The following is a 72089-nucleotide window of genomic DNA, read 5'->3' on the forward strand; positions in this document are numbered from 1 at the left end:
CTGACTAAGTTTGGAATTGTTTAAGGATGTGAGCTTCTTGATCCTTTTGGGTCAAGAAAACTTGTTGTTCATTGTTGAGTCCCATCAGATTAATTTGAGTGTCTTCTGTTGGTTCATTAGAAGTTGAGGCTTCAACATAATTTTCTTGAAATGGGGGCCTAATATTTTGGTCAAGCCCTGTTTTTCCAGTGTTAGGACTTTGGTTCTTCCTGAAATTTGGACTTCTCCCAGTATTTCTTGGTTGACCATCCCAAGGGGATTTTCTCTCGATTGTTTCTACTCTATCTCCAAGTCTATCCATTCCTTTGATAATCACATATAATTTTTGTTCAAAGGCAGAAGGTTCTTCTTTGAAAGGTGTTCTCCTTTCAGCTCTAGCTCTAGGTTGTTTAGATATCAGGTTGGCCTCAACACTAACAACTATACTCTGCATTTCTTCCAAGTTTCAAGGAGCTCCTTCCCTAGGTTGGTATGCCATATCAAAATGAAAAGCATCGGGGAATTTGATCAAGTCCAAATCTAGAGGAGGTCTGGGATTTTGAGGAATAGCATTGTAGATATTATTGAATCTGGTACAGTAATCTTGGACAGTTTCTTGTGTGCCTCTTCTTAGGTTTTCATATTCTGATAAAATGTGGAGAGGGTCTTTCTTCTTTTCCCATCTGTTCAAGAAGGTCTGATAAAGAGCTTGCGGGTCATTGATACTGTTTGCAGGGAGGGCTCTAAACCAGGTTCTAACATCTCCAATTAAACTTTGAACAAATACTTTCATTCTAACATCATCAGCGTCAATCTCATAACTTTCAAAATAGTCAGTCATTTTCTTGGTATGTTGTTGAGCTGTGCGAGTGCCAGTACCTTCATAAGAGGTGATTTTACTTTGATAGTCTTGGGGCATAGCCTTCGGATTGGCAGGTAAGTTTAGGGAAGTATATCAGTTTGCCATGGTTGCAGAAATAGATGTGACAACTAGAGGAGTAGGGATAACAATGGGAATGTGTGCTGTAGATGGAGGAGTGGAAAGGGTAGTTTGAGGTGCTGATGGTGAACTCGAAGAAGCTACAGTAATCACAGAAAGGTTTGATTTTCCTTCAGAGGTAAGCTCAGTTTGAATGGAGTTCTGCAAATGTCTGTCAAGGTGTGAAGTAACATCTTCAATTTGCAAATTTTCTATGAATATTGGATTTTTAACTGTGTGAGTTAACCTAGATTCCTAAAAGGTCTCAAATAAAGAGTTTTCAAAATATCTATCAAAAGGTTTGTCCTCAGGGTATATCCACCTCACAGGACAGGATCTTGATATGTATAGAGGCCAAGAATTAGCAGAATTTTCTTGGCTCCTTTCTCTTCTAAGAATCATACGAATTAGATTAGGATTTTCAAACACAGTTGGGGGATTAGGATCAGGATGTGATCTGGTGTAATGAATCCTTTCTAAAGCCAATTTCTAGGTGTGCTTTTGGTTTTTTCTTGAAATAAAACTTTAACAGTCTCTTCTAGGAGGTTTTAGATGTGAGCGTTTTGAACTTTCCTAAAGACTTTTGTGAAAAGAGGAACTGATCAGGTATTTGAAACCAACTGTGTAATCCATAAGCTAGACCGAATATAGTCTGAAGCAGCATTCATTTACTTCTACAATTGCAAAGAAAAAACATTTCAAAGGCTACCTGGCTAACTTCAGGTTCCGTCTGTAGCTTATGAAATAAACAATAGTAACAAACAATTATTCAGTTCCCCAGCAGAGTCACCAATGATGTTATCACTCAGGTTTTCCCCAAATTTGTAAGAAAGGGAAGGATGCCGAGGTAACCACAGACCAATCTTTTAGATATAGAATCTAGCCAATCTGTATCCAGAGAGGGCTCTCTCTATATGATTTAGCTTTTTTTTTAAAGGTATTAGGCTAATTATGAAGTTCAAGGGTTTTGTTTGAGTTTGGGTGGTGAGATTCAATAGAACAGAGATGTAAAATAGAGTAGTTCAGTCCATTGGGCTAATGGAGTCAAAGAAGATGGTTTTCTGGATTTGGTTTCTTAACAGAGGATGTTTTCATAGAGCAAGGTAGTCAAATAGGGAACAAATAAAGACTGGAAGCAAATGGAATGGGCTCAAATGGGTAAAGGGTAGTTAAGAATCCTTCAACCTATTGAAAGAGGGAAAATGGATGATTATTGATAAGGAGTAGTTAAGAATTCTTTAGCAAATAATCAACATGAAAGAATCAGGAAATAGGAACATTTAAGATTTCACTGCTTATTCTAATTCTGAAGAAAACACAGAGAACAACAAAGACTGAAAACAAAGTGCAATCAATCATATTCTGAAGTTAATCCTTTTCTTTATCATTAAGATTATGAGACACAAATGATATAGTAAACTTTAAAACTTTAAAAGGCAAGATATAGATGACTTATTGATCCAATGTTTGATTCAAGAAGTCTATGAAAAGTCCTCTGCTTCAATTCTTCATCTAGTAGGCCAAACAATAGTTTATTCCAACAGTTCAAATTTACAGCAAAGTCTAGCTATATCTACAATCCACACCTCAATACTCTAATGGAGGGGGTATTTATATAACAAAATATGTACAACAGATATCTCATAATAGCTGTGAGATAATATCTAGGTTTAGCTAATAAGAGTTTACAAAAATTGAAACAGCTAGTCTCTAGGCTAGAAAAAGGGTAAACTGGTGTTGTGGTGGAGGCAGGCTCTTTAATTCGGCTAGCAGCTATCTTCTGTAGTATCTCTGCGCTGGCCACCTGTCTTAACTGCGCTATTTACTTCTGATCTACTTTATTTAATTCTGCTCTGACATTCTTTGACTTTGATATGATATTCTTCAATGCTCCTCTGCTACTCTTTCATTCTGATCTGCTTTCCCTTTAACGTTGATCTGATACACTTTAATGCTGATTTGACCCTCTTTGACCTGTTTTGATCTCATCATCTCTGTCTGATATTTAGCCTCAAATTTTTCCTTTTTCCAAGGGTAACAGTGTAGCTATGGATCTCTTTGTGGCTGGTATGTTGAGTTTTGTGGAGATTTGCTAAGAAACCACGGGATTTGATGCACCAATAGCCGATTGTTGGTGATAGCTGGAAAGAGTACCTGTGTTTACAGAGGAAAATTGTATGCTGCAGTTTGAATGGCCGCGAGCTCATCGATGTAGCCTTTCTGGTCGGAAACTGGAGCAGACTCGGTCGTTTGTTGTGCCCGGAGCATAGTTTGCAGCAAACTATAGAAAAAATGGCATTTTTACCCTTTATTTGACAAAATGTAGTTTTGGCGGGAACTTTTGATTTGAATGACGGATGACGTCAGCGGGAGTACAGGGCCAAATGATGTGGTGGTGATGTGTTGGGTGATGTCAGCATAGGAGGGAGGATTTCAGCAGATGACATCAGCAGACAGCGGTGGTAAGTGGTTTTTCCCACACTGCTTTTGGGGCTGGGTGGTTTCAGACGGAGGGCAAACGAGCATGCTGGAGGCACGATGCGTGGCAGAGTTACGACGAAAAGCCACTGAGTGATCGTGCGTTAAAAGGCGGAGGTTAGCAGGGTCGCGAAATGATCGTCGACCATTGGATGTGGACGGTCTGATCGAACAACGAACGTGCTTTGGCAATGGCGGGAGTTTAACTAGCGGGCCCGACCATAATAAACTGTGTTATTTATGTTTTCTGGTGCAATTTTATTGGTCACGGTTGGTTGTTAATTAACCCAAATGGTCAATTAACTCCATTGGCCCGTGGGGAGGGTTCTTAATAAGTTTCAAATAAACTTATTAATTCTCGTTTTATACAATGACTATAGTTGTATTTGACCGAGGGAGGGAAATGTAATATACAAGGATTTTTAATGTATTTACATATTACGGGGAAGGGTATTAATTTACATGGGATTTATATAATAAAGTTAGAGTTAATATGAAAATAGAATGAATGCACCCTAAGTATAGTAACAGTTCAGTTTTGTAGTTAAACTTAGGCTCAGGATGAAAAAAGGGTTTCTATGAGGAATATGACCATTTTCCTAAGTAAAATAGGGTTTTACTTAGGCAATTTTTATGAAACCGGAATGAGTGGCTTGTGAGTGATATTAAGCAGATCTTAATACCTTTGGGGGAGTTAGTGAATGATTTAGGGAAAAGTATGATGGGGAGTCAGTTATCTAGTCTTGCCTCGCTTGAGCTGCTCCAAGTCAAATGTCTGCCTTGCACTTGAGATAGAGATAAAGATTAACACATTTAGAGACCAAATCTATCACAAGTGTCATTCTGTAACACCAATCTACCTACCTTGCCTACTTGGCCTAGCATTTTTTCCTTCTTTACATGGGTGCATTTGGACTAGCAAACCCTCATCAACTTTTCTTTTCTTTGCATGGTAAGCCTACCTAAGTCTGCCCTCATAACATTGAAGGGCTTAGATTCAACTAATGAGCTCCTTTGCTTCTCTACCTATCTAGTTATCTACCAATATTAAACAGTTTTGTAAAATTTTATTCTCTATCACTAAAACAGGAAATTCAAACACGAACTAGCCAAGATTAGGTTGTTTGGCCATTCATAAATTGTGGCATGATTTTAACAATTTGCACACAATGCTTATTACAGAAATTGAAAAAGTAGCGGCATTTTGGACTTGCACACTTTCCTGGTCTTTCTTTACTTGGGGTTCATTTCTTCCACTTTTTTGACCATTTTACTCTTTTTACCCTTTGATTTTTCTTTTAAGGCATACCCTCTTTACAATTTTTACATTTTTTTATTTTTTGATAATATGGAAAACCTTTGCAACAAGGAAAGAGATGAACATATTACAGAGCTCAACAAGTCAATCATGAAATATGACACCTATTGGTATAGGAGTATGACACCAGCCAAGTTTAAAGATCTAATAGTCTAGTTCTTGATTTTATCCTGCATCTTATTAATCAACGGCTCCCAAATGCTCTTGTGCAAAGGTTTAGCAGTTAGAGGAACTCTAAAACATTTTGAAGGTAGGACATCCCTTTGAAAGTCCAGAATTCTAGAGATATTCCTTTGAATAGAAATATTGGTACTAAAGAAAAAAATCTTAGATTTGGAAATATTAACCTCCATACCTGTAGCCATGGCAAAGTCACTCGGGATTTTTTTGTATGCCAGAGCTTCTTTGATCATGGGGATTCACTGTAGCATGGTATCATCAACAAATTGTTGATGAGTCAAGGCCTGTGCATTCTGAAAAAGTTGGATACCCTTGATTTTGTTGACTTCTTTTGCATGCTTGATAGACTGGCCAAGTCCATCCATCATGAGGATGAGGAGAAAGGGAGAGAGCAGATCTCCCTGCCTGAGGCCTCTTGAAGGAATAAAAGTCTTGGAGGGAGAACCGTTAATCAAAATTGAAAAGCTAGAAGAAGTTACCAGGGCCATGACCCATCTAACCCAGTTATGATCAAACCCAAAAGCAATAAGAACCCTCCTAATATAGGTTCAGTTCAACTTATCATAAGCTTTGGCTAGGTCCAGTTGCATGATCATTCTAGCCTTCCTATTTCTAGTCAGTGAGTGCACCACCTCATGTGCTTGAATGATATTATTGAGAATTTTCTTGCCTTCCACATAACCAGATTGTTCCCCAGACACTAGAGTAGGAAGAAGAGGTTTGAGTCTATTGGCAACAACCTTGGATATTATCTTGTAAACCACATTGCACAAAGCTATGGGTCTAAACTTATTTGGAGTTTGAGCATTGTCCTGTTTAGGGATTAGGGATATGAAGGATGTGTTGAGCACCTTCAAAATAGTTCTATTCATCCTAGAATCTTCTACTACATTCAAAATATCCTGTTTAACAATATTCTAGCAAGCTTTAAAGAAATCTACATTGAAGCCATCAGGGCCTGGCACTTTACCATTCTGAATTTCCTTGAGGACCTCACTAACCTCCTCTTCGTTCATTGGCCTATTGAGGTTGAAATTATCCTCTCTAGACACCAGCCTAGTTATATGTCTTGTTAAGTCCTTGATTAAATGCTCTCTATCTAAAATGGTTTCCTTTGCTATACCATGAAAGTGCTGAACTAACACAACTTCTATGTCTTTGTGGAAATTAAGAAGTTGCCCTCCCTCGTCCTTGATCGAAGAGATTCTATTATGAGCTCTGTTTGCCAAGGTGGATCTGTGGAAAAATCTAGTGTTTCGCTCTCCTTCTTTTAGCCATTGAACTCTATATTTTTGTCTCCAAAATATTTCCTCTTGTTTACATAAATTCTCCTAGTCTTGCTAATATTTGGTGGCTTGATCATTTCTGACTTTATCAAAGCCAACCATGATAAGGGCTTGGTTGAGTTCTTGAAATTTATCTTCAACATATTTTTTTTTCCCTCAAAAATATTGCCAAATTCATTCTTGTTCCAATCTTTAAGCCTGAGCTTGATGTGTTTTAGTCTTTTGTGTAGAAGGAACATTCTTGTACCGTGAATATGCAAATCTTTAGACCACTAATTTGTAATGTTGTTGATGAAATCTGGATGGGTGAGCCAGACATTCTCAAATCTAAAAGGTCTATTCCTGGGGGTACCAATGCCCTGAACCTCTAGTTGAACCGGCCAGTGATCAGAGCCTCCAAAGGGGAGAATTCTTGCTACCATTTCCTTATTGATAAGCATAAGGTCCTTTGGTATGATGAATCTGTCTAACTTTGAGGCTACTTGAGACTCTCCTCCTCCTTTATTGTTTCAAGTAAAGAGACCATTACTCAAATCAATGTCAACTAGCTTCATATTATCCATAAAAGTTTGAAATGCTAAAGAGTCTTTGTTTAGAGTTCTGGTTCCCAGTTTTTCTCTGAAAGTGATTTGATCATGTTGAAGTCCCCGCCCATGATCCAAGGTATTCCTACATGTCTCTCTTTAAGATCCACAAGAGAATCTACAAACTTTAGTTTATCATCCATTCTCTAAGGGCCATAAACATTCATGACCAAATAGGTCTCCCTATCCCCCACAGGCTGAATAACCACTGATAAATAATTTCTAGAAGCCTCAGCATCTATTATGCCAATCTTTTGGGGGTTCCAAATAGTTAGTATCCCTCCTACTGTATTTTCTGCCTTGACTTCTTGAAACTCAAATCGATTAAGCCATTTTCTATATATTTCTTTTATTTTTTGAATGGAACATTTAATTTCCTAGATAAAGATCATATCCAGAGCTTCTTGTTTCATTCTGTTACTAAGTAATATTTGTTTCCTTTTACTACCTAGAACCCCAATATTCCAAGAAGTGAAATTCATCATTAAATATTTGTAAAGGAGTAACTGGTTAGGTCTTTCATCTTACCTGAATCTATCATTAGCTTTCTACATTCCATCAAAAGCTTATTCTTCTTTTTCTCTACCTCTTTTCTTTCCTAGGTATCTAGGTGCTAATCCTGGTGTGTTTTTCATAATTTTTCACACCTTCGTTACCCTATCTTTCAGTGTTTCTTTGCCTATCTAGCCCTTTAGCCTAAGTTTTCCATATGTACAACTATTTTACTCTAGTGAACTCTTCTTGAGGCAACGAATGTACCCCTCCCATAGTTCCCTATTTCAAGAACGCTTCCAAATCTAGGCGTTCTCTATGAAGAATCTCCTATAGTTCATGGTCCTCCATTTCCATCTCACTCTGGGTCATTTCCTGGTCCATCTCCAGTTCTACATTACTCATCATGGCCTCTTTATGTTTATTATTATCCTTTGTTTTATCTTTGTCTTCTTCTTTCTCCTTCTCCACTGGACTTCCCTCCATTCCATGATCTACTTTTGTTATCTCTTCTTCTTCTTCGAGTACTTGGTACCTATTCAGACTGGCCTATGGCCCTTCTGCTTGATGTTGCTTTAGTCCCCTTTTGCCCCCTTTTCCTCTATGACTCACTTTGTGAAAGCTTTCAGTATCTTTCATTGTGATAGCTTTACTCTTGTTCTTTATTTTACTGAGAGGGCAATCCCTAAATAGGTGCCCATGCTCATGGCATCTGTGACATCTGAATGGAATATGTTCATAATCTACTGTTTGCACCCATTCTTCATTAAAAACTTCCAAGATAACCTCATCCAGTAGAGCTCCGGAGAGATCTATCTCCACACAAATTCGTGTAAAGGAAGTGTATTTCCCCTTTCTAGTGGCCTCAGAATATTTGACAAAATTCCCTAATTTATTTCCTATGGCAGTTAACGATCCTGTTCGCCAGTAATCAAGAGGGAGGGAGTAGAGTCTTACCCAGACCATAACTAAAGTGAAAGTCTCACACTCCAGGACAAAGTTCATCATCCACGACTGCATGTACAGGCCTGCTGCTGCGTAGAAGTAGGGCCCTCCTTCAAACACCCTATCTTTATCCTCAATATTTGTGAAGACCACAGTAAAGAATCCCTTTGACCCAAGATGTAGGTCAATGCTTCCTTTCGATTTCTAGTGGTACTTAATCCATGTATGTAATGCCTCTTTTAGTGGGCCATAATCCCATGAATTTACAAATGATAGCATATGTCCACATGTGGTCCCTATGTGCCTGCAGTGCAGGATCATTCAGAACTACTTTGGTTATGACCTCAGCTTTGGGTTTACATCGTCCCTTTTGTGCCTTGGTTTTTGCTCCCTATTCCTTATCTTCTTCCTCCTTTTCTTTTATGCTATTATTCTCCCTTGATTTGTTTCCCTCTTGCTCCTCTTCCATGCTCTCTTTCCCTTCTTCCGAAAGACCTCTGGCATCTTCTATTGGTTTCTTACCTCAGCTGGCCACAACCTACTTGTAGGAGGGGGTGGAGCTCCCTCCTTTGTGCCATTCCATGGAGTTCAACACCTGCTAAAGATTGTAACCCTAGTTGCTTGTCCCTGCTCCACCTCCTCAAATTTTCAAAGCATCCGTGGATGGTCATCCCTTAGTTAGGGGGAGGTATTATAATAAATACAAAGATGCCATAATTAAAATGTAGTAATGACTTGCCATTATCACCATTGGATGCTATGTTAGTGCGCACACTCCACGACCCCCACCATACCTCGCACGATTATCTATATACATCAGGACTTGAAGTAAGAATGATCGTGTTAATGGATGGTCCTTTCCAATGCTATGAAATGACTACAATAATTATCGCTCATTATTACCATAATCTATCATGGATTTTTCCATATTCGACCATTATCTTCGTGCATTTAACTATCACCGCACCTCGTCGCCACCACAACCCTATCATCGCAAATTTACCTATCGACACTCCTCCTCAATAGTCTTGTTGTTACTCCAATTGTTGCTACTAAGCAGTTGTAGAATGGGCGGACAAGCCATTACACACGAACTAGAGAAAAAGGTGCAGGATGGAAGCTATCTAGACATATGTCAGGTCTTTTTAGATGCAGTAGGGCATGTGTATTTTGAAAGGTTGCAGGGATTTGACGAAGCTATCACAGTCGAATTTGCATTGAATTTGGATGGAAATCATTTCACAGTTCAGGGGTTGGATATTTCCTTCACATAGGAAGTAATTTCGACTGTCAACGGATTCTCGCAAGGAGGGGATAAGTAGTTTTCAAGGAAATCTCCTTTGCTATATTTCCTAGAATTGTTCTTACAGGTTGTAGAAATAGCAATCTAGTAGGGTAGGGGGTATGATTGAAAGTCTTTTCCGCACCCATCGGTCGAGGCTGCATATTTTTTCATGAGGTACATTACTTACAAAGGCTAGTTTGCTACCTTTTTTAAGTAACATTTCAAGCGTCTTGCTTGCCTATGTTCTCGGCATGCATGGATTCATTCTCTAGATATGCCATATTTTCTATGGAATAATCTTCAGCTTATGGTGCACTCTACTCTTCAGTCTTGACAAGAATTAGTGATCCTTACAAATCATCAGTTGGTCACACTATTAGTGGTTCATGCTCTATCTCGAACTTCTATGGTTTGGCCACAATTCACTGAGCTAGCAGATGAAGAACTTGTGGCTATGATGCCTGCAAGGGAGGATGAGTAAGAATTGATTGTAGAAGAAGAAGAGGTTGTAGTCGATGTTGCTCTGCAAGAACCAGCATTGCCTGCTTTCCCAATAGAAGTAGAAGAAATGGAGACAGAATAGGCCACTAACGACACTGCTCCACAAGAACTAGTGTTGCCTTTTGGCCCAATGGGAGTAGAAGAAATGGACATACAAGAGAATGCAGTTGACGTTGTTCCACAGGAACAAGCGACGATTGCCAATTTGGGGAGAGAATTGCCGCCTTTGGATGAAATTGTAGGTGGTGTTAACACACAAGAGCCAGCATCACCTGTTCAATAAAATGAGGAACCTTTGGATGAAACTGTAAGTGGTGCTGATACATAAGAAACAACATCACCTTCTCAAGTGATTAAGGAACCCTTGAAAGAAATAGGGGTCGTAGTTGACATTGCTCCACAAGAACCATTGTCAACTTTTCAGAAGGAGGAAAAACTGGAAGAAGCATAGACAAAAAAAGAAAAAGGGAGCACATGCCAGCCCATGAACAGAAGGGAAGGAAGGCCTAAGGTAGCAGACACTAAGAGAATGTACATTGAAGAAAATATTTTTCGTTCTCTACTTCTTATGTCCTTACCAAAAGGAGCAAGGAATTTTTGTTCCCTATGTGCCTGGTGAACGAAAAAGCATCTCCCCCAATATTAAAATTTTTCAAGGTAGTTAACGGCACCATCGTTGACACCATTACACAAGAACCTGTGTCGATTGGTGAACAAATTTCACATATTGAGGGATTGTTGATCGCCACTACCACACAAGAACCAGTGTTGATCGAAGAACACACTAAACAAATTATGGCCGACACTGCTCCATAGGGTCATTAGAAGAGAATGTTTCTATTGACACTACCCCACAAAGGCTTGCAGTGGCTACAGAGCCACCAAGGGAAGACGTGGAGGGCTCGAGACCCAAACGAGAAGACGTTTAGGAAGTGGAGTAGTCACATGAAAAGGGTGTCGAAGGAACTACCCTGCAAGGGTATAGAGTGACTCCAAGGCTACCAAAGCAAGGTATGGAGACCTTGAGTCCTGAAGGAGAAGACGTTGGGACTATTCCCCGAGTTGAGGAACAAACAGAGGGAGTCAGGGTAAAGCAAGACCCAATTGACAAATTTGTTGACGTCAATTTGCCAAACCCCACACCAGCTGCGAGACCAGTCCAGGAGGTTGCTTTCAAACAAGAATTTATTAAGTAATGTGCAAAAAGGAGGCCTCCTCTTAAAGAAAGATACCAATCACAGTTTAGGGAAAACATGCATCGAAAAATGGAAATTGTTAAGCTAAGGAGCTAGGTATTATGTTTACGAAGGAAAGTGAGGAGGCATAAGAAGAATGTTGTGAAACCTGGGGCCTAAACCATTTCAGTAGTAGTATAGACCGAAGATGGGCCCACAACCTTTGCAGCCACACCGACCGAGTTGTTTTTTCATTTGATTGAGGCACGAGAACTGTTTATGACTGCAAAGATTCGAAAGTGCTAAGCTGCTGCATCTCGCCTTCAACGGGGGACCATTCCTTTAGAAGCTCACCGGGACGGAGTGAGGATATTTTGTGAGCAAGCCACGAAAATAGTTACCGATTATATGGAGCAATTAGAGAAAGAGAAACGAAAGCAGGAGAAGCAGTAGAAGAAAATCGAGGAAGTGGAAAGACAGGTGTAGCTACTACAGGCTGATAAGGAAGAAATGTTCACCGTGACACAAAATGTAATGGATTTCTGACCCCTTTCCCACAACTATGCTTTGTTCTTCCATGAAAAATATTTATTCTTTTGTTTAGAATGCATTCATCAAGAAATCAACCATGTAATAAACAACTCGATACAATTTTTGTGTATCTTGAGGAGCAACAATATTTTGAACTAACACATATGCATGATTACTTTTAGGGCGATGATAAATCATTCAATCTAGTTCCATATGTTGGAGATATTCAATTGAGAGCCTTCACCTCCTACATAGTTAATTAGGTTAAGTGGAAGAAGGCCTTCAACACATTCAAAGAGAATAAAGAAAACATGTCACTTGTCCTTCGAATGGAGAATTGTCAGTCCGTGAATGTCTATAATAGACACCAAACCTTCTTGGAGATCGAAGGACAAAAAGGACATATGGTGGCAACCTAGAAATTGTGCATTGACATATGCACAAAACAAATTTTTACTTGTCAAGAGGAGGCCCAGGATAACTTCCAGAAACGGTGGACACCATCATCATCATTTATGAGGATGCATGAACCTTTTGGGGCCCCCAATTTTTCTTGTGCTTTAAACAAGTTACCCTGGTATATTAGATGCATGTAGCTTTATGGGGTTTGACGGATGGGTTTGATGTTCTGGTTCCCCATTATCTGGCTACCAGGTGATCAGTATAACCCATCTTATGTGGTAGGTTAGGATTGGTGGAAGGAAGACCTCCAGGTAGATGTATACAAGCTTCCGGGGACATAAATGGCTACATGATATGATCTTGCACAACTTCATACTGATCACCACAACTCTAACACAAATCTACGCAGGTGACAAGCTGCATGAGGACATGCAGAAAGACTAGTTGGGGGAAGATGTTGGTGGTTGAATTTGCATGTTTTTACTCACCTTTTTACCCTATTTCTTGTATCCATTTTAACCATTGTTGGTCAATTTACATTCTAAAGCCACACGTATACCTATTGTCATGTTGTTATGAATCATTAATCAATGAAGCATAGTGATAGAGGATTGCTTCCTAAGTTGCTTGCTAGTCAATCAATGCAGCATAGTCATAGGGGATTGTTGCCTAAGTGGCTTGCTAATTCGATTATTCTTGTAGATTTGGAGGAAGAATGATCATGACCGTGGATTAGCAAATGGTGACCATCGAGCTGGAAACATTATCCTTAGACATCAGTTGCAACGGTGGATCAACCTCTCAATCAATGCATTGCTATATTTATATTCTGTTTTTCTTTGGGAACTGCTATGCAATATTAGGCAGATAACTACTGTAATTCTAGGAGATGTTAGATTTAACAAATTGTATAAGTAGGGTTGTGGGGCTGCAAAATCTTGTAGTTAAGATCGTAAGGAATTACGTTAACTTTGAGTCTGTAACAACATATGTTGTAATACCCCTTTTGATTAATGAAATTCTATTCTTTTGAGAATTTCGTGAATTCTTGATCTTGCCACAACCCTGATCAGGGAGTTGGGCCCACTCTCCTGACAAGGTTTTCTTAGATAGATGTGTGCATAGGTTTATTTTAGTTAAGTTATTTATTTCTATGAATGATTATCAGTGTGTTGTTGTGAGTCTGCTTCGTTCTTACTCTTATTGATGTTACAATCATTACTTTCTATTGCTGTTATTTGTTGTTACATTTATTTCTTGCTATTACATGTTGATAAGTTTATAATTGAATTTTTAGTACTGGGTAGGGAAACTATGGCTTGCATATACTTTACATGATAGCCTTGAAATAACTCATCGAGCCGTAGGTTGACAATTAATGTGGAATTGGGTGAATTACATGATTCATATCTGAACACCAAAAGTACCAAAAGGAGAGGGGAATATTTGGTAGTCTCACCCATACCAACATCGTTGAGACCACCATACTTGTGGCATGAAAATCTAGAAACCATGGAGTATTGAAGAGCCCAATACTTCCCCAAAACTAGGGCCCATCATACAAGACTTTCTCCATATTTTTTTGTGTTTCAAATTAAACAATGAAGAAATATTTGGAACATAAATAGATGTCACAGTTGGTGACCAAGGAGGAAAAGACCCACTGGTGTAAAGCATCATATCTAGGCTAGAAACCATTGAAACTAGATATTAACCTTTATCATTGGAACTTGTTCCATTTTCTCTACAATGTAGGGTCCTCCCTTTTTTTTAGATATGATCTGCTAAATTGATAGCCCTCCCTTGCACTACATTCTTGAAAGAGGTAGATCCAATAGGGTTTCGGGAGCTCATATCTCTACCACAAAGTCGCGGGTTCAAATTAATGGTACATTTCCTCGAGATGTAGTAGTCCTTTATCTGGAAGTAGTCCTGAAGCATATTACCTCAAATAATAGGCATTAATAAATTTCATATATACATAGCCTATTTTGAATACATTAATTTAAAATTCCCACCAAGTTGTAGAAATTATGTCATAGATTTGCAACTACTCATGCAGTTTTAATCAAAATCAAAATACACAAACCTACTCTACTACTCTGGAGAATTTAATTCTAAATTTAGAATAAAAATCTCAAACATACAATGATAAATAACACTCATGCACCCAATATTTTTCTTGGGAAATCAATTTGCTAAAATCCCCTATGCCTGCTTACATTAATATGATCAATAGAGTTGTATTACAATTTCTTAGCTCAATTGAGCACAACTTGCAAGTGAATAACCTATCTCTCTGCTTACTCAGAAGCTCTAATCCAACCTTAGTCAATTTCTACCTGTTCTTGAGCCCCTATTTCCTTGCGAAATTCCTTGAGAAATTAGGTCCTATTATTTAGGAAATTCCTCAAAATTGATTGCGCAATTCCTAAAGTTGATCCTCTGACTACATGCAACACGTGTACACTTAAGACTAGTCTACAATTGATGTTACACTTCCTTGGAATCTCCACCACAACTGGGGAACTCAAATTCTCTACATGAACTAGCTATTTTGGGCTGCTTAATCAATTAACTAGATGATCACTGAGTTTGACTCAAGTCTCACTGCACAACTGACCTTCCACTAGTTCCTCTGATAGTTGGAACTAGTTTAATTGAAAACAACTTGAAATAATTAAACTTGATTGATACAAATTAGCACTCACACATGTTTAACTAAAATCTAACTCCTCCAACTCAAATTTACTGATTAAACTGGGTGACAAAAGCCACGTCACACAAGTTAAGTACACCCAAGTTTTTTGTTGATGTTGAAATCTGAATTTTCTTAATTTAATCAAGCAAAAATTAAATTGAGAATTTCTTGTTGCATTTTCAACACTCTCTCTCAGCAAGAAAGGGATTATTAACCACCCCTATCTTGCACCAGTGGAACTCAAACTTCCCTCTTGATAAGGACTTTGTCAAAATGTTAGCATCTTGTTCCTTTGTCAGAATGTATTGTAGCAACATTATTTGCCTCTTCACACAGTCCCGCAAATGGTGATACCAGGTATATATATGCTTGAATCGATCATGAACTACATGATTCTTATAGAGCTTGATGCAACTCTGATTATCATAGAAGATGACATTTGGATCCATCATCTGACCAAATTATCCTACAAGTATATTTCTCATCCATATCACCTCACTTGTTGCTTGACTTGTATCCATGTATTCTACTTTTGTTGAGCCAAGTGCTAGAGAGCTTTGCTTCATGCTGTACTAGGAAACTGCTATGGACCCAACACTAAAAATTCCACCTGATGTACTCGTTCAGTTGGATGGAATCCATGCCAAATATGCATCTTTGAAGCCACACAACTTCACTCCCTCTGTCTATCTATACCATAGTCCAAATTGGGTAGCTCCTCTGAGGTACCGTAAAACATGCTTAGCTTCCTTCCAAAATAATTTGGTTGGCCTAATAATAGCTTGGCTCAGCTGGTTGACTGCATAGCACATATCTGGTCATGTATTCACAAGATAAATTAGTCAACCCACTAATTACTGATAAATGGTAGCATCCATTTCCTCACCTGAAGTGGCATCCTCCTTCCTCCAGTTGGTCACTAGAGATGTCTCCATGGGTTTACAACTTTCTACGCAAAATTTCTATAGTATCTCATTTGCATACTTTCGTTGAGACACAATTATTGCCCCATTGCCTTGCCATAATTCCAACCCAAGGAAGTAGTGCATGAAACCCATGTCCTTCATTTCAAATTCTCTTGCAAGACCCTCCTCGCAAGATCTGATTAGATTTTCTTCACAAGTTAAAATCAAATCATCAACATATAAGACAATAATAATAAATTTACCTTCTACCAAGATATGATAGAGGTTCACATCCACTTTAATTTTGGTGAAGTCCAAATCGATGAGATAACTATTGATCTGGTTGTATCAAGCATAGGGTGCTTATTTGGGATGTATAATGCTCATTTGAGTCTGCACACATGAGACTCCTAATCAAATGTCTCAAAACATTCTGGTTGCTTGGTGTACAACTCCTCCTCAATAACCCCACTGAGAAATTTTGTTTTTACATCCATATGGTAAATCTTCCATCCCATCTGCGTAGCCACTACAAGAATTAATCTAATGGATGCCTACCTTGCTAGAGGAGAAAAGGTATCCTCATAGTCAATTCCCTCAAGTTGAGAGTACCGCTTGGCCATAAATTTGGCCTTATACTTCTCTGTGCTTCCATTTGTTGCATGCTTAACCCTGAAGATCCATCTTGAACCCACAACAAATTTTTCTGCTTGTCTTGGGAGATTTGTATTCCTCCACCATTACATCAACCTATACAGGTTTTTCTACTGCTTCCACGAAAGAGGATGGCTCAATCTATACAAGCTCAGTCATTAGATACATGTAGCCAGTGTACCTCTTAGGTGACCTTCTCTATCTACGCAAATTTTAAGGAGCTCCCACATTCTCCCTTTCATCCTCCACAAGTCTATCAACTTCCCTGGTTCTTTTTCTCCATTCTCTATATGGTTCTGCTTGAGTAGATGTCTCCACTCTCTGCTCCTTTATTTGTGGCTTCTATGAACCTTCCCGAGGCCCTTCCTTTGGAACTAAAATCTCCTCTTTTGGTGGGATCTAAAGCACCCTCTAAAGAGAGCACCACATCGCTTTCTCGTCATCAAACTTTACATCCCTTTGAACAACTGTCATTTTGAGGGATGACAAGTACAAACAATAGTTGAGGAGTTTTTGTCTAAATAAAAAAAACCCCCAACTATGTTGTCGACTCAATATTCTTCATTGATTATTTAGAGACATGGAAATAAATAGGGGCTCCAAAAATATTGAAGTGTAATACATCCAACTTCCTCCCTGAGAAATCCTTCTCTCATGTAACCATACCAATAATTTGATGAGGACTTTGGTTCTGCAAGTAGATTGTTGTGTTGCATGCCTCAACCCACAAATGCAGAGGTAGGCCTTGGTCATGTAACATAACTCTTGCATCTCCCACAATGTTACTATTCTTTTTCTCAGCCACCCCATTCTATTATGGGTTGTGGGGTTCTATTAGCGCTCTTCAAATGCCTTCTTTCACACATAAATTCTTGAATTCATTTGACACGTACTCACTTCCATTATCACTCTTGAGAGCCATCACCTTCTTTCCAGTTTATTTCTCAACCATTTCCTTGAATTCTACAAACTCAGAGAATGTTTCATCTTTCTTCCGGATGAAGAATATCCAACACTTCCTTGAGAAGTTAGCAACAAAAATGACAAAATATTTTTTATGGTAGTGGAGATTCTCGAGAAAGGTCCACAAACATCATACTGGATCCTTTCCAAGACTGCATGTGCTTTGTTTTCCTGATCATGGGATGTGGATTTTGTGTACTTCCCCAATGTACATCCTTTACATACATCCTACTGCTCAAGTGCTCCTTTGGGGAGGCTAGTGGGTATTTTTTGAATAACCTTTGAGGCATGATAATGCAAATGGCCAAGTCTTCTATGCCAAAGTTCATCGACATCGCGACTTTGCACTTTCTCTGCCTTAGTGTTTAATACATCACAATATTCCATGTCTAGCTTATACATGTTCTTCACATGAAGATAGATCTACTTCACCTATCCCATGGATATGTGTCTCATGAATGTTTTCCCTTTGTTGAAGATCACATCATAATCATGGTCTTCCAAAACTACAACAAAGATGAGATTCCTCTTTAGGCTTGGAACAAACAAGATATCCTTGAGTCTCAGACGGGAGCCCGACCCCCTATGAAAGGTGATTGTACCAATCCCGATCACATTGTACCTTCCATCGCCCCCCAATTGAATGTGCATCTACACATATTTCTCCTCTAGGTCACTGAAAAAGTATCTACACCCTAGCATGTGGCATGATGCATTAGATTCAAGTACCACATGCTCCCCATTACTATGTTGGCCATGCATGCGATAAGGGTGAAGTCAAGATCGAACTGTGAAGCCAAAGCAACACCTTCTACTCCTCCTGAGGTATTCTTACTAGAATTTTTGTGTGGACACTTCGTGGTATAGTGCTCGAATTCATGAAAATTGAAGCATTTAATTTTGGACAAATCTTTCTTGTTGCCCCCTTGGCTAGATATTTGTTGGGTTTGATATTTCTTTCCTTTTCCCTTATTTCCCTTTCCATCCAATGCAAATTTTTATTCATCCTCGCCCTTGGATGAAGTTCCATCTTTGGTATTCCACCTTATTTCCTCTTGTACCAAATTGAACCATAAGCGTTCCCAATTCTGTAGTTTTTCCCTCCCATTCACCGAATCTTGGTAGTTATACGAGTTTTTGGGAAGGCCAAGAAGGGATAGGCTTACTAAGTCATCATCTCAAATAGTAACACCAATTCCTTCAACCTTATCACGAACTTGTGTGAACCTGCTAAGATACTGCTGAATATTTTCATTCTTCCACATCTTGATATTTCGAAATTTATCCTTGAGTGCCAGTTTCTTATGGTCGATGCAATTATGTAACAGATATGTAAGTGCGTGCCACATTTCTTAAGGAGTTTCTTTCCAATGGAGATTTGTGACAATGTGGTCATGCATTCGCTCCAAGATTATTCTCCTTGCCTTGGATACATATTTCTTCTATTGGGCTAGGCTTTGGACATCAAATTCTATTCGTTTTGAAACATCCCTCTTGATGTCTTCTAGCAAGCCATTGACATCCAACATCGCCTCCATGAAATACTTCCATGTAATGAAATTAGATCTTCCTTCCAATGCATACTGTAGTCTGAGCCCGTTGAAGGTCATCCTCCCAACTATGAAGAGATCTTGCAACATTGAACTGCAAATACGAACCTCCTGAGAAGCAACTTCAAAATTCCTTCTCTGATACCATGTACAAATTATGGTGTAGATTTGCAATTTCTCAAGAAGTTTTAAGAAAAATCACAAGACTCAAACCTACTCTCTCGCTCTGTGGAATTCAATTCACAATTTAGAACATCGATCACAAACATGAAATGATAAATAACACATATGCAACCAGTATTTTTCAGGGGGAAAGAAATATGCTAAAAGCCCCTATGTGTGCTTGCATTAATATGGTGAATAAATATTTATTAAAATTGCTTTGCTCAATAGATCATAATGTGCAAGTGAATAACCGATCTCTCTACTCACTCAAAAGCTCTAACCGAGACTTAGTCAATTTTTTCCTCTGCCTAGCCCCTATTTCCTTGCGCAATTCCTTGAGAAATTAGACCCTTATTATTTAGGAAATTCATCAAATTGATTTCACAATTCCCAAGGTTGATCATCTAACTACATGCAACACATGTACACTCAAGACTAGTCTACAACTTATGTTACACTCCATTGGAATCTCCACCACAGCTTGCTAACTTGAATTATTTCCATGCACTATTTATTTTGGGTTGATTGATCAGTTAGCTTAACTAGATGATCACTGAGTGAGTTTGACTAAAGTTTCACTGCACAGGTGACCTCCAACTAGTTCCTCCAATAATTGGAACTAGTTTAATTGAAAACAACTTGAAATAAATGACCTTGATTACTACAAATTAATTTAACTCTAACTCCTACAACTTAAATTAAACTAAGTGACCCAAGCCATATCAAACAAATTAATGCAACTAAGTTGCCTAGTAATATGAAAATTCTAATTTTCTCAATTTAATAAGGCAAAATTAAATTTAAAATTTCTAATTGTATTTTTCAACACAAATCACTCTCTTAAATCCAAAAAAATAAAAGACTTCCCATTAATATTTTTTTCATAAACATCTGAAATGTTTCATTTTCCTACTCTTCCTTTCTTTCATCCAAATCATAGTTACGAAAGTGAGGGGTTTCCCATGAGCACACGAATCCCACATGTGCACGAGTAGTTTCATTGCCACGGATCCCATAACAGCCAGGACTAGGCAAGAAACGACATCGATAAACAAAGATATAACTGTTATCGAGCATCAACCCAGTCAGGCCTACCTTTCACAAACAACCCTAGTTTACAGATTCCTTTCCGTTGCATTGATCTCTGGAACTCATGTACAGTCTTTGTTGCATGGCTACCAATCTGCCATGAGCCCAATTGTAGGAAAATTCTGGGGGACAAAGCCATCGCTCATATCTGGGGACCTTTGATAGTTTGCAGCATAAGCTTAATCATTCATAAAAAATCCGAGCCTTAGAGCCATTAATTTACATCTTTGTGGTGAAATATGGGTTTATCAACTACGTTCCTGGTTCAGTCTACTTTATATATCATGAGCTCACGACTTGCAGCGAGGCCATCTGAAACTGTGCAAGATAGACAAACCCTAGCGCGCTACTCAATCTCTCCGTCGAGTGGGTCTTTCACAATACCTAATTTAATAAATAGTTTACATACATTTAATCCCAAATTTATCAAGACATAGATTCAATTGTTATATTTAAAAAAAACGAAAACTTATAAAAAATAAGGTGTAATAAATTAAAATTTAATCTAATATTTTATCTTCAATAAACAAATAAGTGAGGAATATATGAAATATATAATTAAAAAAAATAGTTAGAGATCTAAATTTTTATACATCTTAAATCGAAATTTATCAAGCAAGGAGACTAATCAAATCTTTTCAGGTGTAAAGTTTTTGTTTTTGTTTTTTTGGTGTATGTTTTGACTCATTAATAAGATCAAGAGAGATTTAAGCTTTTTTGGTGCTAGGTAAATCTGAAGTGAAGATAGTTCTATACTAGTCGTAATCTCCAATCTATCTAGTACAAAACTAATCAAATTTCTTAAGTAAAAGGCTTTGCTCAAAATTTTCACTCAAATAAAATTGAAATTAAATTAAATTTAAAATAATAACTATATATAAATTAAGATAATAAATTATTATATACAAATTTATAACAACAATAAATTTATATATCTTATTTTTCTTTAGGTTTTGTACTCAATAAAAAGTTTGCATACTAAGAGATCCCACCACTCTTGATGCTTGGTAAATTTGGAATTGAGATAGTTTATCAAATCTATTAAGTGGGAAGGTAATGAAATCTCTTAAATAAAAAGCTATAATTAATTTTTACACTCAAATAAAATCAAAATTAAATTAAAATTAGATTACTAATTACCCAATAGTAATAGAAATGGTTTATATTGGAATTGTGATTGAGGAATTTCAAATCTTTAAATTATGGAATGATCAAAATTTGATAATCTGGGAGTATTATCCTTATGTTAGATCTAAGACTTTTATGATCCATAATGTAGATATCATCTTTCGAATTAATCACATCATTAAAATTTAGTTGACCTTTTGAACCACATTAATTGATTTGAAAAATAAACCAAATCTTAACAATATAATTAATGAAAAAAACTAATATCCACCCTATTATCTTTCTTATACATGATAATACAATACCTTATGAAATATGTCATCAGTCCCTTCCCAGCTTTAACTACGTGGCTGACAGTTATCTAATCGAAACGGTTTCCCTCCACAAATGTGCATGAGTTTTCATGGTAATCAAACTCCTGCGCCAAACTTTTTCCTCAAATGTCTACCCTTATCTTATGAAACGTAGCTTGTGGGTTATGAACTATCTGTGGTAATCGTCGTCTCACATCCCAGGCATGGTCGTCCACATTTTTAAACCGCAATCTTTTTTTCCTGCCATAATTAACTCGATCTTTCGTTATTTCAGGGTGATATTTTTATTTGAGATTCTTCCTACATTGCGTTCGAACGCAATGTTATGTATTTGAGACTACGGTATTAGGTATTTTAATTAGTTGATTTGAGCATGCTTATTTCCATTGTGAAGGTTCAGGTATGTGCCATTCTAATTTTTAAGAGTTGTTATGTATTTGAGACTGCGGTATTAGGTATTTTAATTAGTTGATTTGAGCTTGCTTATTTCCATTTTGAAGGTTCAGGTATGTGCCATTTTAATTTTTAAGAGTTGTTATGTATTTGAGACTGCGGTATTAGGTATTTTAATTAGTTGATTTGAGCATGCTTATTTCCATTGTGAACGTTCAGGTAAGTGCCATTTTAATTTTTAAGAGTTGCATTTAGTTGTGCTCTCCATTGTTGTAACGTTGCTCCATTGTCAGAGTTGTAGCCATTGTGCCATTGTCAGGGTTTCCGCAATTCGAGTTTACTAGTTTATAAGAAATACGGTGTTTTATTTTATATAACACTTAGCATAGTAAAATGTTAAATGTTTTGCACAATATTGAAAGCATAATAAATTTAAAATGAAACTCTAAATTAAAATCCTATGGTTGCAATCGCTCCTTGAAATGATGACGAGTTGTTCCTTTGATTTTCACTGTGAATGCCGTCCTTTCGTCTAGCAAATTCCTAAAATTCAGAGATATCATAAAACTAAAACTAGATTTAGAGATAGAATAGACTATCTATGAACCAGTAGTAAAATATTTTGTTGAGTGTATGATTGTTTTCATATTACAAATTGTTCTCTATTTAGTTTTTTAAAATAATGAAATATCAATTGTTTTACATTTAATAAATTATTAGGCAAAATAAATCAAAATATTAAATAATATAAAACTAAAACTAAATAAAAAAATTAAAAAGACGGTTTTTAACGGATAAATTATATTTCAATTAAAAAAAATGTTGGAAGAAGAGGCAGAAGGAGCATTCCTAGCCTTAGCCATTGTTTGCCATGCGTATAAGATTAGAGTGTCCTAGGATTTGTCTCGTGATTTGCAGATGTGGAATGTTTTTTGTATTCATACTTGCTGCTTCTTTGCGTTTCATATTTGGATTTTTTTTAGGTTTTTTATTTTTTAGTTTTATGCCAGAGTTGAGATATTGAATTATCCTCTACTATGTTGTGGCAGAGGATTTGAATATATGGTTTAGCTTATTTTAATGTCAAGTAAGAGTTGATATTACACTATTTTTTTTAAGCTAGCAAAATTATAATTCAGACTATCAAAATTATTGAATCAAAAGCTTTATCAATTGTTATCATTGAGACTTTTTATAAAACTTAAATTGTATTTGCACTACAATTGATTTTTCTTATATCTATCCATCATATGAATATGAGCAAGCAAATAACAAATGAACTTTGCAAACTATTAAGTGGTGGATTATGTATTTAGCAAATAATAACAATATTATCAAGTATTAAGAAGTTAATTTAGTATGCAGTAAATTGGTGTATTTAATAGAACTTTGCAAATCATTAAGTGGTGGATTATGTATTTTGCAAACTTGTATCTTTAATAAAATACAATAATAACAATATTATTAAGTATTAAAAAGTTAATTTAATATGTAGTAAATTGCTATATTTAATAGAGTAAACTAATTGATTGATGGTTAATTATTAATTAACAATTATTATATAATTGTTTGAAGAATTATATAATTTTATTTTTAATTATTGCAATTATATAATTAATTAATTGTATAAATCTCCAAACAAATAATCAAATAATTATATAATTAATTGAATGTAATTATAATCTAGTGTAATCATATGCAATTAATTAATTGCATAGAATTACAATGAACTTATCATTGCTTACTTGAGTTTTTATTTTCAAAACATTGTAATCATATGCAATTAATTAATGTCATAGAATTGGAAAGAACTTATCATTGCTCACCTACTCTCTTATTTCCAAAACATTTTCCACACGACAATCTCTTCTACTTATTCATTCACCAAAACTACAGTGACCTCACAACACTTGTTTCCCTCCCTTTTTATCACAGAAATAAAATTTTAAATAATCTCACTTCTCTCTTAAGGTCCAATATACCATACCTCACAACACTTGTTTCCCTCCCTTTTTATCATATAAATAAAATTTTAAATAATCTCACTTCTCTCTTAAGGTCCAATATACCATATCAGTGAGGTTAATCATCACCATATAATTGACTTTTAATTTTTTAATGTCTATTTCCACCATTGTTAGCAATGTTCTAAAAACGATTTCTATAGAGAAATGTGTGATGAAAAGGTAAAACATCCACATCACCACCCACTGGCTTATTACAAAGCCTTACTTCTAGTGCATTTAGGAGAATTGACCCCATGGCCTCCCATTGATTAGGCATTTTAGCAATGAACCAATTAAGCTAACCCTCCACTTTATGATAATATTAATTTATTATTATTATTACGAAAAAATAATAATTTATGGGATATATAATATTGTTAGATTATAGCTATCACAGTAATAATATAGTTGCTACTCCATCACCCCTTCTCTTTCCTCCTTTTTTCCCATACGCATTTTAGCAACTAACCAATTAAGCTAACCCTCAATGCTATGATCATATTAATTTATTATTATTATTATTAGGAAAAAACAATAATTTACTGGATATATAATATTGTTAGATTATAGCTATAAGAGTAATAATATAGTTGCTACTCCATCACCCCTTCTCCTTCCTCCTACTTTTTCTAATTGGTTAATTTATTTCCTTTTTTTTCTTCATTTATCTCTCACTTTACTCTATTTCCTTTTAATTTTTCTCTTATCTTTAAGTCTCCCCTAAATGTTTTTATTTTTATTCTTCCTATAATTAAAATGATAATATCATTATAAATATTAAAACATTATATTTTTACTATTCATTTAACTTTTTTTTTTCATTTAATAATAATATTTTCCCTTATCAATCACAAGCTAAGTGAGTAATGTCATAATTAATATTATTATTAATACTATTTATATTTAATTTTGACATTAATAATAATTACTATTATTGTTATTATGAAATATTATTATTAATTGTATTCATATTTAATTTTGACATTAATAATAATTCCTATTATTGTTATTATTAAAAACAATAATAATTTTTTTATTCCTTACTAATTTATTAATTATCATATCAAATTTTTAATAATACTGGTTAACATTGCATTCCTAATCTTATCACATTAATAATATTAATATTATTTATTAATAATAACTATATTGATATTTATTTGTATAACAAATCCATTATAATAATACTGATAACCACTATATTATTATGGTCATAATTTAACAATATCATATATCCAAAAAAAATATTAACTTTCAATAATAATAATAATTTATATTTATTATTTCTTTTAGATAATTTTAGGAGCTTTGAATATAATAATAATATTAAATTAAGATTAATAATTATTCTTCTTTATTCTAATATTTTTTTGACTCTTTTATATATTTTTCTCCCTTACTTATAATTATTATTATTCAGTTACGACTACCTCTCATGGAAATGGTCATACGTTTGAATGACTTACTTAACGCAGTTGAATCCCAAAAATGATATCTATTATTATTATTATTATTATTATTATTTTTATTTTTATTTTTTTAAATTTTTCACAATATCTCTTTCCCATCATCCTCCTTACTTATTGGTTAGATCTCCTATTCTTCACTTATATTTATCACTTCTTGTATATGATGATGAGTAAGGTGTTCACAACATCTGACATTTCACTTCCTTATCACACAGTTCTCTCTAGAATTCACTTCTACACCACGATTTTTAATTATCAATATATACTTATAAAATTAATGATTAATTATCATTATTATTATATTATTAATTAATTATAATATTAATAATAATTAATATATATATATATATATTATTTTTATTAATAATAATATAATAATATACTAATGTTAATATTAATATCATTTTAATACTAAAATCTGATATGAGATTAAAAAAGTGTTAATAATTGTTTTAAAATTTTATATTCTGTTAATATGAATAATAATGAAATATAAAAAGTTTTGATAATATTAAATTATATTATCATGTTTATCATTATCATGCTTATTATTGGAGATTAATGATATAAATAATAATATAATTAATAAAGATTTTTATGAAAAAATAGAGATTAAATATGTTCGGGGATAAAGATGTCAACCAATAATGAGACAGAGTTTCTGGCTCTTTGGAAGGGCTTAGAAGGAAAATCAAAGAATGGATGGTCTTCATTGACTCCATGATCCTAATCCAACAGGTGATTAAAGCCCGAAAAGACCCAATGTAAAGGAAAAATTCAATGTTGCACTGAATTTGTTTGCAAATTTCCAAGTTTGGATAAATTGAGTTATATCGTATCAAAAGGGAACTCAATGTGGACACTAGTCTAATGGTCAATAGTGGCATCAGTCTAAGAATGGAGTGATGAAAATTGATGGGTCGACCCTAAATAAATAAATTTATCCCATGAGTTTAAAAGTCAGAATTCAATTAAAAATTGATGGTTCCACCCTAAATAAATTTATCCCATGAGATTAAAATCAGAATTCAATTAAAATTGGGCTCGTCCCTGAAGGATGGTATAAAGAATAAGTGGCTTCAGGTTCAACGCCAAAGGAAGATAATCAAAATACAAAGGAGAAGGAGAGACATTAAATCCACACAATGGATATTAAAAGCCGGTGGAGATGGATGAGGCTCCAATTGTTGAATGGACGGTTTTTATTTAAATTGACACGACAATGAGCAACATGTTGGCCAACGATCAGATGGTGGAGAATGTCATGCATGACATGTGTAAACTAATCCAAAGAAAATCCATATATGTGATGCAGCAGCAAGGAATAATTAAACGCAACATTGCCGTAGCAAACTCGAGTGTCGAGCCTGGAGCATTAATGTTTGCAAACATCAGTGGCAGATGACTTGAGTGTGAGTGTAAGGGAGTGAAGATGACGTTGAGGGGAATCAGTGAAGGAACGAAATCAGTTTTCAGATTTGAAAGAAAAAAATTACCCACTCTTCCCATTTCCAAGACAAATAAGTCTGGATACAAGTCTGGAACAGAGAGGCAGAGTTTATTGTCAAATTAGACCAAGTCATTTCAGGTCTAGAAAAACGTGAATAGGCTGACAGAACCATGGCCGGGGCATCAGAGAGACAAATGAAAATGGTTGTTGAAATTAGCGATGCCATGGTCAATACACTGCGTCTCCAACACCACGATGAGGCCGAAGGCCAGGATGCTCCTATTACAGGACCTATCGTGGAAGAATCAAAACCTTTTTTTTCTATTTCTATGATATGCAAATATGTATAAATTTTAGGGGTACTTTGGAAGGTGTATAAATCCAGTTGCATCAGACATATAGTATGTACTAAGATAGCTAGTGTCATAAAATATTTTTGAACTGTTTTTGCAATAGATGAGTGTCTGTTGTAAAAGGTGTTGATCTTGAAACCAATAGGAAGAGAGTATTTGTTTCATATATATATATATAATGATATAATTAATGATCATGTATGGTTGAGGATTGTACTGAATTTATAAAATTAATAAACTTACCATTTTCAACATGTTTATCTTCAGCATATTTATTGTTCTACATATTTAACGGTAATATCTTAACCATTTTATCATATTTAATGCTAATAGCTACATCTTGTTTATCATCTTTAATGTTGATTATGATTATTGTTGTTCAAAGCACTTATTGCTACTATTTTGACCATGTTAATTATTCAATATATATAATGTTAATATTTACTATCTTGAACATGTTTACTATTCAACATATTTAAGGCTCATATTTAACATGATAATTAGAATCTTTGAAATTTGTTTAATATGATAATAGTATGTTTAACATGATAAAGAATGTTTAAGAATTTTATCATGATAAATAATTTTTAACAATTTTGTGTTTGTTGTTTTGTATTCTTTAGAAATTTAATTGTGTTAACCTTTTTTGTCTATGAAATATGATGGAAAATATTTATTTTGCCTTCAGGAAAACCCTTTGTCTCCTTATGGATCAATTCATTTGGGAGTTCCTACCATTTGAGATAATTAAGCTAATTTTTCATTGGATTCCATTATTGGTGCTAATAAGATTTTGAATGGTCTATAAAAATTGGAATGTTCTTTAGCAAAATCTCACTTTACTATCTCATTGCAATCTACGTGTTGTTGAATAATTTGGATTTTTCTCTCTAACAATTGATATTGAACATTCTTGCTTTGTTGGATCCTACCTTAGTGGTAAAGGGCACATATCTTCCTTCCTTTTTCCTTTTATTGATTTTGGATACACAATTCAATGTAAAGTTGGATAAATGATTGTCTTCTCTACTCCTACAACATTCTCCCATCCAAAAAATTATTTTTTAGTGAATCCACAAAGACCTTTAGAAATCTTGTGTATCTTTCTCTTGGAGAGCCAGGATTATTTTCTCTATTACAAAAGGATAGTTAGCAAAAATGTGATTAGGTTTTGCTAAAACATATATATAGAAACATGCATTCAAATTTTTTGTTTGCAGAGCATTGATATGGTTTGGAAGAGGACAAAACTTCCTTATGGTGGCATGACACCGCCAAAGGAAGCCATCTTCTATAAAGAAAAGTTTATTGGTTTTATTTAGATCAATATTATGATGATTACCTTACATATGGCTACACTATATATTGGTTAGTTCTTATAAGAAAACTATGGGGTTATTCATTTGTTCCTATCATTTACATGTGATGCATGTCATTGGAATTATACAATCACCAATTCATTTCTCTTGTCAATAATGATTCTACCTCTATTTGGATATTGCTTGAGGAATTTGACAATTTTCAATTTGACCATCCTTGCAATGAACGAAACCTAGATTATTTTGAAGATGGTTGGGGGTTCATATTGACATTGTTGGACAATATTTCTGTAGACATTAATAATAAATTCCGTGAATACCATTATTTTCATTCATTTGAAGGAAAAGTAATTATGTTCAATTACGTGGAAGTTTAATTCAAGCTATACTATCTGTTGACTGGATTTTGTGCAACTACAATTGCTAATAATGTATCCATGTTAGGGAATGTGAGTTCTGCATGCCATCACATGAAGATTGCAATGCTCTTATTGAAAATGGAAAATTTTTCCCACTTATTGCAACCATTGATTCTATTGTTGACATACCAACACTCCTTGTGGATATCATGCCTTAACCTTTAAGGCTTCAAAATATTTTCTCTTACACATTTTCAAACATGATATTTATGTTTCAATTTTTTGGCTCTTTATAGAAGATAGTTTTCATACCAATTTGGATTGTATACCTGAAAATATAGTCATATCATTTTTTGATCTGTTTCTTGAAAATAATTACTTGTATTATTTTGGTATTTGGAAAATGGAATAATGCTCTTCATGTTTCATTCTCCATTATGAGGTATTTAAATTTCATTCCATTCTGAACTATAGAAATTATTAAATGGACTATTGCAGTTCAGTATACGTGTTTCTATACATTCAAATACTTAATAATTAATTATTCGAACAATGTTTTTATATATCTATATATTACTAGATATAAATGTTGAATATTGTTTGAACTTATTAAAATTTATACATTTTCTAAGGATTAAAACTTTAAGTTTGAATATTGTTTAAACTTTGTGTAGAATTGTCAAGTGAAGGAACACGTAGGTGTAGTTTAAAAAGAACTCCTCTCCTCCTTCACATAAGAGAGTGAATGAATATCAATGACAATATTATCAGCAAAATAGAGATGCTATAAATGAGAGAAGAAGAGCTACATGTCATAGAAGAAAAATAACTTCAATAACTCTTCATATAATGATCTCATGTGAAGGACATTTCGTACGAATGTTCCTTTCATTGGATATTGTGCATCTCCACAATTTTCTACTATTCCAATGTTTCCTAGCAATAGTCTTGTTGTGGAACATTGTGTTTACAAAGATACTCTAGATACATACCAGAACCCTGAATCCTTTACAAATGATGGAAGACATGCAAGTATGGAAGGTGTCCTCAATGATGACATTCAACAATTAGCAACATCTAATTTTCTTGTTGATAGTAATATTCTTGCTTAAATTGTTGACAATTTACAACATTATGTTGCCAATGTGGGATCTACAATTCTTGAACCTCACTCTACAATCAATGTGGTACCTAGTATAGAATATGTCCATTACTAGTAAAAAAATGAGTAATTAATTACTAAAAGAACAACTAAAATTTGCATATAAATGACCATTTTTTAGTCGATGACCAATAGTGTCTAATTTATAGTATCTTATAACATGACGAACTTTTAGTCATATTTAGCATAGTCATTAATTGATTATCTCAATTTTATCGTCTAGTAGTATATTTAATCATAAATTTTGTCATTAATTTATCCATTAATTTATTCATTAATTGTCATAATTTATGATCAAATACACAACAAAATATACCACTACGTGATCACCCAAGAAAACCAATTAATGGCCAAAGAAATATGACCAAAATGTTGGTCACATTATAAGATATTGTAAATTATCTACTAATAGTCACATATATGCAAATTTTAGTCATTGTTTGAAAACAATTAATGACAAAAAAAATATGACTAAATTTTGGTCGTGTTATAAGATATTATAAATTAGCTACTAATAATTGTATATATGCAAAATCTAATCATTATTTGTAATCACAAATTTATCATTTACAATAGTCATTTATCATCTTTTGGTAGTTTCATATTCATTATATAAACGACTGATTTAGTAATTTATATCAATTTCATTTACTTTCATTGATAATCATTATAAATGACTAATTTAGTCATTGTATATTCATTTTATTTGAGTTCATCATTAATAAATATAAACTACTAATTTATTAGTTTTAGATTGATTTTATTTGTTGATTATTAATCAACATAAATTAATTAGCGTGATTTCACAACTAAATTAAAAAAAACACTATTATACAATGTGCACGTTCATCTAATATGAAAACCCAAAGTTACATATATTAATTACAATACTAAATAATATCAAGTACAACTATAAATAATTTCAATAACATAAATTATATTATATGAAATGTCAAGTATTATAATATCAGTTTCCAACTTAATATTGGTTGGACTACAATTTACACATGAAACATTGTTCATCACTTCAAAACATTATCATTTTGTTTCCAAGGCATTACTGGTGAATTCACCAACTCGAGAGACTTGACTAGCAATCTGTATGATCCAATGTAAAATCCACCCATGGTATTCATTCACCCATGGAATTGACCCGTGGTATTGTAACTGAAAAATACTATAAGTAACAAGTCACATTTTGTAAAAGGACAGATTTTCCACCACAATGTAGCCTTTACAGTTCAGAGGCATGTAGAAACCACATCTCTTCTTAGAGATAAGCTACCATCACCCTAGCTGGTTTATTTTCATTACTATTTTAAATAAAAGTTTCTTTGTGGTTTTGTTTATTGGGAATTCTCCTATTTTTCTTCTGGCAATGCAAGTTTTCAGATCTTGGGGGTCTCTCCTCCCAAGATCCATTTCAATATTTTAGATCTTGGGGGTCTCTCCTCCCAAGATCCATTTCAATCGTTTAGATCTTGGGGGCCTCCTCCCAAGATCCGGATCAGTGGTATCAGAGCAGGTTATGATTCCATGGGAACGAGGGTTTGATGCATATTTCAATTTCAAATTTCGCAGCAATATTCAACAAACTTCAGGCATGTGCTACAACCTCCACAGAGCACTTTCTTGGGTCAAGATGAATAATTTTTTTCTCATTTTTTTGCAGAAAGTTTTTTTGGGTGGCGACATTGCAGATCATATATGAAACATTTGGTACAAAAATTTATAGAAACAAATACCAGATTTGGATTCCTCTCAAAAAATCACCCAATTTAAAAAAAAAAATGGGTCGAATCGGAGTTTGGATGTGGGAGATATCGCTGATTTAAAATCAACTATTTTATCAAAAAATTTGTGACGGCGGAACTGTTGCAGCACGAATCTGAGATCTCAGAGTGTCCAGATAAGGAATTCCATCACACGGGAAGATGAAAAATGGTCCTTCTGCTTCCAAAAACAGGTTATCATAAATATTCTGAGTTATATTGATTGAGTTATGCCCATTTTAATTCTGGAGCAGCATTCAGAGTGGGTTCCCATTGGAGACGTGCCCTCCCACCCCACTTTAGTAGGCACCTGCTTCACAATTATCAGTTTCAACATAGCAGCATTTGGCTTAGGTTATTTGGAGATGTGCCCTCCCACCCCAGGCTATGTAGGCACCTGCTACTTCATCAGAAACCAAAATCATGGTTATGGGTCAACCGCATAAAATCCTTGTCATCGAAGTCCATTTGCTAGGCTGCACACTGTCAGAATCACAGTTGGTCACAAGCATTACAGGGTATCTCTATCCTCAGATCTTTGTTTATCAGGGTTTTGGGTTAACCACATAAAACCCTTATCTTCAGTGGCTCTTCATATTCAACAAAGGCTTTGCAGGAGGGAACTTTACGCAATGGAGACCATTGCTTCTTAAGGAGGGAGGAATGATCCGAATGTAAAATCCACCCATGGTACTCATCCACCCATATTATTCATCGACCCATGGAATTTACCCATGGTATTGTAAAATCCACTCATGGTATTCATTCACCCATGGAATTGATCCGTGGTATTGTAACTAAAAAATACTATAAGTAACAAGTCATATTTTGTAAAAGGACAAATTGCCCGCCATAATGTAGCCTTTACAGTTTAGAGGCATGTAGCGACCAAATCTCTTCTCAGAGATAAGCTACCATCACCCTAGCTGGTTTATTTTCATTACTATTTTAAATAAAAGTTTCTTTGTGGTTTTTTTTATTGGGCATTCTCCTATTTTTCTTCTGGCAATGCAAGTTTTCAGATCTTGGGGGTCTCTCCTCTCAAGATCCATTTCAATCTTTTAGATCTTGGGGGTCTCTCCTCCCAAGATCCATTTCAATCATTTAGATCTTGGGGGCCTCCTCCCAAGATCCGGATCCAGATCACTGTATGTGTGACTCATGCAGGGTATTGTCTTTAAGGGTATCACTAGAACAATTCTCTTCTCTATCTCTCTCTCTTGCATTTGTTGCTCCAGTGTTATCATTTTTCTGTTTCTTCAATTCTTGTTTCTTACCATCAATACTGAGTTCCTCTTCTAAAAATGAAAGAAGATACAATGTAGAGTATAAGACATGAAATATGATGAACACTAGAATATAAAATAAAGTATGCTATAAATATTTATACGACATATACCTAAACATCAACAATGTTGATGCCATTTTCCCTAGAAAAGCAAGAAACTCGAACAAGTTTTCTTTAGTTGGGAAATGGTGGCCATTATGTAACTAGATGACCATTATAAGAAAAACAAATAACATGCCCCCCAAAAAAAATAACACCTTAGGAACTTAGTATTCAACATTCAAGAAAAGTTTAGGCACAATCATGCCAACTAAGTTACATGCTAAAAATCTCAAACTATTGATAACTTGTGAAAACAAATGGAAATAAAAAGATGACATATAATAAATAAGAGCCACATGGTGCAAATGTTATTGCTTTTGTTTTTTTGTGCAGTTCCACCACATGGCTCTTGTTATAATAAGTTTAATAAAAATTATAAAAATAATTAATATAATATCTTAGAAGAATAAAATATCAAGTAAGAAATTTAATTAATTAAATTAAAATATAAGTAACTTGAAAATAAATTGGTTCTACATAGATAATCTTAATAAAAATATTATTTTAAAAAATGTATAAAAAATTCTTATTATTAATATATTGAAAAAGTATATAAATACAAATAGATTTTAAAGTGGAACCTATTGCAATGGTCAAAGTGGCATATTTGAAAGTTGTACTTTTTTATGAAAGTTTCAACTTTCACCACCTCAATGCTAAGAATCATCTCTATACCTATAATATCAAAATTCACAGGCATATTATGTAGTCAATAATCTATTAATCAAGCCAACTACAATGATGAATTCAAATGTATAAAGACATTAAATTTGTTTGCAAATAGCATTGTTTAGAGGACGACCCTGAACCGCTACAAACTTAAAACATCCAATCTTGTCCATTTCCACAAGTTAAACATAACCTCAAAACTGATATGGCACAAAAATACTAAAAAAATATTAAGATACACACCTTTCTCAGAATACCACTACATGGGATACCTCTCCCCTCCACTCCCAATGTAGACATGGAAGCCTAGTAGTCATGCAGCTCCTGAAAGTAACAGATACCAATGTTCACATATCTCTCTCTCTCTCTCTCTCTCTCTCTCTCTGTTTCTCATGTATGCAAGTGAACATACATAAGTATGCATGAATGCATCATACATCCTATAAAAACACTATCATGGAGAATAAAGTTGATGATCACATGGGATCAATGCTTGTTTGCATCAAAGGTGAAAATAGGAACAATCAATACAGGGTTGGAGAATGGAGAATGCCTCATATATTTTACATCTATAAGATACACACATACTGATAAGATGCACAACATATGAGTCCATAAGGGATAAACATAATTTATACAAGGAAGGTAATGGAGATATCATATAGTAGACTCTTAAAAAAGGGTATGTTAGGATCACTTCCAAGCATATGGACCAACTGCTAAGTAAAATTCAACAATGAATGTAACCCTTGAGACATTAGAGTCTACTTGTGGCTTCGCATGGTAGCGACAAACCAAATCCATCTCCTTAGTACAACAAGCCATTATCAGATTGAGATAAGAACAAAATCCATATATTGACATCTTTATGTTATTTGTAACCTTTTGTACAATTAATTTACATCCATCGATCATGTGAACGTTTGTGACTATATGTTTCTCCATTTTATAAATAGAAAGGAAAGGCCTTATACGAGAAATATGACACCAACTAGATTTTGTATCCACAACTGAAATCTTTGCTACAAGAAGTAGAGCATACATTCCCTCTAGCCTTTGTGCAGGTTTAGAAGTGCCACTTTTAGCAAGTTGTATCAATGGCTCCACCAAAGGCATCATTTATTTGAAAAATAGAAAGCAATTAATTCAATTAATACAATCTTCAAAAGAAATTTCCTGATGGGAATATTTCATTTAAAAAATATATATTTAAAGCTATAAGATCATTTATAATTTGAAACTTTTGAACCATTAGAGATAGACCACAATATTTACCCATATCAAAATCTTTGAGTTCGGGCAAGCTAATTTCATACTACGAAGGTGTGCTCTTTGCAAATTTTCCTTCTCTTTAAGCCCCATAGCAAATAAAGAAGCAACATCTTATACAAATCTATCTGCTGATTTTTCAATCAAGGAATCCAAAGACAACAATATTGCAATGCATGCATGCTCATCTGATCCGAATGTAAAATCCACCCATGGTACTCATCCACCCATATTATTCATCGACCCATGGAATTTACCCATGGTATTGTAAATGGCATCCGCCCATGGTATTGTAAAATCCACCCATGGTATTCATTCACCCATGGAATTGACCCGTGGTATTGTAACTGAAAAATACTATAAGTAACAAGTCACATTTTGTAAAAGGACAGATTGTCGGCCACAATGTAGCCTTTACAGTTCAGAGGCATGTAGCGACCACATCTCTTCCCAGAGATAAGCTACCATTGCCCTAACTGGTTTATTTTCATTACAATTTTAAATAAAAGTTTCTTTGTGGTTTTGCTTATTGGGAATTCTCCTATTTTTCTTCTGGCAATGCAAGTTTTCATATCTAGGGGGTCTCTCCTCCCAAGATCCGTTTCAATCTCTTAGATCTTGGGGGCCTCCCCCCAAGATCCGGATCATCATCCCTGTATCTTATTTCAAGAAAGTTAATAAAAAAATAGATGAAATAATATACTAGAAAAAAACAGATAAAAAATTAGAAAAAAATCAAACCTTCATAATGGTTGTTGGATCGGGAGTTATGACATTCATGTATCCTGAGTCCTTCTTGGATCTCTCATTCAAAGAGAGAAGTTATCCATTGTTTAAACAATTTTTCTAAATTTCTCCTGTCAACTACCTCCATACACTCAAAGATTCATTTCTCCTTCTAAACCACTAAACAACTATCACCATGCAAAATCCTAAGAGAAAATTCAGGTGCCATGTCAAGAAAAAGGACTAGTCAACCGCATTTGGACTTCTCCAAGGGAATAATTATGGATTTCAAACATCAACATGATAGCCAACGTACATAGGAAAAAAATGGGATATAAATGCAAATGATGAAATGTCCATTGGTACTGAAATGTATCGTATATACCCTCTTTTCATAAAAAAATGCCTTGGACCAAGCAGTTAATGCTTCCAAAAGACCCTCCTTGTTAGTATTAATGAATATCAATGTTATACACTCAAAGGAAAACACTCGACCTTTGATTCCTTTCACAACTTCAATAACAAGGCATGTGAGTGGCATGTTTGGCATGTTGTTTCCATTTTTCCTGGGATTATGAATTTCTACAACAAATTTCCCATGGGGGACTTATGTTTTAAAGTGAACATTGGGTGTTTATCCTTGTCCTCCACTCTATCTTCACAATTTTTGATCAACTTTTCTTCCTTCATCAAAAATTTATTTATCTGGGCAACTGATCTAGGTGCATGTTGGTGGCCACCCATCTATCCCACTTGGACCCCCACAACTGTCCCTTTCATTTTATTAGTTTCCTTAATTGTAGCATAATTTACTATTTTTAGTAGTTTTTCAGGTCGTGAACTTTCGGAGCCGTTTTGAGGCCCTAAACGATGTTTTTTGGGAAAACTAGGAGCTACATTGGTTGTTGTTCGATGCTATTCTTCCCAAAGTTATAAATCTCAGATAGATCTTTCTAACGAGCTAGTGTGCGTGTCAAACGTATATCGTATGCCAAAGTTACGACTCCGGGAAGGTGATGTATCAATTTACATGAAACAGGGCCCACAGTTTGGCATTTCATCTTCTAGGGTTAGGTTTTTGGATCTTTAGGGTTTTTCGCTGTTTCTAAACAATAAATAGGCCTTTGAGCCTCATTGTAACACAGTTCAGAGGCATGTAGCTGCCACATCTCTTCTTAGAGATAAGCTACCATCATCCTAGTTGGTTTATTTCCATTTCAATTTGTAAGCATATTTTAGTATTTTACAGTAATGAAATGAAGTATTATTTGTACTGCATCTCTGTGTTTATGGTTATATTTGTAATTTGTTGCATTCTTTTTTAAATCCAGATCAGTGGTATCAGAGCGGTCTTCTTTTTCTCAATTTTTCTTTGCATGTCCCCAACAAGGTCGGGATATAAGGAGTTAGGGCTTGAACTGGTCGAACCTTTGCAAGACCAACCTCACAAATCCTAATGGCCTCCCATGGTGGATGAAAAGAAAGATGAGGGAGAAGGAGATCCTATCAAAATCTTGCTTGAAGAAGCCCTCGAGCAACAAAGGAACGTGATGATGGAAAGTTTTTCCCAAATCCTTCAACGGCTACCCAGAGGTGACACATCGGCTTCCAACATCTACTTTGGAAACACCACACCATTTAAGGTACAAGTTAATTTTGAAATCCCCATATTCGAGGGTCAAATAAACGCAAATTCCGTAGATAAATGGTTAAATCTGTTAGAGGGTTATTTTTCTGTTCATGATTTTTCCAGTTGAGAAAATATTATTTTTGCTCTTCTCAAAGCAGCCCCCCAAGTCAAGGACTGGTGTGAAACCTACTGTGAGCAGAAGCATGAAAGTACGAGCTGACTCTGTTGAGCTGCACCCACTTGGAATTCATTCTAGGACACCATCAAGGAGTAGTATTACCTTGTCAAAAGCTATGAGGACAAATACATAAAGTGGACCACACTGCGGCAGGGAAGAGACCAAGATGTTCCGGAGTTCACAAACATTTTTCATACCCTTCGCACACAGTTGGGTATCAAGCATTCTGAGCTACATTTGGTACTCAAATACCACAGCTGCCTACACAGGTACATCTAAGAAGAGATGGAGTTCCTGGACATCTCTTCGCTCGGCACGACGTACCAATACACTGTCAAGATTGAGAAAAAGTTTAAACAGAAGAAGCTTGACTTTGGGTCTGTGAATCCAAAGCAAGGGAAAGGGTTCCCCAAATTGTAAAACCAAGGACAAAGCTAAGATGGGGCAACCTGAGACAACTTGTCAAAGCTACAAGAAAATAACAACACCATAAAGTTGAAGAAGGACACAGGAAGGTGGTGTGAGTTCCATAAGATCCCCACTCACAACACAAGTGAGTGTCGGACCAAGCAGTCACTGGTCGCTGAGTTGAAGGCTTCAGAATCAGATGCATGTTCCAACCCTGAGTCAGAACCTAACAAGGGGAATGGAAAAGGGAAACAGATCATTAACGTGGAGCCCAGCGATACTATTGCCACTGCCAAGATCCAGAAGAATGAGCTCGAAGATCCAGAGGAGGTAGAGCATTTTTTCCACTCACAAATGTGGGTGAAGGGTTCGCCACTGAAATTCATTGTGGATAGTGGAAGCCAAAAGAACCTCATTTTAGTAGAGGTCGTGAAGCGGTTGGGGCTATCAACTACACCACACCCACATCTATACAGTATCAGGTGGCTTCACCAAGGATGAGATCTCTGAGTTCGCCAGCAGTGCTTCCTTCCCTATAGCATCAAGCCCTTCACAGATACCATATTGTGTGATGTATTATTAGGCCAACCATACTTGTGGAGGCGACATGTTGTGGATGAGTCAAGGCCTCACACTGTTATTATTTCTTTGGGTAATTCATTATACATGATACCAGAGGTAGCCCCACCTACTGCCACTTCTTTGATCTCTGCTAAGAAATGAAGCAAGTTGATCTCCCAGACTAGGAAATCATTTTCTGTCTGGTTCACTCCTAAAGTAGGGGGAAGATCATCGCCACATCCATGACCCCCGCAAAGGCTCCCTCCATGCAGCAGCAACAACAGATGGATACCGTCATGAAAGAACACATGAACATATTCTCCTGACCCACATGGGTACCATTACACTGTCAGGTCAAGCATTCATTCAATCTAACTCCCACATCACCTCTACCTAATGGGGCGATATATCACTACTCCCTTCTGAAAAGTGACATGATCAACATAGGACACCACACAAGTTTACACACAACATTTCCCCATTCCTTCGCTTGCACTGAGTGTTCAATGTGGACCTCCCTCAACCATGCTTCCCACCATTACTAGACACATCAGCGATTGCAGAACAACTCACCAGGGACCAAGTTCAATAGCAGTTTCCTCATCTCATGGAGGGAATCAAAGCAATGGGGAACATTGCTTCCTAAGGGGGGAGGAATGATCCAAGTGGATGTTGGTGGCCACCCACCTATCCCACTTGGACCCACACAACTGTCTCTTTCAGGTTTTTAGTTTCCTTAATTGTAGCACAATTTACTATTTTTAGAAGTTTTTCTGGTCCTAAACTTCCGTAGCCATTTTGAGGCCCTAAAATTTTTTTTTTGGGAAAACTAGAGCAACATGGGTCATAGACCGATGTTGGTCTTCCAAAAGTTATAGTCCTCGGATAGATCTTTCTAACAAGCTAGTGTGCACGTCAAATGGAGATCGTATGCCAAAGTTACGACCTCGGGAAGTTGATGTACCAATTTACCCGAAACGGGGCCCATAGTTTGGTCTTTCATCTTCTAGGGTTAGGTTTTTGGATATTTAGGGTTTTCCATTGTTTCTCAACAATAAATAGGCCTTCGAGCCTCATTGTAACACAGTTCAGAGGCATGTAGCTGCCACATCTCTTCTCAGAGATAAGCTACCATCGCCCTAGCTGGTTTATTTCCATTTCTGTTTGTAAGCATATTTCAGTATTTTACAGTAATGAAATGAAGTATTATTTCCGCTACATCTATGTGTTTATGGTTATATCTGTAATTTGTTGCATTCCTATTTAAATCTAGTTCAGCAACTACTAGTCTTGCTTCAACAATGACCCAAACAATTAGTGATTATCCACATCTATAATCACTAACAACAAAAACACCATCAAAACTTGTTGCAAAATCACCAAAGTTGGCTTTGAAATTTGACTTGTTATCCCTTTCCATATCAAGCTTATCTGCAATAATCTATCAAACCAAATAAAAAATAGAATTAGAGTGAGGAGGTAAATGGAGAAATTCTAGAAAATATGGTGTTTATGTCTAGTATCTTTTAGACACATATTATAAATGTTGAAAACATGTGTATTCAATGTTATGGATTGGGAATGCTACAATATCACTAAATTACTCAATTTTCCAAAGAAGAAAACATAGTCCAACAATGAATGTTGTCAACTAAATTCATATTGGACTTGAATCATTACATTGTGCTTATTAATAAAACTTTAAAGTTTTATATCACCTTAGCAGCAGCTTTGATGCTTAAAAAAATATAACTTACCTGTTCTAGTCCAAGAAATCCCATTGCTAAGAAAACAAGTTTTCCTTCTATAATTTCCTTTGTGCCCTCCATCTCTTTCAACTAGAACTTTCCACTCATCATTTTCCCATTTGACCTTGATCAATTCAAGCCCTTGATCATTTCCATTGTCGTCATCTATAAACCTTTTTTTCAACACTTCATATGACTTGGGATCTTTACCAAACTTAGTAATAACTTCCTAGTGGCCATAATCTACTAGGAAAACCTTAGGCGACTACCAAAAAGTGAACAAAGACCCATAATAAAGGAATTGTAGTAGGATGCAACATGCTAGAAAATAATAGATAGCCAATTTTTATTTAGATGAATATGAATAAATACAAGCCTAAGGAAAAATATTCCCACGAGCACGAGAATTGGGGTGTTGTGGAAGGAGCTCCAAATTCACAACATTGCTAGATCCATGTCTTATGGTTTTTGATATACAATTATTTCCATTGTCTCCTCCTCTAATGACAACCACCCTTTCCCTTTTGCAGAAATAAACTTTCCATCTTGAAATCCATTGTCCAACAAACTCTTGGTATTTGAATGAAGGAACTCCATAGCAAAATGTATTCCCATTAATTCACGGTCAGGAATAGGAAGATCCCTGCAATATATATATATATATATATATATATATATATATATATATATATATATTTTGAGTGTGAAGCTTCTCCACAGAGAAAAGAGAGTCAACTCCAACATTTGCATTCATAACAAAATTAACACCTTCCTCTACCATCAGATCAACACGTCATTGGATAACATCAAGTTTGTTTTTCATATTAGGAACTCCATACATCGTCAGACCTCTAATTCGATCAACATGTTCATAAACAGTGATAGAGTTCCCATGATATTTATTAAGTTGATCAGCAATAGCCAAACTAGTTGGCCCAGTGCCCACTATAACAAATTTCTTCCTACACCCAATTAGGGATAATTTTAAGGATGGACTTTTTTCTTAAAGTTTAGAAAATTTGGCGAATCTTACTAGTCCCAATATGCAAAGTATAAAATATTTGGTGATATATTTATATAAATATTCAAATTTATTATTATTTTATATGTAGCCTCTATATGATTTTGGTGATCCTTAGGGTAATATTTTTTTATACTATAGAATTTGGGCAAATTATTTTTAGAAAAAATAGAAATTGGCGAATCTCTTTCTTGGAAAAAGCATAGAAAGTTAGCCCACCTGCGAATATTAGTCCCTAAAAGTTTCCTTGCATGACCCAATGATCCATCCATATCAAGATCTAGTTCACCACATCATAGAAAATAGACAGATTATTTTCAAAATCATAAACATCATAAGAATGACATTAAGAATTATAAAGGAAAGACACATACCATGTCCTCTTCTTAGGTAGACGTAGAACCATCTAACCTTCTTCGAAATCTTTATCAATGATGGCACATTGGACACTTTTAATGGATAATGGATTTTTAGTTATTCCTACTACGCATAAACCTTGACAAGGGGTAGGGCATACATGTCAAGTGAATTCTAGAAAATTATTTATTTGTACCAGTTGGTCCAATGCTTCTCTCTAATGCCCTTGGTGCATTAATTCATTCCATTGAGGTATTTTGTTCCCAAGAGTACATCCACTATTATCCTACATGGAGGAAAAAGCTGCACACATTCAAAATACAAACAAGTGTACGATATAGAAAAACAAAAAATATACAAGAACAAGGAATGTAACTAAGAAGCTTTGCAGTATACAACAAGGAAGACAATCAAACAATGAATATAAGTTATAACATATGAAGCTTGAATTGTATAGCTACATTATGTTTCAGTAGCTATTTTAATAAATAATTAGGGGAAAATAAACGATGTTTAGACTTTAACTTGATGACAAAAGCAAGTTCCACAATTCATACACCTAGTTGATTGTGTCTTGAGTAGTGGTCGTGGCTTGTTTTCCTCAACCACTTATTTCCAATCTTTCATCTTTGCTACAACATCTCTATATGAAATACTCTCACTCTCATACATCAGAAAATCATGGTGCTTAACTACATTATCTATTTTTGTAGGTCTCTGTACCACCACTTTCTATTCACTTTGTTGCAAACTAGATAGAAATGTTAGCCTCATGACCAATCCATCATAATCAAAATTTATGCAACTTAATATTTGATGACATTGTCAAATCATTTGAAAGAGTCAAGGATTTTATATGGCGGAGTTAATATTTGATGATGATATACATGTTATACAATTGAAATTAAAATAAACGAAAAATGAATTGAATTACATGAAAATATACCTTGTAAGCCCCATCATTTTTTTATGTTGATTTGGATCAAGCTTTTCCATCCTATAAAATTCCTTATAGGCATCTTTCTTCATCCAGTCAGCCTCCTGTGCTTCCTTCACAGTACTCCTAACCTTTATTTCTTGGAACACTCTATTGCAATATTTTGGGATGACCCATTTTATGGTTAACAAGTCTGGCTTTGTCATGTAATTTCAAACACTCACCCTTCACCTTATTGTCTCATGAATTACAAATAAAAGGAACATCCCCATCATCATCTAGAACTGATAATATCTCTTGAATTTGTCTTGCGACCCCAAAAACTAATTGAAAATTGTTACTGCTATTATTTGCACTTGTAAGTCCATAAGACTGATCTCTAAGAGAATCCAATGTCCCAAACTCATTTATCCTTCTATCATCTATGTCCAAGTTGCACTCTTTAGGGGCAACTACTGATTTGATCCTCTTTCTCCTTACCGTCTTTTCTGCTCCATGTGGTCACTGTAGTGGGTTCTTCACTACGGATTTACACACATTACATGGTTATCGTAAGTTTTCTTAAAATTAAATGATCTCAACACTCTCAAGTCTACCAATAACTACATAATCACCTAGACTTCTATTAATCGTCCCGCCTACTTGTATGTAAAGTATTATTTCTTTTCGTAACTCTAATTGACAAAGAAAATAATTGAATTTCAACATAAGGTAAACAAGTAAAATTACACTTTGATGAACAAACTCAAATAAACTATTGCAATAAATAGTATTACCTGGCCTTTCTATTCTTATCATTTTCATGTGAAGGCCGCCCTCTGTTCTAAAAACTAAGACCACTAACCAACAAGGGAAAAATAATCCAAACATAAATATTGTAAGACTTAATTATTGGAAAATGTCAATTTCAACTCAACTCAAAGTTCTCGGAATCTAATGTAAAAAGTCTAAGAGAATTCTGTAAAATGATAAAATATATTCCAAAGGACAGGGGTTTTCAAAACCAACCAAACAAGAACAAGAACTAGAACCAGCCAATTCATCCAGTTTGACCCTAAAAGAGGATGGTCTAGCCCTTGAACTAGTTTAGTGGTTGGTTCCATATCAAACTAGTTGGTTCAATACAAAACCAATCCAACAAGGAAATTCATCTGGTTTATATATATAATCAATATTTCATGTAGTTTCTAGTAAAATGGTTCATAGATTGATTCTGATGCCAATTCAAACTTTTCAAGCATGGTAAACCATTGAACAATTTGAATATTGTAATCAAAAGAATTCAATTGTCCATGATGAACTAACGGGAAATAATATGAAATGCATACCATGGCTCTTCCCCCTTATCTCCATTTTCGTCAGATAATGACCCTCCCTCTTGTTCTGGAACAAAATCACTAAGAGCAGTTGTAGGCCTTTACTTATTTCAACCAACAAAATTGGATATCAGAGTTGATTTCCATATTTTCTATCCTTTTAAGTGACATCCAATTCTCATGGATGTAAACCCATCGACCTCATGCAATTATGGGAGACAAGGAGTTAAAATTATGAATATAGGTCCCACAGAGATGCACAAGGCACAACATAGCTTAAAACAAAGATTTTCTCCTTGTTGTGACCTCAGTAGTGGGTTCCTCACTAGAAAGTTAAGTGCATAACATGGTTACAATAAGTTTTCTTAACATGTAATGATCTCAACGCTTTCAAGTCTACCAATAACTACATACTCACCTAGACTTCTAGTAATCCTCCTGCCTACTTATTTGGCAAATTCTCTTCCTTTTCTTAACTCCGATGGACAAAGAAAATAATTGAATTGCAACATAAGATAAACAAGTCAAATTACACTTTGGAGAATACGCTCAGATAAACTATTGCAATACTTGGGCTCTCTATTCTTATCATTTGCACATGAAGGCTAACCTCTCTTCTGAACACCAAGACCATTGACCAACAAGGGAAACATAATCCAAACATAAATAATGTAAGACAATTATTGGAAAATGTCAATTTCAACTATAGTCAAAGGACAAGGGTTTTCAAAACCAACCAAACTAGAACCAAAACTAGAACTAGAAAATTTAGCAAGTTTGACCCTAAAAGGGGATGGTCTGGCCCTTGAACTGGTTCAATCACCGGTTCCATATCAAACCTGCTAGTTCTCTTTCAACACAGAACTAGCCAATTCAATTAGTTTATATATATAATCATTACTTTATGTATTTCCTAGTAAACTGGTTCATAAATTGATTTTGAGTCCAATTACAACTTTTCAAGCATGACAAACCATGGAACCATTTGAATACCCTAATCAAAAGCATTCAATTATCCATGATGAACTAACAGGTAATAATATGAAATGCATACCATGGTTCTTCCCCCTTATCTCCATTTGTGTCAGAACATGATCTCCCTGCTGTTCTAGAACAAAATCACTCAGACCAATTGTAGGCTTCTCCTTCTTTCGGACAATAAAATTGGATATCAAAGCTTCTTTCTATATTTTTCTAGCCTTTTTAGCTACAACCAGTTCTTGTGGATGTAAAACCGTCCACCTCCTGCAATTATGAGAGACATGGAGTTAACATTATGAATATAGGTCCCACAGAGATGCACAAGACACAACATAGTCTGAAATAAATATTTTAGTTGAATACAACTATCTAGTCTTAAACAAAGATTTTAGTTGAGTAAAACTATATAAGGTCGTTAGTCATACTTTCTTCTCTCACGAACAATAGTTGGAATGTTTCTAAAGACCCTAACAAATTAAGCACAATATGACATTCCAAAGGGAAGGATAAATATACATACTGCCTGCATTGATTATAAGTTCGAGGAGGCACAAACAAAGCAACCTTGGCCCAACAATATCCATGGAGAGAAGCTTCCTCTTTCAACTTGTTGTCCTCCTCTTCTGTCCATTCATCCAACTTCAATGAAGAATCAATAACATTGCACCACCTGTCTCCAAAATGTTATAAGGAAGTTTTAACGAGATTCGTGAAGACCAAAACTGAAAATCCTCCATATATTACTTATAGTTGACATTTCATAATGTCTTCTACTTATTGAATATAACCAACAAATAGTACAATGATACATTTCTTTGCATTGGACTTCAGTTCGACAAGGAAGTGAGGATCTCCAAACATGATAAGTATATAATTTTACATAAAGAAGAGGCATTTGTTGATTCATCCTACTGTAGTTCTTTTTTACACGATAAAATGTCTCTAGTACATACTCAAAAGTGGTGGACACCATAACACACATGTGAAATGGAGCTCTGAACTTCTTTAATTACTTCACTCTTCTGACACAGGACAACAAAATCCTTGTAAACAATTCCTACTTTCTAAACCCAACTTTCAAGGGCTTGATGGGATGGAACAACAAGAGCCAAACAATAATCTTGGAATGTATCTTCATGTAACATGATATTGTCCAAATAATGGCCATCTAGGAAAGAGAAACTACCTAGAGCATATTAAGCAAGAAAAAATTATAAACCCTTGAAGGAAGTTGAATATAAGAAAATGAAGTGTTGACAAATATGATAGATGATGAAATTTGATGGTGAATGATTCCTAAGAAAAGTATTTTTATGTTAAATTTGAGGATGAGGCTTGTAAATTCTTCAACAACCACCAACCAACTTCATCCCAATAGAAAAATAACACTAAAACTCCTAGTGCCTGCAAACCTTAGCTCTAGTTGATCCAAGCCCAAATGATTGCAAAGACACCCTTTTACAACCATTATTATTATTATTATTATTATTATTCAACAGTTCAGTTATAGATTAAAACAATAGAAAAACCATAATGGAAATATGGATTAGATGCCATATTTTACTCCTTTCCAAACACTCTTGAGACTTAACTGCATCCATGGAAATTCCTTACGAGTGTGAAAGAAGGATTCTCTTTTAAAGTTATTTTGATTCATCTCAAGATTCAAACTAATTGGATCTTGGCACAACATCCTAATTTTATTTAAAATAATATAACCTAAAACAAGAATAAATTGAGAATGAAAGGCATCCTAATCTAATATTGAGTTGGAAAAACTAGGAAGGAAAAGCACTAGAGACTCCACAAAGTATCTTCATCATGCCCATTTATTAGTTTGGATGATCTTGAATGTTTTTTGGCAAATAACTTCCAGATCAAAGTGCTTCTTTGATATGAAAAATTTTAAGATACACAAAATTTGATTGCATGCATTCTAGTTTCTCACTGATATTGATAAGAGTATATAGGTAAATGTCCAGAATTTCACATCTATTGATGCTTGATTCCATGTCAGAAAAATACTTGGGTCCTAAACTTGGTGTGGAAAAATACCTGTAGAACAATCTGTTTACAATGGACCATATGCTCGAGCATGATAGATTAGGCTCTCTTCACACATGCTCGATCAATTTAAGGGCACTACTTTCTACATCTCGCTGTGATTTTTCTCTATCATCCAAGTTATTGATTATGAGACTTGACTTGAACTCTAAATGAAATGGAAAAATATGATAACTATTTTACCATACAAGATGAGATATTCTCGATAGCCTTTTTATGATTTGTATTCAAGAGTACATGTGTGCTCTTCAAGTTGTGGAGAAATACATTACTCTTTACTATCTTCATTTACATGCTGTTGGCTTAGTGGGTCGTGACCCAGGTTCAGAGTTAGCTGCACCAAACAAATCCCTACACTACTAGCCCTTTTGGCATCAATCCACAGAGCGCGAACTAAAGTCTCACCGAAAAAGTGTGAGGGGATGCTAGAACCAAGTTTCCACACACAGAGATCAGTGTGATTTCATTTTATGCCCTAAATCTGCCTTCATGCAGATTGATAAGCCTTCAAGTCGTATCGATATAACTTCCTTGAATCAGCCTCTAGACCTCCATGAAAGTCTACGACCAGATTTTCCAGACCTTGAACGAGCTAATCAACCACTTACATGCATCCAAGACTATTCTTAACCCAAGAATTATTCAGACCTGCTTAAGTGTTAGATAACTTTAACATGCAATAATACAATCTTCGCGGAAACACTTAATGTCAATTGTGTTCATATAACAATATAAACCATGTAAAGTAATGCATCAATACATCATTATTTCATACTAGCATTATTTATCACATCATAAAGCACATTCATAGATAACCGAAGTAAATGGTTAAACACAAGAATTTCAGTAATAATCTTCTTTATTGATAATCAGTTCAACTTACAAGCTCAAGACTTCCCTGCGCACATAGTTGTAGAGCCTTCCTTCTTACTGTCCTGCGCTAACCCTTTAGACTCATTCCATAGACTACTTCCTTCTTCTTTTTTCTAGACATCCCTAAGACACATCTATTTATACAATCCCATGGTCTGCGGACCATGGGTAGATCTTCAAATGACAACTCAACTTACATAAAGGAAGGGTAAAACCATTTTTGACTCATTTACTATCTATGCACTCCCCGATCGCAATTTGAGGAGATTTTACATTCTATATATCAAAACTTGGGCTTTTTGCCCCAAAATTGACCCAAGGGATCCCATCTCAATAGGCCACCAACACAAACATTGTGACTTGCCTTCGAGTCACTCGGCTAGCGTGGAGATCTTGCTGCAAAGATCCCCCAACTCCACTTGTCCAACCTCTACTTTAGCTGTGCTCTACGTGGCTGCCTGCTTGATATGTTCTACTAGCTTCTCTGTGGCTAGTCCTACACTCTCCTACTTCATCTTCTGATGCATACTCTGCAAGTTTGCCAATTTTTCCTAAATATTGGTGGAGACGATATAGGCCTCATCCAACCAAGGCTTGAATCTAGCCTTAAGGATGACATCTTTCTTTTCCACTACTTCCACCTATGTAAGCGGCTACTTAGCCTCTTGCAACTTGGTAAGGGGTTGTGTTGTAGCAACGGTGTGCGTTGTTGCCCTCACTTCATCATATTGTTGTTGGAGCTCGCGAACCTCTGTATTCAAGACTTGTAGGGTGGGATCTCCCTACAGGGTTGTGACTACTTCCATGGCCTACTCAAATAGCATGGTGCATTCCATCACTGTGGCATCCACCATAGCAACTCCATCCCTAACAGTGGCTTTTCATTGTTCCCTTACCTCTAGCGGGGTTGAAGGTTGCGGCTGGAGCTCCAATTCTTTTATCTTCATGTTTAGCTCAAACTAGATTCTAGCCACTTCTACCTTGGCATCGTGCACGCCCGCATCAAGTTCTCTAATCTTTGCCTCCAATGGTGCTTCCTCTGGGATATGTAATTTTGGGACCATCCTGCATGCCTCTGCCACTACAGTTGCGAGCTAGGTGCTCTGCGCCTAAATTTTCTCCTTTGCCTGCAATGCCTCTATCCTTTTGGTGAACAAGTGCTCATTGTTTACCCTATATTCATTGACTAGGATTAGTGCGTGCTGCTCCCAAGCTCTAAGCTTTGTTGTCACCCCTGCCTATAGCGTGTGAAGGAACTCATTGGGTAATATGGCCAGGTTGAGGCCGATGTTCTTTAGAGAACATATAATGACCTTGTCATTTTCTGCCTCTATGCTCAAGGATCCATCTAGTAGTGCGACTGCCTAGAGATCCAGCGATTGGAACATCTCTGCTACCTGAGGTTCCAGGTGTCAAGCTTGTTTGTGGAGTACTTGCTTTCCCTACGCTCATGTCAATACTACTCATCTGAATCTGCAGCTCCCGAAGATCCTTCTAGATGATACTTAGCACCTTTTGTTGTTGTTGTTCGAATTGTTGCAGCAGTTCCACCATGGTATCATGCACCTTTTCTCCGATCTCTTCAAGGTCACCTTCTATCAGTGTGATCAGATCCAGCGATGGCTTTGTCGATTTTGACTTCTTCCGTGGCCCATCCTTCTAAAGATCCCTTTATCTCTTTATCCAGAAGGGAGTGCTATGTTCCTCTGACTGCCACCCTACTCTGACTGCTCCTCCTCCTTTGTTTGGGAGAAGGAGTCTTATCACTACGCTCAGAGTCACACTCTTCTTGTTCGGCCTGTTCCTTCGCAGCGCACTCCTCTCCCACACGGGCCTTCTCCTGGACCTCTTTTCTGCGCTTCTCAGCCAACTGCTAGACCTTCTGCTCGGCTACCTCCTTCTTTTTCTTTTCTGCGATTTTAATAGTGTCCACGGCTAGACCAGGTGGAGTATGCCAATCTATTAGCCAATGCTTGATGACCTCCTGAATAGCATCATCTGTACCAAGGTAAGGTAGGTCAAACCATTTTTGTCGCAGATCCTTCCGCGCCCTGATGTATATGTGGTGGAAGTCAGATTTAAACTCTGTGTACTCTGAAATTTGTTCAAATACCGTTAGGGACAACCATGGTTTCTGGTTGATGGCCATGAAGATGCCTGCCTCCATCAACACCCAGAAGACTTTGGTTTCTGTGATGCACGTAGTGTCCTTCGTTGTCCAGAGGTATGGAAACTATGTAGCCTCCGGCAAATCCTTCTCTACAAGAGGAAACTAAATGTCCTCCGACAGATCCCAAGCGGCCAGCACAATGGAGAGTAACAACCACAAATAGTGGAATGTTTTACTCTCATCCTGCGCCTTTCGACAATTCGCAAGGAACTTGCTACTAAGGTAGCATGACCAATTGAACTGCACACCCTCCGTGCACTACGCAACTAGTGAAATAATTGGCGCCAGAATCACATTCGCATAGCGTTTCCTCATGACATTGCTAGCAAGGATCTTTGTAGCAATTTTTACCATGGGATCGGTGATTGAGGTAATAGAGTACTCGCATGGCTTCTTCACAATCTTGAATTTGTCCTTCATTTTCTTTGCGAGGTTGCGCTCGCTCGTCTTTCCACCAAACTCCTTGGTCAGATTCAACCTTGAGTGTGGCAACAACGTGATCTAATGGATCAACATATCAGTGATAGGGATCGATGTTCCCAGCCACAAGCATTCGTTGTGTACCAAGGTCAACAACTGCTTGATAACAATATGGTTGATGTTGGAGCAGTGGTAGTGGGACACCCACAACAGGTTCAGCAACCCTGATTGGTTCACTCCATGAATCCACTCCACAGGCTCCAACGCGGTGACACCTGATTCCTTGTAAAATACTCTTTTCATATAGTTCTCTGTTGCAAGGTGGGGGAACCTCTCGTGGTCCACCAAATCCCAGTCTTCCATCTTTAAATGTGGAATCTGCACCAAGCACGGACCTTCAAAAGTGATGCTCTCCGGTAATAGGGGTGTATTGAGGAGGAATTTTCCTGCATCTAGGTCCTTAGGGACCTTCACTTTTCCCTTACGTAGAGGGATATAATCTGGCAGTTTGGAGATAGGCTCCACCCCCTCGGCATCTATATCCTCTGTGCCTTCTTCAGCCTCCAAATCGACCACTTCCCCTTATCCTTCGCTAGTTGTTTTTCCTTCTTCTAAGCCTAGGTAGTAGCATGCATCCTTAGTGACCCATGCTCTAGCATGGGCTTCTTTTGCTTGTCTTTCTTAGGCTTGGGGACTTCCTACACTGATATAGGTTTCAACATAGGAGACCTCGGCGCCATAATCACAATAGCTGGAGCCTCCACACTCACAAATTCTGGAACCGCTCCCTCAGAGGTGACATCTCCACCAATACTCATAGTTTCCGCAAGACTTGGTCCTAGCATCTTTTCCAGGCTGAATGTTTGATTTACCTTTGATAACTTGGAAAATGCAATGCTTCTGACTAAATCCTCCCAATACGAGCGATTCATACACAATCAAAAACACATCTTATTAAAAAAATCTAAGGATGCAAAGTGTTTTTCACTGGATGGCCATGCATAATTTATAGGCGAATTTAAATTCAAATTCGACCATTCCCCCCAAAATCTGTTCATAAATGCTAATTTGGTGGCAGATATCCAAAGATTTCAACCTTAATTTTCTTAAATGTTGCCCCCTACTCCTCTTAACTGTCTCTTGGAAGTCAAATCATGAACAGTGACTATAATGGTCACTTTTTGAATATGCGGCATGCTCTCCCCCTCCGTAGCACAACTCCCTTCGCGTCTCTTCTGGTACTATGAAATTGCCTCTTTTCGAGTAGTCATTCTGTCGCATAGCTCTACAAACTGGGAGTGTAGTTTATAGTCTCGCACTGCCTTGTAGCAACCTGGAATGCTAAGACTTTGCTATTGTCATGTAGTCATCGGGCCGAATCCCCTGTATATGGCTTCAATCTGCTTCCATTTACCCTTCCCAGAAATGGATCTCCATTCAATTTTGTGAGCTGAACTGCTTCACCATCTGTAATTTCTTTGATAACATATGGTCCTAGCTAGTGCATCTAAAATTTTCCTGGGAATTTAGAAAAAGTACTATCATATAATAACACAAATTATTTACCTTGAAGGTCTACAGTTTGATGTGATGATTGTGCCAATATTTTTCTCATTCCTTCTGAACCTGTTGATGGAATCCAGCCAAAAACCTATCTTTCCTCGAGCTCCATTAGTTGTGCGAGCTTTTCTTCTAAGGCTCCGTGGTCCGCCATTCCTATGGAAGATGCTATGGATAGAATAGGCATGATGTACTCCATAGGCATTACAACGTCTATGCCATAGACTGACCTAAAAGGTGTCTAACCAGTAAGCTTTTTACAAGTAGTTCAGTATGCCCATAACACTGCTGGTACATGCACATCCCAGTCATTCCGCTACATGTTGCAAACCTTTGTCAGCACATTCTCTAATATCTTATTAAAATCCTCAACCGTTCCATTGGCCTAAGCATGATATGGCATACTCGTCTGATGGCAAACCTGGAACTCTTTTGTCAATGCGTTGATTGTTTCATTAAGAAAATGTGTACTGCGATCACTCATAAAAAAATTTGGGAAACCAAACCTAGTCAACACATATTCAAACAATAATTTCATTGTTCTTTCCCCTGTACAGTCTTTCATAGGCTATGCCTCCACCCATCTGGTCAAATATTCGGTTGCAGTGATAATATACCACGCACTAGTTTTCTTTCTTGGAGGTTGAATCGATCGTAAAAAATCAATTTCCTATTTCTCAAATGGCTAAAATGACACCTACAAATTCAAGGGCAGCTCATCCATCCTTCATGGCCTACTTGTTCTTTGACATGCATCACATGCCCTACAATATGCTTTAGAGTCTTTATGCAGCGTCGACCACGACAATCCAGCATGTAAAATATTACGTGTTATATCTTTTCCTGTATATTATGTGATTTGGGGACTTTGGACATCGTTCAAATCATTATAGTTTTGTGTCATTAAAATACTTCTTCTAAGTTATCCCATACCATTTCCAATCTCTTCATGTCCATAGGAACTCTCGTAGCATGATACAATAATTTGTCGCCCACCTTGCAATGTTTTTTTTGTATGGAGGTGAGACAAAAGATGATTACCTATGGAAATGGTCATAAACCTCTATGTAATAACACGATTGACTGGTACTACCCTCAAATGGATCTTGATGTAGGGGCCTATGCCCATGTTGCACAAGTTAATTTTTTGTTGCTTTGGGCCTCTTTTCTAATGCTCTTTTGATGAGTTTGTGGTGGTGTGTGCATGTATGGCTTAGGCTTATTTTATCTAATTGTGGTTGTGTATATGCATGTATAATTTATGCTTATTTGATCAAATAGTGGTGGCACAAGTTACAATTAGTTTGGTCATATTTCTCATTGGATCATCAAATCATGGTGCTAGTTATAGGCCTTACTTTTTTCTGCTCAGATTATGGTAGCATATACATGTCACACCTTAATATAATCTAACCATACTGTGGTGACATGTTCATGGAGTCATGCTGCCTATATAAGATGATGGTGTTATACGCAAATATTTATTTCTCTGTGTCGCATGATTATTGGCAATGCCTGTAACAACCCTGGTGAAAAGTTCATGTAAAAGAAGTTAATAAAGGAAAAATAAGACCATGAGTAAGGGACACATATTCCAAGCTAAATGTTGGGCAAATATATCCTAGTGGGAAACATTGGATGTGTGTTTTGGCTAAGGAAAATTGGCAAAGGATAAGGTAAAGGCATTAAAAGGCATTTTTGGCACATTTATTTATGAAAATAAAGGAAATTAGGAGAAAAGTAAGGTGAAATGTCATAGGTTCCATGTGAGGAAGAAATTGAAGGAAAATAATGGAAAATGAAGAAAATAGAGGCCTTATTCATAAAAAGGCTTCTAACAATCACTTGGTAACCTTTTTTCACTTCAAATTTGGAGCTCTCTCGTTATTCTCTCTCTCTCTCTCTCTCTCTCTCTCACTCTCACTCTCTTTGTCACTTAGAGTTTTCTTGGAGCACTATAGTTTGGAGCAAGGAAAGGAAAATCAAGAAAAGTAAAGGAAGGAAAGCAAGGAACAAGGAAAGGAAAGCAGGATCAAGTAGCTTCAATAGGAATACCTGTAGGTGACCTTTTACATGTGTGATTTCCTAGCTAGTTTGGACATGCATGGCTTTGCATGTTGGTGTATGGTTCTCTTGTTGTTGGTGGCATGGTTTTGCCAGGTTATGACAGTGGATTTCAGCCTAGCCTAGCCTTTTTATGGATGCCATGGTATGTTGGGATGTTTATTTTGGTTTTTAAGCTTTGGAATTGCTGGATGGATTTCAGAATCCAGTGAGGAGGTTGTCTCAACGTTCATTCCCAAAGGCCTAGGAATTCCTTTACTGGTTTTGGCAGGATACACGATAAACCCGGAGAGAGAAGTATCGGTTTAGGGCCTAGTGATCTGGCTTTGGATTGCGACAAAGCTTGAGAGACTGCTCTCATTTTAGGGCCTAGTGATCCAGTTTATATTGTGGTAAAGCTTGAGAGACAAGGAGATCGAAAATTTTTGAATGAGAGTGATGGATTCCGGATGGCATTGCAGGTTTTGTTCGCTTATGATTAGAGCACCAGTTTTGGTGTGATCATAGTTTGATGAGGGTGGATGTGGTTTAACCTCTGGATTCCCTTGGTTGTCCTTGGATTGGTTGTTCTATGAGATCCTACATTCATGCTTGGAATACGCCACGGAGGTGACTTTCTAAAAGAGAGATTTGGTTCACCCATGTCTATGGTTGAGTGGTACATGGAAGTCCCAAACCTTGTTGGATTTACATATGATTAATAAAAGCTAAGTTTTCTTACTTTTTCACTGATTTATATGTTGACTTAATGGTTGTCATATCTATGATATTTATATGGTATTATGCTGGTTATAAGAATGCTTGAATGACTGGTTCATGTCATGGTTATTTAATGTATTTACTTGTAACTGTTAAATGGATGGATGAAAGACCTAATTGATGATGTAGTAGTTCAATGGAGAAGGAGGTTATTCTTCTGGTTATGTTTCATAAGTTGTTTCAGTCATTTATGCTATGTCTTGTACGCTAGACCTACCGGTTGCATTGATGCTAAGTGTTTGAAAGAATGTTAGTGTCAGTTGGGGATGCTCATGCCTAGTCTTGAGGGTGATTATTGATTAATGAGCATTGTTATTATGTTTTAATGAATTCTGGAAGGTACAAAAAGTTCTGTGTAAAGGCCAGGATTTTGGGCTAGAAAAGTGGCTTAAATCTCATGGTCGTTGGCATAGAACTAGCAATTTTGGTTCACTGTCACTGGCAAGCAGGCCTGTGAGAGTGACTTTGGGTTTCTGATCACTCCCTTGCCCATAGCATGAGAGCGAATATGGCCTAAGATTTGCATAACAATAGTGGGACCCAGGGACAGGCTATCTGAGTGGATGACTTGTCTCATGAGGGTTCTGTTGATGTTGGTGCATAGGAGGTCGAATATTGTTGTAGTAGCATCTCTGCTCATGTCTCCCCAGTATGGTTACTTTGGGTAAACCTGGGAGGGGGTGATGCATATTCGTATCAGAGCATGGTTGCACTCTCTTTGGGTCATATCTAGTGCTACATATATGGGTGAATGTGTTGGTCATGAATTCATGTCAGTTGCATGTGTTGCTCTTACACTTATGTTCCATGTTCTTGTTGCGCTGCATCATATGGATCATGGTAGTAGTAAGGTTATCATGAGAAACTTGTTGTCGATTTTATGGAATTCATCGTCATGAGTATATGAATGGTTATACAATTATATGCAACTTTATTACATCCTTGTATATTGGGTTACATTCTTGGTTATTTGATTACATGCATGAGTCTTGTAGGTTGATTACAAGAATTGATCTCTTATGATCAACTATATATGGTTACGCATATGTGTAGTTGATTGGGCATTGCTTATGCAGGTGGATAATTGCATGAGGCAATGCGTATACTGGAGTAATGGTTGTTGTCATGCATGAGGTCATAACATGCATCCTTGATATGCCATTGCATTGATGGCTGAAACCTAGTTAGTATGATGGTTATGCATTGATGCACTTATTGATATATGTTTATATGTTATTATGGTTGTGTTGTACATGCATCACATTGATTTGATGATCTTGCAAACAAGGTATCCTCCCCAATTTATGCTAAGGTACGTTTATTTATTGTGATCTGGTTTAGCTAACATAGTATGCCTTGCAGGAAAGAGATTAGATGGATAACAAGGTGATAAAATACATAGAATCTCCCTATGCATCAGATGAGAAGCATGGTGTGGGGCACTCTTCTGACTTGGCAGACACATTGAAAAGCACAAAGGAGGAAATGAAGAGTTGCAAAGTAGACAATGACAAAATCATGCAGGCACAAGAGAAACAAGCAGACATGAATGTGATATTACTTCAAAGTTTGTTAGATTTGTAGCGACAGGGCCTCTTTGGATCATCCATGGACATGAAGATAGAACTAATGGGGCATATGGAAGTAGGTCTCATAGTAGACATAGGTAAGATAGATTTGACACTATCATAGATGGTAGGATGTTTGACACTCCATATAGGATGGGTGATAGACACAGGTATTTCTCTAGTTCTCGTTTTGATAGACATCATGATCATCATCATTATCATCTGTATAGGAGGAATGATAGCGGATACTTTCCAGATAAGTTCAAGAAGGAAAATCCACCTACCGTTGATGGAGAGATGAAGAAATTGTAAGAAGTTGATGCTTGGTTTCTTAGCATGAGGAAATTCTTTAGATTGCATGATTATTCAGAAAAAATGAAAGCAAGGATAGCCCTTTTCAGTCTCAAAGGTAAAGTAGATATTTGGTGGAAACACGTGAAGAATGTCAAGGACATACATGAGGATGATTTGACTTGGCATGCATTTGAAAGTCTCTTTAACAAGAAGTACTGGTTTGAGAGGTATTATGATGATAGAGCTAAGGAGTTTTATGAGTTGCGAATGGATCCTATGATAGATGAGGAGTATACTAGCATATTTTTGGAGTTGTTGAGATATGTGCCTTACCTTAGAGAGGAGAAGGCCAAGGTTAAGATATTCTTCAGTGGATTTCCAGTTTCATACAGAGACCGGATTGAGCTCGATGAGCTTATATCATTGGAGGAGGCCATCTGAAAGTTGAAGCATTATTATGAGCAGTCGAAGCACAAAGTTGAGCCAAAACATGACTTGAAGAGAAATGACAAAGCTAAAGTAAAATGGCCATGAAAGCGAGGAAGACCTCAAGAGGCAAGTGAGAAAGATAATTTAGTTCCTCACAAGAGATTGGATACAACTGAGAAGGGACATGGAGAGCATCAGGCTAGAGGCAGTGGTAGGGAACCATTGCAGTGTTGGATATATGGTAAGGATCATCATAGGAGGGATTTTCCACAGTATTAGGGTGGTAGCAGACCCTAGATCTAAAGTTTTTAGGAGGTGGATACAGTTGGTGATGTTGGTCATAACATTCCTCATATTTATGCAGTTGTGGACAATAGCCAGGCAGATCATCAAGAAACGATCATTGAGATAGATGATAATCTTTGTGATCAAGTTGTTTATATTTTGATTGTAGGTTTTAACCCCATACAGAAATTACCTGCATACAAATTCTAAAACATAGAAAATAAACAATTTGCGAGAGCATAACACATAAAACACATATACACAGAGATTTTCCACTGGATCCCAAAACAGGGACTACCAGCTTGATTTTTCATTATGTTCCTTTCAATGTTACAATACATATTTTTACATGCCAAAGCATCCAATACCATGGACAGAAAACCATCGCGACCAAAACCATGGACCAAAAACCATCGCGTCCAAAACCATGTGTGAAAATCATGCACAAAACCATAGATAGGTCCGACCAACCTAATATAGGGTCCAAAAACAAAATTTTCCACGGTGCTAGCCCGGACCCCATAGAGGGGGGTTACTTGCACCCCTCAAACCCCTTATGACCCCCTCGCTATGTAATTGGCACAATGAAGGGGGGGGGGGGGGCTTCGCCCTCCGTCTAACCCCCCGGTTAACTACATGGGCTAGTCGTGGAAAGAATATAACACAACCCAACATTCACCCACTTATTGTTTTCTTTCCATAGGGGGCCACAAGAGAGCTTAGTAATTTATCTAGCCCTGCAATGCCCATTGTTTCTCTACACCAAGAGAATTTCTCAGAGCTCACAGATTTTATCAATGCATCTGTAGTGTTCTTCAAAGTGTCCACCTTTACCAGCAACACCTTTTTTTCTTCTATCATATCCCTAACAAAGTGATACTGAACATCAATGTGCTTTGTCTTTGAATGATATGCAGGGTTCTTTTCCAAGAAAATTGTACTTTGGCTGTGACAGTCTATCCTTATAGCTCCTTGTACTAACCCCATATTTGAACACAATCTCTACAACCAAACTGCTTCCTTGCTTGCATGAGTAGCTGCCATGTATTCTACCTCTGTAGTTGATAGTGCCACTACAGATTGTTTCTTACTCATCCAACTGACTGCACCTCCAAATAGGTTAAACACATGCCCACTTGTATATCTTCTTTGGTCTAGATCTCTAGCCCAGTCTACATCAACAAAGCCACAAATATCCAACACTTTGTCCAATCCTGGTTTTCCTTGGTAGCATAAACCATAATCACTAGTGCCATGAAAATACTTAAAAACCCGCTTCACTGTTGTCCTGTTCTCCTTCCCTAGTTTTGACATAAACCTGCTCAACACTCCCACTACATGTGCAATGTCTAGTCTAGTATAGACCATTGCATACATCAGGCTACCAACTGCACTTGCATATGGAACATGGGACATGTCCTCTTCCTATTCTTGTGCCTTGGGACACTGTTCAACAGATAACCTCACACCTACATAAATAGGAACCTTCATCGATTTACTATCCTGCATATTAAACCTCTGCAGTATTGTCTCGACATACTTCCTCTAGTTTAACCAGAGCTTCCTCTTTACTTGGTGTCTTTTAATTTCCATGCCCAAAATATAGTTTGGAGCACCAAGATTTTTCATGTCGAATTTGGAGGACAATTGGGTCTTCAAATCCTGGATAGTTTCTTTTTCATTTCCAACCAGCAACATATCATCCACATACAAGACTAGATAAATAACCTGGTCACCAATTAATTTAAAATACACGTAGTGATTTTCTTTGCTTCTAGTGAAGCCAAGTCCTCGTATAAATGTATCAAATTTTTGATACCACATCCTTGGTGACTATTTTAACCCATACAAATACTTCTTTAACTTTCATACCATTTCTTTCTTATCCTTCACTGCAAAGCCTTTAGGTTGCTTCATGTAGATCTCCTCTTCCAGATCCCTATGAAGAGATGTCATCTTCACATCCATCTGTTCTAGCTCAAAATAAAAACCAACAGTAACAGATAAAAGTAATCTAATATAAGTTACCTTGGCAACAGGAGAAAAAATATCACCAAAATCAATTCCCGGCACCTGGGAATAAGCTTTTTCTACCAACCGAGTTTTGTATTTCTCCACCTTTCCTTCTGCATTTATCTTCTTCTTGAACACCCATTTGCTGCTAATGGGTTTCCTTCCAGTCGGAAATTCCACTATATCCCAACCCTCATTTTTGTGCAAAGATGTCATTTCATCAACCATGGCCTCTTTCCAGAGTTTTTTATCCTCTGAATCTATTACTTCCTTCACAATTCTGGGATCATCGTCAGTAATAGAGAAAGAAAAATTTGAACAGATAGCAAATGGACTATACCTTTCTAGCTTCCTTCTTTCTTGAACTGATCTTCTCACACTCAGAGTTTGTGGCTATTCATCTTCTAACTCCTCCTTTGTTGTACAGTCTGATTCTTCCTCCTTAAGCTCAAACTCTATCTTCTTAGGTTCCTTTGGTTGGACTTCATGTTTAATAACATCTTTTGCCTCTCTGAACACCACATCTCGACTGTACACAACCTTCCTTGTTACTGGGTTCCAAAGCTTATAACTCTTTAAACCATTCTTATATCCAATAAAGATGCGCTTTTCATATTGACTATCCAACTTGGTTCCTTTCTCCTTTAGAACATGTACATATGCATCACATCCAAATACCTTCAGATGTGAAAGGGAGGGTTTATTACCACTCTATACCTCTTGTGCAGTCTTATCCTCCAACGCTGATGAAGGTGATCTATTGACCAAGTAACATGCTATCTCCACCACCTTTGCCTAGTATTCCTTTCCTAACCCGGCACCACTGGGAATGCTTCTTGCCCTTTCAATCAACATCTTGTTCATTATTTCTGCAACTCAATTTTGCTCAGGTTTGTATGGAGTAGTCTTCTGCCGTGCTATACCACACTTCTTACATAATTCTTCAAATTCCTTGTTGCAAAACTCTCCACCATTATCTGTCCTCAACATCTTTATCTTCTTTTCTGTCTGGTTTTCCGCCATAGCCTTAAATTATTTAAACCTGTCAAAGACTTCATATTTATTCTTAAGGAAATATATCCATGTATTCCTTGAGAAGTCATCTATAAATGATACATAGTACATAGACTTACCCAGTGATGGAACCTTCATAGGTCCAAACACATCACTGTGCACAAGGTCTAATATATGTTTCTCCCTCTTACCACCAGAGGGGAAACTCACCCGATTTTGCTTCCCATATACATAATTTTCATAGAAATCAAAATCCAAAGAGCTATTACTCATATCTTCTACCATACCTTTACCATGGAGTATTCAAAGGCCCTTCTCTCCAATATTTCCAAGCCTTTGATGCCACAGCATGGTCTTCTCTCCGGAGACCACTAGATTTTTTACTCCACTTTCAGGAACCACAGAACTTTTGCACCCATCAACAACAGTGCTACCTTGCAGCTTGTACAAAGTTCCAATTCGAACTCCCCACATCAATACTAGTGCCCCCTAAACCATCTTGTAGGTATCCTTCTCGAACACTATTTTTACACCTGCATCATCCAACCTGCTTACAGAAATTAGATTTCTGGCTAATGCAGGAATATGCTGAACACCGAGAAGTGTTCTAACCCTTCCACCTTACAACTTCAACTTTACGTTTTTGTGACCAATGATTCTAGACTTCTTGTCATCCCCCAAGAAGACATCACCACCATCATATTTCTCATATTCATGGAACCACTCTCTATGGGGATTGAAGTGAAAGAATGCACCTGAGTCAATCAACCATACGTCATGATCTACATGTGTTCTTGAAGAAGCCAAGTACACATCCCCACCTTCATCTGAGGTGGTTTTCGCCTCTGCAAAAGGAGCATCATCAGATCCATTTCCTTTATTAGGAGCTTTAGATTTATAGTCCCTTTTGTAGTGCCCTTCCTTTCTGCATTTCTAGCACACCAGCTTTACAGGTTTTCCTAGAGATTTAGATCTCCCTCTAGATTTAGATCTCCCACTCGATGACTTATTTTTGGTTTTGTTCTGAGACCATCCTCGTATAGACAAGGCATCACCATTCTGGCTCTCCATATTTTTCTGTCTCATTTCCTCATTCAGCAAGGATGAGAATATTTCATCAAACTACAAGGCAGTTGCATTGCTACCTATTGCAATAACTAGACTATCCCACGCATCTGGTAGAGAACACAAGAAACTGATGCACTTATCTTCATCTAAAATTTTAATATCAATAAATAATAACTGAATTACCATAGTATTAAATGCATTCAGATGCTCTGTTACTGAGTCTCCATCTTTCATCCTCATGTTATACAGTTTTTTCCACAGGAACAATTTATTCACCAGAGACTTAGATTGGTACAAAGTCCCTAACTTTTCCCACAAAGACTTTGTCGTAGCTTCCCCTGATACATTCAATAGTACTAAATCTAAGACACACAATCATATTGTTCTCTTTACCTTACGATCCAACTTCTTCCATTCTTCATCAGACACTCCCATTGGTTTAGTACCTAGATCTACCACAATCCACTAATCTTTATCCACCAACAGATCCTCCATCTTGAGTTTCCACAACTCAAAACTCTGACCATTAAATTTCTCGATCTCTATCTTTCCACTGCTCACCATTTTCTTTCACCACCAGAATCGATCTCGTAGATTCTACACTGAATAGGGTCTACCACTAGCCCGAGTGAAACCCCTCAGCAATAAAGGCGTCCCTTTGAAGCCAAAACAAATCTGATACCAAATGTAGGTTTTAACCCCATATAGAAATTACCTGCATATGAATTCTAAAACACAGAAAATAAACAATGCGAGAGCATAACACATATACACAGAGATTTTCCCCTAGATCCCAAAACCGGGACTACCAGCTTGATTTTTCATTATGTTCCTTTCAATGTTACAATACATATTTATGCATGATGAAGCATCAAATACCATGGACTGAAAACCATTGCATCCAAAACCATGTGCGAAAATCATACACAAAACCATAGGTAGGTCTGACCAACCTAATATAGGGTCCAAAAACAAAATTTTCTGGGGCAATGCCCCATACCCCATAGAGAGGGGTTACCTACACCCCTCAAACCCCCTGTGACACCCCTACTACACAATCGGCGCAACGAAGGGTGGGGGGGTGGCTCCACCCTCCCCTCTAACCCCCTTCTTAACTACGTGGGCTAGTCATGGAAAGAATATAACACAACCAAACATTGATTGATCCTGGATCTAACTATAGTTATGTTAATCCTGACCTAGTGGATATGTGTGGTTTGAGAAAATAAGTGCATGCATAATCTTGGTTGGTACAGTCAGCTACAGGTACAAAGAAGCCAGTTCACCATTGGGTAAGAGCTTGTGAATTTGAGTTAAATGGTATGCCTATAACAACACATTTGAATGTATTGCCATTGGGTTCATATAGTATGATTTTGGGTATGCATTGGCTATACCTTCATAGAACAAAAGTGGATTTCTTTGACAAGGCCATTGAGTGTGTGGATGGTCGTGGGGAAAATAGGACCTTGTAGGGAAACAAGAAGCCTACATCATTGAGGATGGATACCGCTATGCAAGCTAAGCATAGTTGCAGAAAAGGTTGTGTGATGTTTGCAGTACACATTTCTAGTGACAAGGGTAAGGAAGTTGAGGATGCCGATGTGTTGAGTAGGTACCTAGTTTTGTAGTAGTTTCAGGTGTATTTACGGAGGATATTTCAAAGTTTCCACCTCACAGGGAGGTATACTTTTCTATTGAGTTAGTATCAAGGGAATCTCTAGCATCGAAAGCACCTTACAGGATGAGCACACTTGAGTTGGTAGAATTGAAGTTGCAGCTAAAGGAAATGTTGGACAAAGGATACATCAGACCTAGTGTATCTCCTTGGGGCACACTAGTGTTGGTCGTAAAGAAGTAAGATGGTACTCTCAGATCATGGATTGACTAAAGGCAACTGAACAAGGTAGCGATTCAGAATAGGTGCCCTTTGCTAAGGATTGATGATTTGTTTGATCAACTAAAGGGAGCAACAATGTTCTTTAAGATTGACTTGAGATCTGGATACCATCATGTACGCATCAAGGAAGACAATATATTCAAGACTACATTTAGAACCAAGTATGGGCATTATGAGTTTGTTGTTGTTCCATTTGGTTTGACTAAAGCTGCAGCTACATTCATGTGTTTGATGAATAGTGTGTTGCATCGTTATTTGGAAAACCTTGTTACTGTATTCGTTGATGAGATACTAGTATATTCTACGAATGAGGAAGAACATGACAAACATTTAGTAGCAGTGTTGATATTGTTAAGAGAACATCAGTTGTATTCTAAGATTAGCAAGTACAACTTCTTTCATACTGAGGTACACTACTTAGGACATGATGTCTCCAAGGATGACATAACAGTTGATCTAGAAAATATAAGTGCCATCATGGAATGGGTAGCTCCTATGAATGTAGATGAGGTGAGATCATTCATGGGATTCGTAGGGTACTATAGGAGGTTCATTAGGAACTTCTCATGCATTTCATATCATATTACATCATGGCAGCGAAAACGTAAGAAGTTTGAATGGACGGCCGAATGTGAAAATAGTTTTTAGAAGCTTAAGAAGTTGTTGACACATGCACCAATGCTAAAGATTATGAATCTAGACATGAAGTTTGTAGTGTGTACAGATGCTTGCAAGAGGGGAATTGGTGCAGTTCTCATGTAAGAAGGACAGGTAGTGTGCTATGTGTCATGGAAACTGAATGAGCACAAACAAAACTATCAATGCATGATATTGAGCTAGTAGTGATTATACATGCACTGTAGATGTCGAGACATTATCTTCTATGAAAGAGGTTTACATTGATGAGCGATCACAGTGGGTTGAGGTATTTTTTTTTACCAGCTGAATCTAAGTGATAGGTAAGCTAGATGGTTGGCTACCCTTAGTGAGTTTGACTTCAAGATCAAATAAATAAAGGGGAAGGAGAATTGGGTTGCGGATGATCATAGCAGGAAGGTATAGGTAAACCATATATCATATATAAGCTCCTATGGGACAGAGTTAGAGGATATGATTTTTCAGGTAGGATAGTGGGATGAAAAATATGTGGAGATCATGCACAGGTTATATCAAGTACACGTACATGTAGTGGTATAGGTATAGGTATAGGTGGAAGTATAGGTATAAGTACAAGTATAGGTATAGGTGGAGGTGTAGGTGCACACTGTATGGATTATTGTCCTACAACAGATGGATTGGTCAGGTTCTGAGATAGGATATATGTATCAGATAGCAGTGAGTTGAAGATGGTGATCATGAGGGAGTTTCATGTGAAACCATATTCAGGTCACCCAGGCTATCAAAAGACACTGACAATGGTGAAAAGGTATTATTATTGGTTGAATTTGAAGAAGGATGTATTAGGTTTTGTGGCTAGATGCTTTGGTTGTCAGATAATGAAGGCAAAGTGTAAACATCTAGGTGGACTGATACAACCTAACGCGATTTTGGAATGGAAATGGGAGGTCAATTCCATGGATTTCATCATAGGTCTTCCAAGGATGGTGAGGCAACATGATTCTATTATGGTCATGGTTGATGGGTTGAGCAAGGTAGCTCACTTCATTCCGGTGAAGACTACATATTCAACCAATGAGGTAGCACATATGTTCATCAGAGAGATAGTGAGACTACATGGTGTTCCAAAGAATATTGTGTCAGACAGGGATGCAAAGTTCACTTCCAAGTTTTGGAAGGAGCTATTTATAGGCTTGGGTATAGAGTTTGCCTTTAATACAACTTATGATATGCAGAAAAATGCTTAAATAGAGACGGTCAATATGATCTTGGAAGATATATTGAGGATGTACATGATGCACTAATAGAGGAAATGGGAGGAGTATCTTCCATTGCTGGAGTTTGCATACAATAATGGCTACTAGGAGTCCTTGAGGATGAGTCCTTTCAAGGCATTGTATGGACAGAGTTGTAACATTCCCATAAACTGGAGTGATCTAGTGAACATGGTACCTATTGGAATGGACATGTTGACGGACATGGAGCAGGAAATGTAGGTTATAAAGAAGAATCTAAAGGAAACACAAGATAGACCGAAGAGTTATGAAGATCACCATAGGGTGTTCAAAGAGTTTTAGATTGGGGAGCATGTGTAATTGTGCATCAAAACCAAGAAAATATCTTTGAGGATTCGTTCATGTGTCAAGTTGCCACCACAATATTTTAGGCCTTTTGAGATCCTTGAGAGGATTGGACTAGTGGAATATCGACTTGCACTACCTCCAACAGTGAAATTCCATGATGTCTTCCATATTTCATTGCTTAAGAAGTATATAAAGGATGTTGATCATGTTATTGATTGGTCTATACTATAGGTGGAGCAAGAAAGAGAATTCCATCCAGATCTTCAATGCATATTTCACTAGAAACATCTCATGCTCAGGAACGGAGCCATAGAACAAGTTAAAGTGAAGTGGAAGCACTTTGGGCCTAAAGAAGCTACATGGGAGATGACGCATCAGATGTGGGCCCTATATCCTTCATTGTTTATCGGTTGAGGCAAAGAAGTTTTGGTTTGATGTTGCTTTATGTTTGGCATATGTTTTGTTGATGTCTTTGATATTTGTATATGTTTAAGTATATGGATGTAAATACCTCCATGAGTTAAGTTATAAAGCACCAATAAGAAGTATGGTTATTATATTGTCACGTTGTCATGATGTTTTGCTTTTGAGCAGGTCCTTGTAAATACTACAACGAGCTAAGTTATAAATCTCCATGGGTAGTATGTTTCCTTTTCAATGGTTTTGATGTGGTCTTTGTGTGGTTTAACACTGAGGATGGTGTTCCCCAAGAGGGAGGGTTTTGTAACAACCCTTATGAAAAGTTCATTTAATAAAATTTAATAAAGGAAAAATAAGACCATGGGTAAGGGACACATATTCCAAGCTGAATGTTGGGAAAATATATCCTAGTGGGCATCATTGGATGTGTTCTTTGCCTAAGGAAAATTGGCAAAGGCTAAGGGAAAGCCATTGAAAGGAAAAAAGGCATTTTTGGCACATTTATTTATGAAAATAAAGGAAATTGGGAGAAAAGTAAGGTGAAAGGTCACAGGTTGCATGTGAGGAGGAAATTGAGGAAAATAATGGAAAATGAAGAAAATAGACGCCTCATTCATAAAAAGGCTTCTGAGGATCAGTTGGTAACCTTTTTTCAGTGCACGTTTGGAGTTCTCTCATTATTCTCTCTCTCTCTCTCACTCTCTTGGAGAACTCTAGTTTGGAGCAACGAAAGGAAAAGCAAGAAAAGGAAAAGAAGGCAAGCAAGGAACAAGGAAAGGAAAGAAGGATCAAGCAGCTTCAGTATGAATAATTGTAGGTAACCTTTTGCATGTTTGATTTTCTAAATAGTTTGTACTTGTATGGATTTTCATGTTGGTGTATGGTTCTTTTTCTTTCGACAGCATGGTTATGCCGGGTTATGATAGTGGATTTCAACCTAGCTTAGCCTTTTTCCATATGCCATGGTATGTTGGGATGTTCAATTTAGTTTTTGAGCTTCGAATTGTTGGATGTATTTCATAATCTGGGGTGAAGGTGGTCTAAAGGTTCATTCCTAAAGTCCTAGGAGTCCCTTGATTGGTTTTGGCGAGATGCATGGTAAAGCTTGAGGGAGAAGTCTTGGTTTAGGTCCTAGTGATTTGGGTTTGGATTGCGGTAAAGTTTGAGAGGCTGGTCTCAGTTTAGGGTCTAATGAGCCAGTTTGGATTTCGGTAAAGCCTAAGAGACAAGGAGACAAAAAATTCTTCAAGGACAATGATGGATTCTGGATGGCGTTCCAAGTTATGTTCGGTTGTGATCAGAGCACCTTTTTTGGTGTCATGATGGTTTGATGAGGGTGGAGGTTGTTTAACCTTTGGATTCCCTTGGTTGTTATTGGATTGGTTTTTCTATGAGATCCCACATTCATGGTTGGAATATGGCACGGGGCTCACTGGCTGAAAGAGAGATTTGGTTCAGCAATGTCTATGGTGGGATGGTACGTAGAAGTCTTGAACCTGGTCAGATTTTCCTATGATTAATAAAAGCTAAGTTCTCTTACTTTGGCACTGATTTATATGTGGATTTAATGGTTGACATACATCTAATATTTATATGGTTTTATGTTGCTTATAAGCATGGTTGAATCACTGGTTTATGTCATGGTTATTTCATGTATTTACTTGTAACTATTAAATGGATGGATGTAAGACCTAATTGATGATGTAGTAGTTCAATGGAGAAGGACATGATTCTTTTGGTTATGTTTCATAAGTTTTTTTAGTCATTTATGCTCTGTCTAGTATCCTAGACCTATAGGTTGCATTGATGAAAAGAGTTTGATAGAATGTCAGTCTCGGTTGGGGATGATCAGGCCTAGTCCTAAGGGTGATTTTTGATTGATGATCATTGTTATTATGTTTTTAATGAATTTTCGAAATTACAACAAGTTCTAGGCTAGAAAGGTGGCTTAAATCCCAAGGTTGTTGGCAAAGAACTAGCAATTTTCTTCCACAGTCACTGGCAGGTAGGCCTGTGAGAGCGACTTTTGGTTTTTGGTCACTTCCTTACCCGTATTATGAGAGCTCCTATGGCCTAAGAGTTGTATAATAGTAGTGGGACCCAGCGGTAGGCTGCCTAAGTGGATGACTTGTCTCCTGAGGGTTCCGTTGATGATGTTGGATGGTTGTATGTGATGTTCCATCGATTCCACTTCCTTATGGTGACATAGGAGGTCAAATCTAATTGTAGTAGAATCTCTCCTCATGTTTACCCCATTTGGCATGGTTACTTTGGGTGGACCTAGGAGGGGGTGTTACAATGCCTATATTGATCTAGTGTGTAGTATTGGGTATTCAATCCAAACATTCCCATCCACCCCACAAACTCTCCCCTTGTCTTGTGTTACTCCTAATTTTTTTGGTTAACTCTTCTACCTTGGGTGAACTATGGTTACGAAAAATCTATGTGATGGATGCCAAAGTCTGTCTAATTTGATATTGGTATTCTCCTTAGGAGATATTTTCAATTTTGTTTCTCCATTAAGTATTTCTTTGTTGTGCTGTAATATAGTGTTTTTAATAAATTTCAATTGAGAATATCCTATAGATATTTGAATGGTGATTTAAAGAGGGGAAATGATGTCAATTAGATGATTTCAAAGGTGATTCAATGAGGGAAACTAATGTACTTTAGACAAACACTCTGTTTTCAGGAAAGGCCATCAAAGTTGATCAATCCTATAGTTTTCCATTTGCAGGTACACATCAAAATATTTAATTTCCATTTTTTAATTAGGAAACCTGTGGAAATGCTTCTCTAAATTTCCCATGAAACCATTCCTGACATAATCTATTGCAACATATTCACTTTTTTCCTTGGACGATTATGGTAGAAGAGCTACTGCAAATTCCCAATCTAGAGTTTTAGTGAAAATATCAAATTTAGTATTTTCATTTAGTACCTTTTCAAAAGTATCAATTAGTATATTTAAATAGCTATTTCAATTTTCATCTATAGAAATCATAGGATTCTTTATATATTATGGGGACAAACACTAAAACCTCTACAATTATGTCTTTGTTGTACATAGGGAAGTTTAACTATCACATGTTTGAAATTCAATGGAAATACCGTATTGATATTAATGTTGTAAATTTTGTGTAATGTGTCCTAGTTATTCCTAGGAGAAGATGATATTCTAGTTTATCCCTTAGCATCTTAATATTGCACAAGGATTTCTATTTCTTTGTGCCCTGTCTAATCCTATAGATTCATGAAGGTGGAACTTTTGCATTATATTCTCTATTATACATTCATGCCAAATTAGCCTTTTTCCAAATTGCCAAGTGGCTGATGAAGATATTTCAACATACAACATTGATGATTTTCCTCAGACAAATATGAGGTCAAGGGTGAAAAGTGTGCTTGAAAAATGTAGTCTTTTTCACATATGTTGATTACTATTGCTCTCATTGGAACATGCATGGCTATTGGAGACTGGGTGTCGACTCCTGCCATTTCTAGTATGTTGTGATCATCTTATATGTCTTTATAATATCTGAGTAATCATATTTTCATTGCATAAAGTACACTGATGTCTTCATAACATTTAACTAATTATATTTCCATTGTAGTTGTTTTTGCAGTGTCAGGCATCGAACTCTCAATGTCACACCATGAATTTAAGAGCTCATTTTTACATTATAACTCTCTTGATATGCCAACATTAAAATCAATGTTGAGGGAACCTACTACACCTTGTGTATGCTCAAACCCCAAAATTCTATATTATGATGGTGCTAGAAATAGTCAAAAGTACCTATAATTGCTTTTACGGTTTTATGAATGGATTGTGTCATAAATGATACTATCAAAGCTACCTTCTTCTTTAAACCACAATAGAACTATAAGGGATGCAAATCATAGACCCTTGTTTAATAATTCACCGTCAATGAAGTTTGTAGTATATGAAACCCTATCAATGGATTTGGAGTGTAGTATGTATTAACTATCAAGCAAGGAAATAACCTCTTAAAAAATGTTGACTCCGAAGATACAAACCATGGAATTTTGTAAAGGTATTGTGAATCACGAGCCAATGGAAATACCTCAATTTTCAGGAATAATGTTCACCCTTCCTGAGCTAAGACTCCTGGTTTTGTTTCCCTAAATATTATCTCCCTTTTTCTTCGCCAATGAGGCAATTATAGAACCATTGTACTTAGGCTTTTCTATGCACTTATATACTCACTTTCTTTATCACAGTTTGGTATAAAATTCATGTATAGAAACCATGTATACAATCCTTTATCTTATATTCATAAGCATCTAGTAGTCTAGTGTTGAAATATTTCCTTTGTAACATAGTTGTAATTGTGTCATAACTATTCCCTATATGCTTTATATCTTCACATTCTTTCATAGGCTTAGTGAAATGATATGAAATCATGTTACGACATTGTTTGTTCTTATCATTGTTACCATTGTTACCATAAATTGTTCTCATAAATTGTTATCACTGTTACCATTTAACTTTGAATTATCTCCATAGATGCTTATACACAAGTTACTACTAGCGCACGATTAGGTAATGTAGTTCTTCTACAATAGAAATTAATTTTCTCAGTATATCCTTGTTTTATCTTTTATAAGGCAATGCCATCTACCTATTAAATTGTATTTTTTATTTATATATCTAAGATAGGTACAATTGAAAGGAGTAAAAAGAAGGCTACACATTAGCGAGCCAATAACATTGGTGATGCTAAAAATTTTTATATGTTAATTTTATAATTAAAATATTTTGATGTGATGAATGTCTAATTCCAAACAAGTGTTATGTGATGTTGGGAATAGTTTAATCCTGACATTTGGATACAATCCACTAATATTTTGTGATTAATGCATTTGGTTAGGTGTTAATGTAATAATTTATTATACTACTAGGTTGTGGTTAAGGCCAACGTAGTTAGCTTGCTATATGCCCATAAACAATCCCTGGGAAAGTGCCCAACCTACTTGAGTTGTGTTTATGTACACTAGAAATCTCATTTGTAATATATCATTTTTTGATATTCTTGATCTCTCTAAAAAGATATTTATGCTTAAGGTCACATATATCAAGTGTTTCACTCTATTGTTCATGGATTCATTTTATCTAGTACTTGGTGACCCCTCTCTAGTGCACTTTATTGTTCAATTCTATTGTAGTGTTGCTTTGTCCCTACTTATTGTAGGATTTTGGGTTTTTTGTTAGTTCCATTTGATCCCCTCTATTTTCTGGTGATCTCAATATGTGAAAGTATTTATTTCACTTTTGGTGAAATCTTGTCATCAATGGTCATCCAAAATATTGTAAGGTCTAGAAACACTTAAGACTAAAATATCTATATTACAGAAGGAAAAGTTGTCAGTAAATAATATAAACAAAACTTGGAAGAATAGATGTATAGGGAACCTTAAAAAATGAATTATTTTATTACAATCAACAGAAATGGTGGAATTTCAACTTTTAACATGGCAACATGTGTTGGGATGGGGTCCCTTGGGTCAATTTTGGGGTAAAAATCCCATGTTTTGTTATATACAAGGTAAAGTCTCCGCAAATTGTGGTCGCAGAGCATGTAGATAGTAAAGGAGACAAAAAGGGTTTTACCCTTCTTTTATGTAAGTTGAGTTAGCTTTTGAAGATCTACCCATGGTTTGCGGACCATGGGATTGTATAAATAGATGTGTTTTAGGGATGTCTACAAAAAATAAGGAAGTAGTCTATGAAACAAGTCTATAGGGTTAGCACATGAGAGTAAGAAGGAAGGCTCTGTAGCTATGTGCACAGAGCCCTAGACTAGAGTCCGCAGCTGAGTGCACGAACCCCTGCAACTAAGTGCACATGGAAGTCTTGAGTCAGTATGTTGAACTGATTAGCGATA

At 36.4% G+C, this 72089-nt stretch overlaps 1 pseudogene; it reads right to left on the minus strand.

Annotated features, from left to right (window-relative positions):
* Positions 1-36523: 36523 nt before the first annotated feature.
* LOC149219392 (glutamate synthase [NADH], amyloplastic-like) lies at positions 36524-50968 on the minus strand (annotated as a pseudogene).
* Positions 50969-72089: the final 21121 nt, after the last annotated feature.

Source organism: Pinus tabuliformis, chromosome Q, assembly GCF_031772625.1.
Source record: "Pinus tabuliformis cultivar Carrire ecotype Pingquan chromosome Q, CPIR1, whole genome shotgun sequence".
In the NCBI taxonomy this organism is placed as follows: Eukaryota; Viridiplantae; Streptophyta; class Pinopsida; order Pinales; family Pinaceae; genus Pinus; species Pinus tabuliformis.